Source organism: Lepisma saccharinum, unplaced genomic scaffold (assembly GCF_977018435.1).
Source record: "Lepisma saccharinum unplaced genomic scaffold, izLepSacc3.1 HAP1_SCAFFOLD_115, whole genome shotgun sequence".
In the NCBI taxonomy this organism is placed as follows: Eukaryota; Metazoa; Arthropoda; class Insecta; order Zygentoma; family Lepismatidae; genus Lepisma; species Lepisma saccharinum.
The window spans coordinates 735,300-807,388 of NW_028142936.1; positions in this window are offsets into that span (position 1 = coordinate 735,300).

The window sequence follows — 72,089 nt, forward strand, 5'->3', positions numbered from 1 at the left end:
TGAAGAATGAAATAATTTTTAATCCCTATCTCTAACAGAGCTGTGCTTGCCTCACACAGACACAGAGCTGAGCATGGAACTGTTATGGAACTGTTAGATGAGATTTGTTTGTGAGTTGATCATGGAACTGTTATGGAATTACACAGAGATGTTATAGATATGGAGGTGAAGAATTGAATAAAATAATATTTATACCTAATAACAAAAATATTGAGTATCTTCATGGTAATCACCTATCCAAAATTTGAATCCTGTTCTCAATAATTATATCACTGCTATCTTCACTCTAAGCTCAGCATTGTGCGAGGTTTTGAAGCTTGTTCCCAATAATTATATCACCGCACACTTTTGTTCATGGCATAGTTCTAAGTTTAGCAAGGCTCTGTATATTTGAATCCTGTTCCAATAACAGCATCACTGCACAGCTCTGTCAGGTATAGGGATATTGAGTATAGATTTATGGAAAACACAGCTCTGTTAAAATTGTTTCCCAATAACAGCATCACTGCACAGCTCTGTCAGGTATAGGGATATTATTTCATGGCAATCACCTATCCATAATAGTTCTAAGCCCAGCAAAAATCTGTTTCTGTGTAGGATTTGAATCTTGTTCCCAATAACAGCATCACCGCACAGCTGTCAGGTATAGGGATATTGAGTATAGATTTATAGAAACCACAGTTCTGTATGCATCTAGATATTATATCTGTGTCTGTGTAATTGAATTTTGTACTTAATAACTGCAGAAATATTGAGTATCTTCCATGACAATCCCCTATTAAGCTCAGCAAGAATCTGTATCTGTGTAGTATTTGAATCCTGTTCCCAATAACAGCATTATTGCACAGGGATCTAGATATAATTTCATGGCAAAAATTAATTCTTCCATAAATCTGTGTAGGATTTGAATCCTGTTCCCAATAACAACATCACTGCACAGCTCTGTTAGGTTTAGGGACTAGATATTCATCATCACAACATGCAGCAGAGCTGTTCATAATTGATAAGATATAATTGTACTCAGAACAAACCTCTATACCAACAAATATTATAAACACATCACCTCTTGCTCAAATATATCATGCAAAAGCTGAGATAGACCCGCTTGTAGAATGGCTTCACTTTTATGAACTTCCAGACAGTTTGGATTCTGTTTCAAATTTAAGAAACCTGAAATACATAAGCTTTGGGAGTTTTGTTTGCAACCCGTACAATATTATTTTTCCTACATTTGTAGATAATATATTGCACAGTCCCAAACTGCTGAAGCTCCAATTGCAGTATGTATGATATGGAATCGTGGAATCCATGCCATCGCTTGGAATTATGATTTTATGCGGTGCGTGCCTTGTAATAGTACTTGTGATATTAATTGTATTAGAATAGGTGTGACAGAATCCATGGACTTAACTTATAATCTGGTGGAGTTTCCATCTACAAAAAAAATATTTTGTGTAAAAACTCTAATTATTTAAGTCCATCTTGTATTGAATGAGCCAGAATTGATATTGTTTTTAAGCAGGTACATAATCAACTCATTAAAATATAAACCAGAATTTACATCCAATTTTCCTGCCTCATCAAGTATGGAAATTGTTGTGTCCCATGATATGTCATCAACAGGCCACCTGCTGTTTGTATAAATTCTATGATCATGGAAAAATTTGTAAAACCTAAATTTTTCTAAACTTGAAGTACTTTTTGTAAAAAAAGCAACATATTTTCCCCAATAACAACACAACAGGTATGCATCAATTCTATGCCAGTATGTATTGGATTCAAAATCATCATATTCAGAACCCAATTCTATGCTCACATACCCAAACCCAACATCACTGTCAAGTACCCATCTTGCTTCTGTTTCATTTTGCACTTTAAAAAAATCATACTCTGATAAATTTTCAAATTTTTTCCTAAAACAATCCAACAGGTGATCTGATTTTATATATCTTGCAATGTTTCTTCTTTCAAAATATGTTTGCATGTTCAGGTATCTATATTATATAAAATTTCTTGGGGTTCAAATCAAAATTCTATGCTTAATAAAAAATACCAGTTGGGTTCAGCAGTGTGATTTGTATATTTTTTTGTGTGTGTATGTATGTATGTGTGTATACACTTAATATTTTTGGCTTTGGTATTTATATAAAATTTCCTGGGTTTTAAATCTAATCTCTATGCTTATTATGACAGGTTGTAAAGCCAATAGCTTACAAGTGGAAAATATTCATTCACACTGACCCTCCGCAAATACCTGCACGAACATGCAGAACATGGGACAAATATAAGCTTGACTCTAAATATGAGTGGATTACAACAAATATCAGATTTTATATTGTTCAATATGAATATTTAAACCAGTAAGTATGAGAAGCACTGTATCAACACATCTGTTCTCCTCAGTCACTCTCACAATACTGGCTGATGCAATACTCGGGAATTTCTGTAAGTACTGGCGCTGAGGAGAAACATGCAAAGCAAAAATCAATACTACCGTCTCGGAAATTGTACACACTGACACAGAGGAGAAACATGCAAACATATAATATAAGAAATAAGAGTGTCACGGAGCAAGCAAATTGAACCTGGTATCCAATTAAACTTAAACCAGAAGTAAATATGTATGTGTATGTGCTTAATTTCAGGTGTGGCCAAAAATATATCAATTTTTGGCAAATTTATGGACAAAAATTTGGCTGATGCAACTTTTGTAAGTATGTGCAAATCAATCTGAGGGAGCTCTTCCTTTCTGAAAAATTCCCGAGGGCATTTATACAAAAATCTTGGATTAGACGGTGTACCACACTAGAGCAAAAAGCTCATATGGCCATGTTGAGCTTGTTTTAAGTATAGCAAATCTGCTTGAGGGGGAGCTCTTCCTTTCTCGGGTTTATAGTACAGCCAATACCACTACTAATTTCATGTCAATCGGACCTTTTTTTTTTTTCGTAAACTGATTTATTTGCCGTGAAACTTAGTGAAAACTATATCTTCCACTCTCACTCAATATTCCGACCGCGCAATATTGTACGGTCACAAACGCGGTGAATAATTTTTTGCCATATTATTTCTGAATATTGAAAGAAAGCTTCGCAATGCATTTTCAAATGTCCGAAGAAATAATTTTGCTACGAAATTCCCAGAACACTTGATAGAATTGATGGTATTCTTCACAAATTCATTGATTGGAAGTATCTTGCAGTAAACATGACTCACCTCCATGTTAATGGTTTAGTTGGGCAAGGAACTCTCGGCCAAATGTTTTGAGACAAACGAACATAGTCTCTTAACAAATATATCCAATTTGCATTGTAGTAGAACACACAAGGAAACTGATTATTATGTAAACTTATCACAAAGAATAAATATGTAGTTTATTAGCAATGCATTGAGTAGTTAGCGGCAATAAACCAAAAATCAAAAACATGGCGTCTATGAAAGATTATTGTGCCCCCGGTTTCGGTCGCCCGTTCCAAAAGCAAAACGATTCATTTTGAATGTCAGGGAATGCAAGTTACCATTCGAAATTTAGTGAAACTTGGTGTTGATCTCTCCTTTACACCAGAAAAAAATTATCTGAATGCACGTCCATACAATGCAAATCAAAATGTCAAAACATATGCATAGTCATGGTAGATATGACTAACATGTATAAATGATGCATACGCACAACCAATCAAGTGTTATCGTTATAAGTTGTAATTAAACATGCAGAAATTTGCGACAAATGTTATGCTATCGTAGTTCTTGCAATGAAATTCATTCTCGACAATGCTAACACTTACGCAGTGTGACAGGACATTGAAATATGAAGAAATTCTTGAAAAGTAAAAAACGATGGTCATTTTTCATTAGAGATTTACAATTAAACAATAGAACGTTTAGCAGTTAGTGACATTAACCGAAAAATCAAAAACAAAGCGCGAATAAAAGAACATTGCGCCCCGGCCAATGTCACCCTTTTCAACACTAGAACGCCTTATTTTGAATTTTAAAGCACACTAGTTACAATTCCGGATTTAATGATACTTGCTGTTGATCCAACCTTCCCACCAGACATAGCTTTACTAAATTTGCGGCGATATTTTGAAATCGTAGTGGTAATGAATGTTTAGACTTTTGAAACAGGACTAACATGTTCACAGGATGTGTGTGGAAAACAAATAATGTGTTATCAGTACAAGTGGTAGAGAGATTTTGAGCCTGCAATTGTAATAAAGATCTTGAAAGCCGACATGTATACTTAGAATTAGTCTATTCTTTGTTTGCTTGCGAATGAATTTCCATCACAAAAGATAATTAATTTCTTCACTCAAAGATCTCTCATATTTCAGAACCGGCTTTTCACATATTGATTAAACATTATTTATAGTGGACAACTCTGAAATAAATATTAACTTTGGATACGTCGAATACATTAGTAATATTCATCTGGGACAGCAGCTACAGACAAGTGTGGAAGTCTTCTATTCACATTCTCATCCAAAGTGTCTGAGTGTTCTGTTCTTGTCTGAACCGCAAGGCAGAAATAGATTAGCACAAATTTCCTGTCCTAGGAGTTAACTGGCATTCTTCCTTCATTGTTACAAGCTCATATTGAAACAAATGTGTTCATTTTCAAAACAAAGGCGTATCCTAGCAACAACTCAAGTATTCATGCATGAGTAAATCTATGGCATGGTAAATAATTATAAATTATCAACTTCATTGTAGCCTAATTGTTCAATTAGTTCATTCTTGATGTTGAAAAGATTAACCCAGCGGCCTACATTACTGATCATTTTCTTAAATCTTCTAAGTCGATGTTCGACTCCGTGCAAATCAAACTTGATGCCCACATCTAAAAATATTCTTGAAAATGTTTTCCATGGATTATGGTATTCAAGATAGCATCCAAACTTTTGTTACAATATTTCAGTTTTCTTAAACGAATGTCGATAGTCATGAGAATAATGCAGTCATAAATGAAACCGCATGATGGGATGGTGTAGGTAATAAACACATACACACACACACACACACGCATGTAAACAAATTAATGTATATATATTCAATTTGAATTACATTTCTTGAGGTACACCTTGTGCATTAACCTTGTACGTTTTCATGTTCTAGGGTAGAATTTCATGTCAATCGGACCTTTTTTTTCGTAAACTAATTTCTTTGCCGTGAAACTTAGTGAAAACTATATCTTCCACTCTCACTCATTATTCCGACCGCGCAATATTGTACGGTCACAAACGCGGTGAATAATTTTTTGCCATATTATTTCTGAATATTGAAAGAAAGCTTCGCAATGCATTTTCAAATGACCGAAGAAATAATTTTGCTACGAAATTCCCAGAACACCTTATAGAATTGATGGTATTCTTCACAAATTCATTGATTGGAAGTATCTTGCAGTAAACATGACTCACCTCAATGTTAATGGTTTAGTTGGGCATGGAACTCTCGGCGAAATGTTTTGAGACAAACGAACATAGTCTCTTAACAAATATATCCAATTTGCATTGTAGTAGAACACACAAGGAAACTGATTATTATGTAAACTTATCACAAAGAATAAATATGTAGTTTATTAGCAATGCATTGAGTAGTTAGCGGCAATAAACCAAAAATCAAAAACATGGCGTCTATGAAAGATTATTGTGCCCCCGGTTTCGGTCGCCCGTTCCAAAAGCAAAACGATTCATTTTGAATGTCAGAGAATGCAAGTTACCATTCGAAATTTAGTGAAACTTGGTGTTGATCTCTCCTTTACACCAGAAAAAAATTATCTGAATGCACGTCCCTACAATGCAAATCAAAATGTCAAAACATGTGCATAGTCATGTGTAGACATGACTAAAATGTATAAATGATGCATACGCACAACCAATCAAGTGTTATCGTTATAAGTTGTAATTAAACATGCAGAAATTTGCGACAAATGTTATGCTATCGTAGTTCTTGCAATGAAATTCATTCTCGACAATGCTAACACTTACGCAGTGTGACAGGACATTGAAATATGAAGAAATTCTTGAAAAGTAAAAAACGATGGTCATTTTTCATTAGAGATTTACAATTAAACAATAGAACGTATAGCAGTTAGTGACATTAACCGAAAAATCAAAAACAAGGCGCGAATAAAAGAACATTGCGCCCCGGCCAATGTCACCCTTTTCAACACTAAAACGCCTTATTTTCAATTTTAAAGCACACTAGTTACAATTCCGGATTTAATGATACTTGCTGTTGATCCCACCTTCCCACCAGACATAGCTTTACTAAATTTGCGGCGATATTTTGAAATCGTAGTGGTAATGAATGTTTAGACTTTTGAAACAGGACTAACATGTTCACAGGATGTGTGTGGAAAACAAATAATGTGTTATCAGTACAAGTGGTAGAGAGATTTTGAGCCTGCAATTGTAATAAAGATCTTGAAAGCCGACAAGTATACTTAGAATTAGTCTATTCTTTGTTTGCTTGCGAATGAATTTCCATCACAAAAGATAATTCATTTCTTCACTCAAAGATCTCTCATATTTCAGAACCGGCTTTTCACATATTGATTAAACATTATTTATAGTGGACAACTCTGAAATAAATATTAACTTTGGATACGTCGAATACATTAGTAATATTCATCTGGGACAGCAGCTACAGACAAGTGTGGAAGTCTTCAATTCACATTCTCATCCAAAGTGTCTGAGTGTTCTGTTCTTGTCTGAACCGAAAGGCAGAAACAGATTAGCACAAATTTCCTGTCCTAGGAGTCAACTGGCATTCTTCCTTCATTGTTACAAGCTCATATTGAAACAAATGTGTTCATATTCAAAACAAAGACGTATCCTAGCAACAACTCAAGTATTCATGCATGAGTAAATCTATGGCATGGTAAATAATTATAAATTATCAACTTCATTGTAGCCTAATTGTTCAATTAGTTCATTCTTGATGTTGAAAAGTTTAACCCAGCAGCCTACATTACTGATCATTTTCTTAAATCTTCTAAGTCGATGTTCGACTCCGTGCAAATCAAACTTGATGCCCACATCTAAAAATATTCTTGAAAATGTTTTCCATGGATTATGGTATTCAAGATAGCATCCAAACCTTTGATACAATATTTCAATTTTCTTAAACGAATGTCGATAGTCATGAGAATAATGCAGTCATAAATGAAACCGCATGATGGGATGGTGTAGGTAATAAACACATACACACACACACACACACGCATGTAAACAAATTAATGTATATATATTCAATTTGAATTACATTTCTTGAGGTACAACTTGTGCATTAACCTTGTACGTTTTCATGTTCTAGGGTAGAATTTCATGTCAATCGGACCTTTTTTTTCGTAAACTAATTTCTTTGCCGTGAAACTTAGTGAAAACTATATCTTCCACTCTCACTCATTATTCCGACCGCGCAATATTGTACGGTTTCAAACGCGGTGAATAATTTTTTGCCATATTATTTCTGAATATTGAAAGAAAGCTTCGCAATGCATTTTCAAATGACCGAAGAAATAATTTTGCTACGAAATTCCCAGAACACCTTATAGAATTGATGGTATTCTTCACAAATTCATTGATTGGAAGTATCTTGCAGTAAACATGACTCACCTCCATGTTAATGGTTTAGTTGGGCATGGAACTCTCGGCGAAATGTTTTGAGACAAACGAACATAGTCTCTTAACAAATATATCCAATTTGCATTGTAGTAGAACTCACAAGGAAACTGATTATTATGTAAACTTATCACAAAGAATAAATATGTAGTTGATTAACAAAGCATTGAGCAGTTAGCGGCAATAGACGAAAAATCAAAGACATGGCGTCAATGAAAGATTATTGTGGCCCCGGTTTCGGTCGCCCGTTCCAAAAGCAAAACGATTCGTTTTGAATGTCAGAGAATACAAGTTACCATTCGAAATTTAGTGAAACTTGGTGTTGATCTCTCCTTTACACCAGAAAAAATTTATCTGAATGCACGTCCATACAATGCAAATCAAAATGTCAAAACATATGCATAGTCATGGTAGATATGACTAACATGTATAAATGATGCATACGCACAACCAATCAAGTGTTATCGTTATAAGTTGTAATTAAAGATGCAGAAATTTGTGACAAATGTTATGCTATCGTAGTTCTTGCAATGAAATTCATTCTCGACAATGCTAAAACTTACGCAGTGTGACAGGACATTGAAATATGAAGAAATTCTTGAAAAGTAAAAAACGATGGTCATTTTTCATTAGAGATTTACAATTAAACAATAGAACGTTTAGCAGTTAGTGACATTAACCGAAAAATCAAAAACAAGGCGCGAATAAAAGAACATTGCGCCCCGGCCAATGTCACCCTTTTCAACACTAGAACGCCTTATTTTGAATTTTAAAGCACACTAGTTACAATTCCGGATTTAATGATACTTGCTGTTGATCCAACCTTCCCACCAGACATAGCTTTACTAAATTTGCGGCGATATTTTGAAATCGTAGTGGTAATGAATGTTTAGACTTTTGAAACAGGACTAACATGTTCACAGGATGTGTGTGGAAAACAAATAATGTGTTATCAGTACAAGTGGTAGAGAGATTTTGAGCCTGCAATTGTAATAAAGATCTTGAAAGCCGACATGTATACTTAGAATTAGTCTATTCTTTGTTTGCTTGCGAATGAATTTCCATCACAAAAGATAATTCATTTCTTCACTCAAAGATCTCTCATATTTCAGAACCGGCTTTTCACATATTGATTAAACATTATTTATAGCGGACAACTCTGAAAGAAATATTACCTTTGGATACGTCGAATACATTAGTAATATTCATCTGGGACAGCAGCTACAGACAAGTGTGGAAGTCTTCAATTCACATTCTCATCCAAAGTGTCTGAGTGCTCTGTTCTTGTCTGAACCGCAAGGCAGAAACAGATTAGCACAAATTTCCTGTCCTAGGAGTTAACTGGCATTTTTCCTTCATTGTTACAAGCTCATATTGAAACAAATGTGTTCATATTCAAAACAAAGACGTATCCTAGCAACAACTCAAGTATTCATGCATGAGTAAATCTATGGCATGGTAAATAATTATAAATTATCAACTTCATTGTAGCCTAATTGTTCAATTAGTTCATTCTTGATGTTGAAAAGTTTAACCCAGCGGCCTACATTACTGATCATTTTCTTAAATCTTCTAAGTCGATGTTCGACTCCGTGCAAATCAAACTTGATGCCCACATCTAAAAATATTCTTGAAAATGTTTTCCATGGATTATGGTATTCAAGATAGCATCCAAACCTTTGTTACAATATTTCAGTTTTCTTAAACGAATGTCGATAGTCATGAGAATAATGCAGTCATAAATGAAACCGCATGATGGGATGGTGTAGGTAATAAACACATACACACACACACACACACGCATGTAAACAAATTAATGTATATATATTCAATTTGAATTACATTTCTTGAGGTACAACTTGTGCATTAACCTTGTACGTTTTCATGTTCTAGGGTAGAATTTCATGTCAATCGGACCTTTTTTTTTCGTAAACTAATTTCTTTGCCGTGAAACTTAGTGAAAACTATATCTTCCACTCTCACTCATTATTCCGACCGCGCAATATTGTACGGTCACAAACGCGGTGAATAATTTTTTGCCATATTATTTCTGAATATTGAAAGAAAGCTTCGCAATGCATTTTCAAATGACCGAAGAAATAATTTTGCTACGAAATTCCCAGAACACCTTATAGAATTGATGGTATTCTTCACAAATTCATTGATTGGAAGTATCTTGCAGTAAACATGACTCACCTCCATGTTAATGGTTTAGTTGGGCATGGAACTCTCGGCGAAATGTTTTGAGACAAACGAACATAGTCTCTTAACAAATATATCCAATTTGCATTGTAGTAGAACTCACAAGGAAACTGATTATTATGTAAACTTATCACAAAGAATAAATATGTAGTTGATTAACAAAGCATTGAGCAGTTAGCGGCAATAGACGAAAATCAAAGACATGGCGTCAATGAAAGATTATTGTGGCCCCGGTTTCGGTCGCCCGTTCCAAAAGCAAAACGATTCGTTTTGAATGTCAGAGAATACAAGTTACCATTCCAAATTTAGTGAAAATTGGTGTTTATCTCTCCTTTACACCTGAAAAAATTTATCTGAATGCACGTCCATACAATGCAAATCAAAATGTCAAAACATATGCATAGTCATGGTAGATATGACTAACATGTATAAATGATGCATACGCTCAACCCATCAAGTGTTATCGTTATAAGTTGTAAATAAAGATGCAGAAATTTGCGACAAATGTTATGCTATCGTAGTTCTTGCAATGAAATTCATTCTCGACAATGCTAACACTTACGCAGTGTGACAGAACATTGAAATATGAAGAAATTCTTGAAAAGTAACAAAATGATGGTCATTTTTGATTAGAGATTTACAATTAAACAATAGAACGTTTAGCAGTTAGTGACATTAACCGAAAAATCAAAAACAAGGCGCGAATAAAAGAACATTGCGCCCCGGCCAATGTCACAATTTTCAACACTAAAACGCCTTATTTTGAATTTTAAAGCACACTAGTTACAATTCCGTATTTAATGATACTTGCTGTTGATCCCACCTTCCGACCATACATAGCTTTTCTAAATTTGCGGCGATATTTTGAAATCGTAGTGGTAATGAATGTTTAGACTTTTGAAACAGGACTAACATGTTCACAGGATGTGTGTGGAAAACAAATAATGTGTTATCAGTACAAGTGGTAGAGAGATTTTGAGCCTGCAATTGTAATAAAGATCTTGAAAGCCGACATGTATACTTAGAATTAGTCTATTCTTTGTTTGCTTGCGAATGAATTTCCATCACAAAAGATAATTCATTTCTTCACTCAAAGATCTCTCATATTTCAGAACCGGCTTTTCACATATTGATTAAACATTATTTATAGTGGACAACTCTGAAAGAAATATTACCTTTGGATACGTCGAATACATTAGTAATATTCATCTGGGACAGCAGCTACAGACAAGTGTGGAAGTCTTCTATTCACATTCTCATCCAAAGTGTCTGAGTGTTCTGTTCTTGTCTGAACCGCAAGGCAGAAACAGATTAGCACAAATTTCCTGTCCTAGGAGTTAACTGGCATTCTTCCTTCATTGTTACAAGCTCATATTGAAACAAATGTGTTCATATTCAAAACAAAGACGTATCCTAGCAACAACTCAAGTATTCATGCATGAGTAAATCTATGGCATGGTAAATAATTATAAATTATCAACTTCATTGTAGCCTAATTGTTCAATTAGTTCATTCTTGATGTTGAAAAGTTTAACCCAGCAGCCTACATTACTGATCATTTTCTTAAATCTTCTAAGTCGATGTTCGACTCCGTGCAAATCAAACTTGATGCCCACATCTAAAAATATTCTTGAAAATGTTTTCCATGGATTATGGTATTCAAGATAGCATCCAAACCTTTGTTACAATATTTCAGTTTTCTTAAACGAATGTCGATAGTCATGAGAATAATGCAGTCGTAAATGAAACCGCATGATGGGATGGTGTAGGTAATAAACACATACACACACACACACACACGCATGTAAACAAATTAATGTATATATATTCAATTTGAATTACATTTCTTGAGGTACAACTTGTGCATTAACCTTCTACGTTTTCTTGTTCTAGGATAGAATTTCATGTCAATCGGACCTTTTTTTTTTTTTTCGTAAACTGATTTATTTGCCGTGAAACTTAGTGAACACTATATCTTCCACTCTCACTCATTATTCCGACCGCGCAATATTGTACGGTCACAAACGCGGTGAATAATTTTTTGCCATATTATTTCTGAATATTGAAAGAAAGCTTCGCAATGCATTTTCAAATGTCCGAAGAAATAATTTTGCTACGAAATTTCCAGAACACTTTATAGAATTGATGGTATTCTTCACAAATTCATTGATTGGAAGTATCTTGCAGTAAACATGACTCACCTCCATGTTAATGGTTTAGTTGGGCAAGGAACTCTCGGCCAAATGTTTTGAGACAAACGAACATAGTCTCTTAACAAATATATCCAATTTGCATTGTAGTAGAACACACAAGGAAACTGATTATTATGTAAACTTATCACAAAGAATAAATATGTAGTTTATTAGCAATGCATTGAGTAGTTAGCGGCAATAAACCAAAAATCAAAAACATGGCGTCTATGAAAGATTATTGTGCCCCCGGTTTCGGTCGCCCGTTCCAAAAGCAAAACGATTCATTTTGAATGTCAGGGAATGCAAGTTACCATTCGAAATTTAGTGAAACTTGGTGTTGATCTCTCCTTTACACCAGAAAAAAATTATCTGAATGCACGTCCATACAATGCAAATCAAAATGTCAAAACATATGCATAGTCATGGTAGATATGACTAACATGTATAAATGATGCATACGCACAACCAATCAAGTGTTATCGTTATAAGTGGTAATTAAACATGCAGAAATTTGCGACAAATGTTATGCTATCGTAGTTCTTGCAATGAAATTCCTTCTCGACAATGTTAACACTTACATAGTGTGACAGAACATTGAAATATGAAAAAATCTTGAAAACTAAAAAACGATGGTCATTTTTCATTAGAGATTTACAATTAAACAATAGAACGTTTAGCAGTTAGTGACATTAACCGAAAAATCAAAAACAAGGCGCGAATAAAAGAACATTGCGCCCCGGCCAATGTCACCCTTTTCAACACTAGAACGTCTTATTTTGAATTTTAAAGCACACTAGTTACAATTCCGGATTTAATGATACTTGCTGTTGATCCAACCTTCCCACCAGACATAGCTTTACTATATTTGCGGCGATATTTTGAAATCGTAGTGGTAATGAATGTTTAGACTTTTGAAACAGGACTAACATGTTCACAGGATGTGTGTGGAAAACAAATAATGTGTTATCAGTACAAGTGGTAGAGAGATTTTGAGCCTGCAATTGTAATAAAGATCTTGAAAGCCGACATGTATACTTAGAATTAGTCTACTCTTTGTTTGCTTGCGAATGAATTTCCATCACAAAAGATAATTCATTTCTTCACTCAAAGATCTCTCATATTTCAGAACCGGCTTTTCACATATTGATTAAACATTATTTATAGTGGACAACTCTGAAAGAAATATTAGCTTTGGATACGTCGAATACATTAGTAATATTCATCTGGGACAGCAGCTACAGACAAGTGTGGAAGTCTTCTATTCACATTCTCATCCAAAGTGTCTGAGTGTTCTGTTCTTGTCTGAACCGCAAGGCAGAAACAGATTAGCACAAATTTCCTGTCCTAGGAGTTAACTGGCATTCTTCCTTCATTGTTACAAGCTCATATTGAAACAAATGTGTTCATATTCAAAACAAAGACGTATCCTAGCAACAACTCAAGTATTCATGCATGAGTAAATCTATGGCATGGTAAATAATTATAAGTTATCAACTTCATTGTAGCCTAATTGTTCAATTAGTTCATTCTTGATGTTGAAAAGTTTAACCCAGCGGCCTACATTACTGATCATTTTCTTAAATCTTCTAAGTCGATGTTCGACTCCGTGCAAATCAAACTTGATGCCCACATCTAAAAATATTCTTGAAAATGTTTTCCATGGATTATGGTATTCAAGATAGCATCCAAACCTTTGTTACAATATTTCAGTTTTCTTAAACGAATGTCGATAGTCATGAGAATAATGCATTCATAAATGAAACCGCATGATGGGATGGTGTAGGTAATAAACACATACACACACACACACACACGCATGTAAACAAATTAATGTATATATATTCAATTTGAATTACATTTCTTGAGGTACAACTTGTGCATTAACCTTGTACGTTTTCATGTTCTAGGGTAGAATTTCATGTCAATCGGACCTTTTTTTTCGTAAACTGATTTATTTGCCGTGAAACTTAGTGAAAACTATATCTTCCACTCTCACTCATTAATCCGACCGCGCAATATTGTACGGTCACAAACGCGGTGAATAATTTTTTGCCATATTATTTCTGAATATTGAAAGAAAGCTTCGCAATGCATTTTCAAATGTCCGAAGAAATAATTTTGCTACGAAATTTCCAGAACACTTTATAGAATTGATGGTATTCTTCACAAATTCATTGATTGGAAGTATCTTGCAGTAAACATGACTCACCTCCATGTTAATGGTTTAGTTGGGCAAGGAACTCTCGGCCAAATGTTTTGAGACAAACGAACATAGTCTCTTAACAAATATATCCAATTTGCATTGTAGTAGAACACACAAGGAAACTGATTATTATGTAAACTTATCACAAAGAATAAATATGTAGTTTATTAGCAATGCATTGAGTAGTTAGCGGCAATAAACCAAAAATCAAAAACATGGCGTCTATGAAAGATTATTGTGCCCCGGGTTTCGGTCGCCCGTTCCAAAAGCAAAACGATTCATTTTGAATGTCAGAGAATGCAAGTTACCATTCGAAATTTAGTGAAACTTGGTGTTGATCTCTCCTTTACACCAGAAAAAATTTATCTGAATGCACGTCCATACAATGCAAATCAAATTGTCAAAACATATGCATAGTCATGGTAGATATGACTAACATGTATAAATGATGCATACGCACAACCAATCAAGTGTTATCGTTATAAGTGGTAATTAAACATGCAGAAATTTGCGACAAATGTTATGCTATAGTAGTTCTTGCAATGAAATTCATTCTCGACAATGTTAACACTTACATAGTGTGACAGAACATTGAAATATGAAAAAATCTTGAAAACTAAAAAACGATGGTCATTTTTCATTAGAGATTTACAATTAAACAATAGAACGTTTAGCAGTTAGTGACATTAACCGAAAAATCAAAAACAAGGCGCGAATAAAAGAACATTGCGCCCCGGCCAATGTCACCCTTTTCAACACTAGAACGCCTTATTTTGAATTTTAAAGCACACTAGTTACAATTCCGAATTTAATGATACTTGCTGTTGATCCAACCTTCCCACCAGACATAGCTTTACTAAATTTGCGGCGATATTTTGAAATCGTAGTGGTAATGAATGTTTAGACTTTTGAAACAGGACTAACATGTTCACAGGATGTGTGTGGAAAACAAATAATGTGTTATCAGTACAAGTGGTAGAGAGATTTTGAGCCTGCAATTGTAATAAAGATCTTGAAAGCCGACATGTATACTTAGAATTAGTCTATTCTTTGTTTGGTTGCGAATGAATTTCCATCACAAAAGATAATTCATTTCTTCACTCAAAGATCTCTCATATTTCAGAACCGGCTTTTCACATATTGATTAAACATTATTTATAGTGGACAACTCTGAAAGAAATATTACCTTTGGATACGTCGAATACATTAGTAATATTCATCTGGGACAGCAGCTACAGACAAGTGTGGAAGTCTTCAATTCACATTCTCATCCAAAGTGTCTGAGTGTTCTGTTCTTGTCTGAACCGCAAGGCAGAAACAGATTAGCACAAATTTCCTGTCCTAGGAGTTAACTGGCATTCTTCCTTCATTGTTACAAGCTCATATTGAAACAAATGTGTTCATATTCAAAACAAAGACGTATCCTAGCAACAACTCAAGTATTCATGCATGAGTAAATCTATGGCATGGTAAATAATTATAAATTATCAACTTCATTGTAGCCTAATTGTTCAATTAGTTCATTCTTGATGTTGAAAAGTTTAACCCAGCGGCCTACATTACTGATCATTTTCTTAAATCTTCTAAGTCGATGTTCGACACCGTGCAAATCAAACTTGATGCCCACATCTAAAAATATTCTTGAAAATGTTTTCCATGGATTATGGTATTCAAGATAGCATCCAAACCTTTGTTACAATATTTCAGTTTTCTTAAACGAATGTCGATAGTCATGAGAATAATGCAGTCATAAATGAAACCGCATGATGGGATGGTGTAGGTAATAAACACATACACACACACACACACGCATGTAAACAAATTAATGTATATATATTCAATTTGAATTACATTTCTTGAGGTACAACTTGTGCATTAACCTTCTACGTTTTCTTGTTCTAGGGTAGAATTTCATGTCAATCGGACCTTTTTTTTTTTTTTTTTCGTAAACGGTTTTATTTGCCGTGAAACTTAGTGAAAACTATATCTTCCACTCTCACTCAATATTCCGACCGCGCAATATTGTACGGTCACAAACGCGGTGAATAATTTTTTGCCATATTATTTCTGAATATTGAAAGAAAGCTTCGCAATGCATTTTCAAATGTCCGAAGAAATAATTTTGCTACGAAATTCCCAGAACACTTTATAGAATTGATGGTATTCTTCACAAATTCATTGATTGGAAGTATCTTGCAGTAAACATGACTCACCTCCATGTTAATGGTTTAGTTGGGCAAGGAACTCTCGGCCAAATGTTTTAAGACAAACGAACATAGTCTCTTAACAAATATATCCAATTTGCATTGTAGTAGAACACACAAGGAAACTGATTATTATGTAAACTTATCACAAAGAATAAATATGTAGTTTATTAGCAATGCATTGAGTAGTTAGCGGCAATAAACCAAAAATCAAAAACATGGCGTCTATGAAAGTTTATTGTGCCCCCGGTTTCGGTCGCCCGTTCCAAAAGCAAAACGATTCATTTTGAATGTCAGAGAATGCAAGTTACCATTCGAAATTTAGTGAAACTTGGTGTTGATCTCTCCTTTACACCAGAAAAAATTTATCTGAATGCACGTCCATACAATGCAAATCAAAATGTCAAAACATGTGCATAGTCATGTGTAGACATGACTAAAATGTATAAATGATGCATACGCACAACCAATCAAGTGTTATCGTTATAAGTTGTAATTAAACATGCAGAAATTTGCGACAAATGTTATGCTATCGTAGTTCTTGCAATGAAATTCATTCTCGACAATGCTAACACTTACGCAGTGTGACAGGACATTGAAATATGAAGAAATTCTTGAAAAGTAAAAAACGATGGTCATTTTTCATTAGAGATTTACAATTAAACAATAGAACGTTTAGCAGTTAGTGACATTAACCGAAAAATCAAAAACAAGGCGCGAATAAAAGAACATTGCGCCCCGGCCAATGTCACCCTTTTCAACACTAGAACGTCTTATTTTGAATTTTAAAGCACACTAGTTACAATTCCGGATTTAATGATACTTGCTGTTGATCCAACCTTCCCACCAGACATAGCTTTACTAAATTTGCGGCGATATTTTGAAATCGTAGTGGTAATGAATGTTTAGACTTTTGAAACAGGACTAACATGTTCACAGGATGTGTGTGGAAAACAAATAATGTGTTATCAGTACAAGTGGTAGAGAGATTTTGAGCCTGCAATTGTAATAAAGATCTTGAAAGCCGACATGTATACTTAGAATTAGTCTATTCTTTGTTTGCTTGCGAATGAATTTCCATCACAAAAGATAATTCATTTCTTCACTCAAAGATCTCTCATATTTCAGAACCGGCTTTTCACATATTGATTAAACATTATTTATAGTGGACAACTCTGAAAGAAATATTACCTTTGGATACGTCGAATACATTAGTAATATTCATCTGGGACAGCAGTTACAGACAAGTGTGGAAGTCTTCAATTCACATTCTCATCCAAAGTGTCTGAGTGTTCTGTTCTTGTCTGAACCGCAAGGCAGAAACAGATTAGCACAAATTTCCTGTCCTAGGAGTTAACTGGCATTCTTCCTTCATTGTTACAAACTCATATTGAAACAAATGTGTTCATTTTCAAAACAAAGACGTATCCTAGCAACAACTCAAGTATTCATGCATGAGTAAATCTATGGCATGGTAAATAATTATAAATTATCAACTTCATTGTAGCCTAATTGTTCAATTAGTTCATTCTTGATGTTGAAAAGATTAACCCAGCGGCCTACATTACTGATCATTTTCTTAAATCTTCTAAGTCGATGTTCGACTCCGTGCAAATCAAACTTGATGCCCACATCTAAAAATATTCTTGAAAATGTTTTCCATGGATTATGGTATTCAAGATAGCATCCAAACCTTTGTTACAATATTTCAGTTTTCTTAAACGAATGTCGATAGTCATGAGAATAATGCAGTCATAAATGAAACCGCATGATGGGATGGTGTAGGTAATAAACACATACACACACACACACACACGCATGTAAACAAATTAATGTGTATATATTCAATTTGAATTACATTTCTTGAGGTACAACTTGTGCATTAACCTTGTACATTTTCATGTTCTAGGGTAGAATTTCATGTCAATCGGACCTTTTTTTTCGTAAACTAATTTCTTTGCCGTGAAACTTAGTGAAAACTATATCTTCCACTCTCACTCATTATTCCGACCGCGCAATATTGTACGGTCACAAACGCGGTGAATAATTTTTTGCCATATTATTTCTGAATATTGAAAGAAAGCTTCGCAATGCATTTTCAAATGACCGAAGAAATAATTTTGCTACGAAATTCCCAGAACACCTTATAGAATTGATGGTATTCTTCACAAATTCATTGATTGGAAGTATCTTGCAGTAAACATGACTCACCTCAATGTTAATGGTTTAGTTGGGCATGGAACTCTCGGCGAAATGTTTTGAGACAAACGAACATAGTCTCTTAACAAATATATCCAATTTGCATTGTAGTAGAACACACAAGGAAACTGATTATTATGTAAACTTATCACAAAGAATAAATATGTAGTTTATTAGCAATGCATTGAGTAGTTAGCGGCAATAAACCAAAAATCAAAAACATGGCGTCTATGAAAGATTATTGTGCCCCCGGTTTCGGTCGCCCGTTCCAAAAGCAAAACGATTCATTTTGAATGTCAGAGAATGCAAGTTACCATTCGAAATTTAGTGAAACTTGGTGTTGATCTCTCCTTTACACCAGAAAAAAATTATCTGAATGCACGTCCCTACAATGCAAATCAAAATGTCAAAACATGTGCATAGTCATGTGTAGACATGACTAAAATGTATAAATGATGCATACGCACAACCAATCAAGTGTTATCGTTATAAGTTGTAATTAAACATGCAGAAATTTGCGACAAATGTTATGCTATCGTAGTTCTTGCAATGAAATTCATTCTCGACAATTCTAACACTTACGCAGTGTGACAGGACATTGAAATATGAAGAAATTCTTGAAAAGTAAAAAACGATGGTCATTTTTCATTAGAGATTTACAATTAAACAATAGAACGTTTAGCAGTTAGTGACATTAACCGAAAAATCAAAAACAAGGCGCGAATAAAAGAACATTGCGCCCCGGCCAATGTCACCCTTTTCAACACTAGAACGCCTTATTTTGAATTTTAAAGCACACTAGTTACAATTCCGGATTTAATGATACTTGCTGTTGATCCAACCTTCCCACCAGACATAGCTTTACTAAATTTGCGGCGATATTTTGAAATCGTAGTGGTAATGAATGTTTAGACTTTTGAAACAGGACTAACATGTTCACAGGATGTGTGTGGAAAACAAATAATGTGTTATCAGTACAAGTGGTAGAGAGATTTTGAGCCTGCAATTGTAATAAAGTTCTTGAAAGCCGACATGTATACTTAGAATTAGTCTATTCTTTGTTTGCTTGCGAATGAATTTCCATCACAAAAGATAATTCATTTCTTCACTCAAAGATCTCTCATTTTTCAGAACCGGCTTTTCACATATTGATTAAACATTATTTATAGTGGACAACTCTGAAATAAATATTAACTTTGGATACGTCGAATACATTAGTAATATTCATCTGGGACAGCAGCTACAGACAAGTGTGGAAGTCTTCTATTCACATTCTCATCCAAAGTGTCTGAGTGTTCTGTTCTTGTCTGAACCGCAAGGCAGAAACAGATTAGCACAAATTTCCTGTCCTAGGAGTTAACTGGCATTCTTCCTTCATTGTTACAAGCTCATATTGAAACAAATGTGTTCATATTCAAAACAAAGACGTATCCTAGCAACAACTCAAGTATTCATGCATGAGTAAATCTATGGCATGGTAAATAATTATAAATTATCAACTTCATTGTAGCCTAATTGTTCAATTAGTTCATTCTTGATGTTGAAAAGTTTAACCCAGCAGCCTACATTACTGATCATTTTCTTAAATCTTCTAAGTCGATGTTCGACTCCGTGCAAATCAAACTTGATGCCCACATCTAAAAATATTCTTGAAAATGTTTTCCATGGATTATGGTATTCAAGATAGCATCCAAACCTTTGATACAATATTTCAGTTTTCTTAAACGAATGTCGATAGTCATGAGAATAATGCAGTCATAAATGAAACCGCATGATGGGATGGTGTAGGTAATAAACACATACACACACACACACACACGCATGTAAACAAATTAATGTATATATATTCAATTTGAATTACATTTCTTGAGGTACAACTTGTGCATTAACCTTCTACGTTTTAATGTTCTAGGGTAGAATTTCATGTCAATCGGACCTTTTTTTTCGTAAACTGATTTATTTGCCGTGAAACTTAGTGAAAACTATATCTTCCACTCTCACTCATTATTCCGACCGCGCAATATTGTACGGTCACAAACGCGGTGAATAATTTTTTGCCATATTATTTCTGAATATTGAAAGAAAGCTTCGCAATGCATTTTCAAATGACCGAAGAAATAATTTTGCTACGAAATTCCCAGAACACTTTATAGAATTGATGGTATTCTTCACAAATTCATTGATTGGAAGTATCTTGCAGTAAACATGACTCACCTCAATGTTAATGGTTTAGTTGGGCATGGAACTCTCGGCGAAATGTTTTGAGACAAACGAACATAGTCTCTTAACACATATATCCAATTTGCATTGTAGTAGAACACACAAGGAAACTGATTATTATGTAAACTTATCACAAAGAATAAATATGTAGTTTATTAGCAATGCATTGAGTAGTTAGCGGCAATAAACCAAAAATCAAAAACATGGCGTCTATGAAAGATTATTGTGCCCCCGGTTTCGGTCGCCCGTTCCAAAAGCAAAACGATTCATTTTGAATGTCAGAGAATGCAAGTTACCATTCGAAATTTAGTGAAACTTGGTGTTGATCTCTCCTTTACACCAGAAAAAAATTATCTGAATGCACGTCCCTACAATGCAAATCAAAATGTCAAAACATGTGCATAGTCATGTGTAGACATGACTAAAATGTATAAATGATGCATACGCACAACCAATCAAGTGTTATCGTTATAAGTTGTAATTAAACATGCAGAAATTTGCGACAAATGTTATGCTATCGTAGTTCTTGCAATGAAATTCATTCTCGACAATGCTAACACTTACGCAGTGTGACAGGACATTGAAATATGAAGAAATTCTTGAAAAGTAAAAAACGATGGTCATTTTTCATTAGAGATTTACAATTAAACAATAGAACGTTTAGCAGTTAGTGACATTAACCGAAAAATCAAAAACAAGGCGCGAATAAAAGAACATTGCGCCCCGGCCAATGTCACCCTTTTCAACACTAGAACGCCTTATTTTGAATTTTAAAGCACACTAGTTACAATTCCGGATTTAATGATACTTGCTGTTGATCCAACCTTCCCACCAGACATAGCTTTACTAAATTTGCGGCGATATTTTGAAATCGTAGTGGTAATGAATGTTTAGACTTTTGAAACAGGACTAACATGTTCACAGGATGTGTGTGGAAAACAAATAATGTGTTATCAGTACAAGTGGTAGAGAGATTTTGAGCCTGCAATTGTAATAAAGATCTTGAAAGCCGACATGTATACTTAGAATTAGTCTATTCTTTGTTTGCTTGCGAATGAATTTCCATCACAAAAGATAATTCATTTCTTCACTCAAAGATCTCTCATATTTCAGAACCGGCTTTTCACATATTGATTAAACATTATTTATAGTGGACAACTCTGAAATAAATATTAACTTTGGATACGTCGAATACATTAGTAATATTCATCTGGGACAGCAGCTACAGACAAGTGTGGAAGTCTTCTATTCACATTCTCATCCAAAGTGTCTGAGTGTTCTGTTCTTGTCTGAACCGCAAGGCAGAAACAGATTAGCACAAATTTCCTGTCCTAGGAGTTAACTGGCATTCTTCCTTCATTGTTACAAGCTCATATTGAAACAAATGTGTTAATATTCAAAACAAAGACGTATCCTAGCAACAACTCAAGTATTCATGCATGAGTAAATCTATGGCATGGTAAATAATTATAAATTATCAACTTCATTGTAGCCTAATTGTTCAATTAGTTCATTCTTGATGTTGAAAAGTTTAACCCAGCAGCCTACATTACTGATCATTTTCTTAAATCTTCTAAGTCGATGTTCGACTCCGTGCAAATCAAACTTGATGCCCACATCTAAAAATATTCTTGAAAATGTTTTCCATGGATTATGGTATTCAAGATAGCATCCAAACCTTTGTTACAATATTTCAGTTTTCTTAAACGAATGTCGATAGTCATGAGAATAATGCAGTCATAAATGAAACCGCATGATGGGATGGTGTAGGTAATAAACACATACACACACACACACACACACGCATGTAAACAAATTAATGTATATATATTCAATTTGAATTACATTTCTTGAGGTACAACTTGTGCATTAACCTTGTACGTTTTCATGTTCTAGGGTAGAATTTCATGTCAATCGGACCTTTTTTTTCGTAAACTAATTTCTTTGCCGTGAAACTTAGTGAAAACTATATCTTCCACTCTCACTCATTATTCCGACAGCGCAATATTTTACGGTCACAAACGCGGTGAATAATTTTTTGCCATATTATTTCTGAATATTGAAAGAAAGCTTCGCAATGCATTTTCAAATGACCGAAGAAATAATTTTGCTACGAAATTCCCAGAACACCTTATAGAATTGATGGTATTCTTCACAAATTCATTGATTGGAAGTATCTTGCAGTAAACATGACTCACCTCCATGTTAATGGTTTAGTTGGGCATGGAACTCTCGGCGAAATGTTTTGAGACAAACGAACATAGTCTCTTAACAAATATATCCAATTTGCATTGTAGTAGAACTCACAAGGAAACTGATTATTATGTAAACTTATCACAAAGAATAAATATGTAGTTGATTAACAAAGCATTGAGCAGTTAGCGGCAATAGACGAAAAATCAAAGACATGGCGTCAATGAAAGATTATTGTGGCCCCGGTTTCGGTCGCCTGTTCCAAAAGCAAAACGATTCGTTTTGAATGTCAGAGAATACAAGTTACCATTGAAATTTAGTGAAACTTGGTGTTGATCTCTCCTTTACACCAGAAAAAATTTATCTGAATGCACGTCCATACAATGCAAATCAAAATGTCAAAACATATGCATAGTCATGGTAGATATGACTAACATGTATAAATGATGCATACGCACAACCAATCAAGTGTTATCGTTATAAGTTGTAATTAAAGATGCAGAAATTTGCGACAAATGTTATGCTATCGTAGTTCTTGCAATGAAATTCATTCTCGACAATGCTAACACTTACGCAGTGTGACAGGACATTGAAATATGAAGAAATTCTTGAAAAGTAAAAAACGATGGTCATTTTTCATTAGAGATTTACAATTAAACAATAGAACGTTTAGCAGTTAGTGACATTAACCGAAAAATCAAAAACAAGGCGCGAATAAAAGAACATTGCGCCCCGGCCAATGTCACCCTTTTCAACACTAGAACGCCTTATTTTGAATTTTAAAGCACACTAGTTACAATTCCGGATTTAATGATACTTGCTGTTGATCCAACCTTCCCACCAGACATAGCTTTACTAAATTTGCGGCGATATTTTGAAATCGTAGTGGTAATGAATGTTTAGACTTTTGAAACAGGACTAACATGTTCACAGGATGTGTGTGGAAAACAAATAATGTGTTATCAGTACAAGTGGTAGAGAGATTTTGAGCCTGCAATTGTAATAAAGATCTTGAAAGCCGACATGTATACTTAGAATTAGTCTATTCTTTGTTTGCTTGCGAATGAATTTCCATCACAAAAGATAATTCATTTCTTCACTCAAAGATCTCTCATATTTCAGAACCGGCTTTTCACATATTGATTAAACATTATTTATAGTGGACAACTCTGAAAGAAATATTACCTTTGGATACGTCGAATACATTAGTAATATTCATCTGGGACAGCAGCTACAGACAAGTGTGGAAGTCTTCAATTCACATTCTCATCCAAAGTGTCTGAGTGCTCTGTTCTTGTCTGAACCGCAAGGCAGAAACAGATTAGCACAAATTTCCTGTCCTAGGAGTTAACTGGCATTCTTCCTTCATTGTTACAAGCTCATATTGAAACAAATGTGTTCATATTCAAAACAAAGACGTATCCTAGCAACAACTCAAGTATTCATGCATGAGTAAATCTATGGCATGGTAAATAATTATAAATTATCAACTTCATTGTAGCCTAATTGTTCAATTAGTTCATTCTTGATGTTGAAAAGTTTAACCCAGCGGCCTACATTACTGATCATTTTCTTAAATCTTCTAAGTCGATGTTCGACTCCGTGCAAATCAAACTTGATGCCCACATCTAAAAATATTCTTGAAAATGTTTTCCATGGATTATGGTATTCAAGATAGCATCCAAACCTTTGTTACAATATTTCAGTTTTCTTAAACGAATGTCGATAGTCATGAGAATAATGCAGTCATAAATGAAACCGCATGATGGGATGGTGTAGGTAATAAACACATACACACACACACACACGCATGTAAACAAATTAATGTATATACATTCAATTTGAATTACATTTCTTGAGGTACAACTTGTGCATTAACCTTCTACGTTTTCATGTTCTAGGGTAGAATTTCATGTCAATCGGACCTTTTTTTTCGTAAACTGATTTATTTGCCGTGAAACTTAGTGAAAACTATATCTTCCACTCTCACTCATTATTCCGACCGCGCAATATTGTACGGTCACAAACGCGGTGAATAATTTTTTGCCATATTATTTCTGAATATTGAAAGAAAGCTTCGCAATGCATTTTCAAATGACCGAAGAAATAATTTTGCTACGAAATTCCCAGAACACCTTATAGAATTGATGGTATTCTTCACAAATGCATTGATTGGAAGTATCTTGCAGTACACATGACTCACCTCCATGTTAATGGTTTAGTTGGGCAAGGAACTCTCGGCGAAATGTTTTGAGACAAACGAACATAGTCTCTTAACAAATATATCCAATTTGCATAGTAGTAGAACACACAAGGAAACTGATTATTATGTAAACTTATCACAAAGAATAAATATGTAGTTTATTATCAATGTATTGAGGAGTTAGCGGCAATAAACCAAAAATCAAAAACATGGCGTCTATGAAAGATTATTGTGCCCCCGGTTTCGGTCGCCCGTTCCAAAAGCAAAACGATTCATTTTGAACGTCAGGGAATGCAAGTTACCATTCGAAATTTAGTGAAACTTGGTGTTGATCTCTCCTTTACACCAGAAAAAATCTATCTGAATGCACGTCCATACAATGCAAATCAAAATGTCAAAACATATGCATAGTCATGGTAGATATGACTAACATGTATAAATGATGCATACGCACAACCAATCAAGTGTTATCGTTATAAGTGGTAATTAAACATGCAGAAATTTGCGACAAATGTTATGCTATCGTAGTTCTTGCAATGAAATTCATTCTCGACAATGTTAACACTTACATAGTGTGACAGAACATTGAAATATGAAAAAATCTTGAAAACTAAAAAACGATGGTCATTTTTCATTAGAGATTTACAATTAAACAATAGAACGTTTAGCAGTTAGTGACATTAACCGAAAAATCAAAAACAAGGCTCGAATAAAAGAACATTGCGCCCCGGCCAATGTCACCCTTTTCAACACTAAAACGTCTTATTTTGAATTTTAAAGCACACTAGTTACAATTCCGGATTTAATGATACTTGCTGTTGATCCAACCTTCCGACCAGACATAGCTTTACTAAATTTGCGGCGATATTTTGAAATCGTAGTGGTAATGAATGTTTAGACTTTTGAAACAGGACTAACATGTTCACAGGATGTGTGTGGAAAACAAATAATGTGTTATCAGTACAAGTGGTAGAGAGATTTTGAGCCTGCAATTGTAATAAAGATCTTGAAAGCCGACATGTATACTTAGAATTAGTCTACTCTTTGTTTGCTTGCGAATGAATTTCCATCACAAAAGATAATTCATTTCTTCACTCAAAGATCTCTCATATTTCAGAACCGGCTTTTCACATATTGATTAAACATTATTTATAGTGGACAACTCTGAAAGAAATATTAGCTTTGGATACGTCGAATACATTAGTAATATTCATCTGGGACAGCAGCTACAGACAAGTGTGGAAGTCTTCTATTCACATTCTCATCCAAAGTGTCTGAGTGTTCTGTTCTTGTCTGAACCGCAAGGCAGAAACAGATTAGCACAAATTTCCTGTCCTAGGAGTTAACTGGCATTCTTCCTTCATTGTTACAAGCTCATATTGAAACAAATGTGTTCATATTCAAAACAAAGACGTATCCTAGCAACAACTCAAGTATTCATGCATGAGTAAATCTATGGCATGGTAAATAATTATAAGTTATCAACTTCATTGTAGCCTAATTGTTCAATTAGTTCATTCTTGATGTTGAAAAGTTTAACCCAGCGGCCTACATTACTGATCATTTTCTTAAATCTTCTAAGTCGATGTTCGACTCCGTGCAAATCAAACTTGATGCCCACATCTAAAAATATTCTTGAAAATGTTTTCCATGGATTATGGTATTCAAGATAGCATCCAAACCTTTGTTACAATATTTCAGTTTTCTTAAACGAATGTCGATAGTCATGAGAATAATGCATTCATAAATGAAACCGCATGATGGGATGGTGTAGGTAATAAACACATACACACACACACACACACGCATGTAAACAAATTAATGTATATATATTCAATTTGAATTACATTTCTTGAGGTACAACTTGTGCATTAACCTTGTACGTTTTCATGTTCTAGGGTAGAATTTCATGTCAATCGGACCTTTTTTTTCGTAAACTGATTTATTTGCCGTGAAACTTAGTGAAAACTATATCTTCCACTCTCACTCATTAATCCGACCGCGCAATATTGTACGGTCACAAACGCGGTGAATAATTTTTTGCCATATTATTTCTGAATATTGAAAGAAAGCTTCGCAATGCATTTTCAAATGTCCGAAGAAATAATTTTGCTACGAAATTTCCAGAACACTTTATAGAATTGATGGTATTCTTCACAAATTCATTGATTGGAAGTATCTTGCAGTAAACATGACTCACCTCCATGTTAATGGTTTAGTTGGGCAAGGAACTCTCGGCCAAATGTTTTGAGACAAACGAACATAGTCTCTTAACAAATATATCCAATTTGCATTGTAGTAGAACACACAAGGAAACTGATTATTATGTAAACTTATCACAAAGAATAAATATGTAGTTTATTAGCAATGCATTGAGTAGTTAGCGGCAATAAACCAAAAATCAAAAACATGGCGTCTATGAAAGATTATTGTGCCCCGGGTTTCGGTCGCCCGTTCCAAAAGCAAAACGATTCATTTTGAATGTCAGAGAATGCAAGTTACCATTCGAAATTTAGTGAAACTTGGTGTTGATCTCTCCTTTACACCAGAAAAAATTTATCTGAATGCACGTCCATACAATGCAAATCAAATTGTCAAAACATATGCATAGTCATGGTAGATATGACTAACATGTATAAATGATGCATACGCACAACCAATCAAGTGTTATCGTTATAAGTGGTAATTAAACATGCAGAAATTTGCGACAAATGTTATGCTATAGTAGTTCTTGCAATGAAATTCATTCTCGACAATGTTAACACTTACATAGTGTGACAGAACATTGAAATATGAAAAAATCTTGAAAACTAAAAAACGATGGTCATTTTTCATTAGAGATTTACAATTAAACAATAGAACGTTTAGCAGTTAGTGACATTAACCGAAAAATCAAAAACAAGGCGCGAATAAAAGAACATTGCGCCCCGGCCAATGTCACCCTTTTCAACACTAGAACGCCTTATTTTGAATTTTAAAGCACACTAGTTACAATTCCGAATTTAATGATACTTGCTGTTGATCCAACCTTCCCACCAGACATAGCTTTACTAAATTTGCGGCGATATTTTGAAATCGTAGTGGTAATGAATGTTTAGACTTTTGAAACAGGACTAACATGTTCACAGGATGTGTGTGGAAAACAAATAATGTGTTATCAGTACAAGTGGTAGAGAGATTTTGAGCCTGCAATTGTAATAAAGATCTTGAAAGCCGACATGTATACTTAGAATTAGTCTATTCTTTGTTTGCTTGTGAATGAATTTCCATCACAAAAGATAATTCATTTCTTCACTCAAAGATCTCTCATATTTCAGAACCGGCTTTTCACATATTGATTAAACATTATTTATAGTGGACAACTCTGAAAGAAATATTACCTTTGGATACGTCGAATACATTAGTAATATTCATCTGGGACAGCAGCTACAGACAAGTGTGGAAGTCTTCAATTCACATTCTCATCCAAAGTGTCTGAGTGTTCTGTTCTTGTCTGAACCGCAAGGCAGAAACAGATTAGCACAAATTTCCTGTCCTAGGAGTTAACTGGCATTCTTCCTTCATTGTTACAAGCTCATATTGAAACAAATGTGTTCATATTCAAAACAAAGACGTATCCTAGCAACAACTCAAGTATTCATGCATGAGTAAATCTATGGCATGGTAAATAATTATAAATTATCAACTTCATTGTAGCCTAATTGTTCAATTAGTTCATTCTTGATGTTGAAAAGTTTAACCCAGCGGCCTACATTACTGATCATTTTCTTAAATCTTCTAAGTCGATGTTCGACACCGTGCAAATCAAACTTGATGCCCACATCTAAAAATATTCTTGAAAATGTTTTCCATGGATTATGGTATTCAAGATAGAATCCAAACCTTTGTTACAATATTTCAGTTTTCTTAAACGAATGTCGATAGTCATGAGAATAATGCAGTCATAAATGAAACCGCATGATGGGATGGTGTAGGTAATAAACACATACACACACACACACACGCATGTAAACAAATTAATGTATATATATTCAATTTGAATTACATTTCTTGAGGTACAACTTGTGCATTAACCTTCTACGTTTTCTTGTTCTAGGGTAGAATTTCATGTCAATCGGACCTTTTTTTTTTTTTTTTTTTTTCGTAAACTGATTTATTTGCCGTGAAACTTAGTGAAAACTATATCTTCCACTCTCACTCAATATTCCGACCGCGCAATATTGTACGGTCACAAACGCGGTGAATAATTTTTTGCCATATTATTTCTGAATATTGAAAGAAAGCTTCGCAATGCATTTTCAAATGTCCGAAGAAATAATTTTGCTACGAAATTCCCAGAACACTTTGTAGAATTGATGGTATTCTTCACAAATTCATTGATTGGAAGTATCTTGCAGTAAACATGACTCACCTCCATGTTAATGGTTTAGTTGGGCAAGGAACTCTCGGCCAAATGTTTTGAGACAAACGAACATAGTCTCTTAACAAATATATCCAATTTGCATAGTAGTAGAACACACAAGGAAACTGATTATTATGTAAACTTATCACAAAGAATAAATATGTAGTTTATTATCAATGTATTGAGGAGTTAGCGGCAATAAACCAAAAATCAAAAACATGGCGTCTATGAAAGATTATTGTGCCCCGGTTTCGGTCGCTGTTCCAAAAGCAAAACGATTCATTTTGAACGTCAGGGAATGCAAGTTACCATTCGAAATTTAGTGAAACTTGGTGTTGATCTCTCCTTTACACCAGAAAAAATCTATCAGAATGCACGTCCATACAATGCAAATCAAAATGTCAAAACATATGCATAGTCATGGTAGATATGACTAACATGTATAAATGATGCATACGCACAACCAATCAAGTGTTATCGTTATAAGTGGTAATTAAACATGCAGAAATTTGCGACAAATGTTATGCTATCGTAGTTCTTGCAATGAAATTCATTCTCGACAATGTTAACACTTACATAGTGTGACAGAACATTGAAATATGAAAAAATCTTGAAAACTAAAAAACGATGGTCATTTTTCATTAGAGATTTACAATTAAACAATAGAACGTTTAGCAGTTAGTGACATTAACCGAAAAATCAAAAACAAGGCGCGAATAAAAGAACATTGCGCCCCGGCCAATGTCACCCTTTTCAACACTAAAACGTCTTATTTTGAATTTTAAAGCACACTAGTTACAATTCCGGATTTAATGATACTTGCTGTTGATCCAACCTTCCGACCAGACATAGCTTTACTAAATTTGCGGCGATATTTTGAAATCGTAGTGGTAATGAATGTTTAGACTTTTGAAACAGGACTAACATGTTCACAGGATGTGTGTGGAAAACAAATAATGTGTTATCAGTACAAGTGGTAGAGAGATTTTGAGCCTGCAATTGTAATAAAGATCTTGAAAGCCGACATGTATACTTAGAATTAGTCTACTCTTTGTTTGCTTGCGAATGAATTTCCATCACAAAAGATAATTCATTTCTTCACTCAAAGATCTCTCATATTTCAGAACCGGCTTTTCACATATTGATTAAACATTATTTATAGTGGACAACTCTGAAAGAAATATTAGCTTTGGATACGTCGAATACATTAGTAATATTCATCTGGGACAGCAGCTACAGACAAGTGTGGAAGTCTTCTATTCACATTCTCATCCAAAGTGTCTGAGTGTTCTGTTCTTGTCTGAACCGCAAGGCAGAAACAGATTAGCACAAATTTCCTGTCCTAGGAGTTAACTGGCATTCTTCCTTCATTGTTACAAGCTCATATTGAAACAAATGTGTTCATATTCAAAACAAAGACGTATCCTAGCAACAACTCAAGTATTCATGCATGAGTAAATCTATGGCATGGTAAATAATTATAAGTTATCAACTTCATTGTAGCCTAATTGTTCAATTAGTTCATTCTTGATGTTGAAAAGTTTAACCCAGCGGCCTACATTACTGATCATTTTCTTAAATCTTCTAAGTCGATGTTCGACTCCGTGCAAATCAAACTTGATGCCCACATCTAAAAATATTCTTGAAAATGTTTTCCATGGATTATGGTATTCAAGATAGCATCCAAACCTTTGTTACAATATTTCAGTTTTCTTAAACGAATGTCGATAGTCATGAGAATAATGCATTCATAAATGAAACCGCATGAAGGGATGGTGTAGGTAATAAACACATACACACACACACACACACGCATGTAAACAAATTAATGTATATATATTCAATTTGAATTACATTTCTTGAGGTACAACTTGTGCATTAACCTTGTACGTTTTCATGTTCTAGGGTAGAATTTCATGTCAATCGGACCTTTTTTTTCGTAAACTGATTTATTTGCCGTGAAACTTAGTGAAAACTATATCTTCCACTCTCACTCATTAATCCGACCGCGCAATATTGTACGGTCACAAACGCGGTGAATAATTTTTTGCCATATTATTTCTGAATATTGAAAGAAAGCTTCGCAATGCATTTTCAAATGTCCGAAGAAATAATTTTGCTACGAAATTTCCAGAACACTTTATAGAATTGATGGTATTCTTCACAAATTCATTGATTGGAAGTATCTTGCAGTAAACATGACTCACCTCCATGTTAATGGTTTAGTTGGGCAAGGAACTCTCGGCCAAATGTTTTGAGACAAACGAACATAGTCTCTTAACAAATATATCCAATTTGCATTGTAGTAGAACACACAAGGAAACTGATTATTATGTAAACTTATCACAAAGAATAAATATGTAGTTTATTAGCAATGCATTGAGTAGTTAGCGGCAATAAACCAAAAATCAAAAACATGGCGTCTATGAAAGATTATTGTGCCCCGGGTTTCGGTCGCCCGTTCCAAAAGCAAAACGATTCATTTTGAATGTCAGAGAATGCAAGTTACCATTCGAAATTTAGTGAAACTTGGTGTTGATCTCTCCTTTACACCAGAAAAAATTTATCTGAATGCACGTCCATACAATGCAAATCAAATTGTCAAAACATATGCATAGTCATGGTAGATATGACTAACATGTATAAATGATGCATACGCACAACCAATCAAGTGTTATCGTTATAAGTGGTAATTAAACATGCAGAAATTTGCGACAAATGTTATGCTATAGTAGTTCTTGCAATGAAATTCATTCTCGACAATGTTAACACTTACATAGTGTGACAGAACATTGAAATATGAAAAAATCTTGAAAACTAAAAAACGATGGTCATTTTTCATTAGAGATTTACAATTAAACAATAGAACGTTTAGCAGTTAGTGACATTAACCGAAAAATCAAAAACAAGGCGCGAATAAAAGAACATTGCGCCCCGGCCAATGTCACCCTTTTCAACACTAGAACGCCTTATTTTGAATTTTAAAGCACACTAGTTACAATTCCGAATTTAATGATACTTGCTGTTGATCCAACCTTCCCACCAGACATAGCTTTACTAAATTTGCGGCGATATTTTGAAATCGTAGTGGTAATGAATGTTTAGACTTTTGAAACAGGACTAACATGTTCACAGGATGTGTGTGGAAAACAAATAATGTGTTATCAGTACAAGTGGTAGAGAGATTTTGAGCCTGCAATTGTAATAAAGATCTTGAAAGCCGACATGTATACTTAGAATTAGTCTATTCTTTGTTTGCTTGTGAATGAATTTCCATCACAAAAGATAATTCATTTCTTCACTCAAAGATCTCTCATATTTCAGAACCGGCTTTTCACATATTGATTAAACATTATTTATAGTGGACAACTCTGAAAGAAATATTACCTTTGGATACGTCGAATACATTAGTAATATTCATCTGGGACAGCAGCTACAGACAAGTGTGGAAGTCTTCAATTCACATTCTCATCCAAAGTGTCTGAGTGTTCTGTTCTTGTCTGAACCGCAAGGCAGAAACAGATTAGCACAAATTTCCTGTCCTAGGAGTTAACTGGCATTCTTCCTTCATTGTTACAAGCTCATATTGAAACAAATGTGTTCATATTCAAAACAAAGACGTATCCTAGCAACAACTCAAGTATTCATGCATGAGTAAATCTATGGCATGGTAAATAATTATAAATTATCAACTTCATTGTAGCCTAATTGTTCAATTAGTTCATTCTTGATGTTGAAAAGTTTAACCCAGCGGCCTACATTACTGATCATTTTCTTAAATCTTCTAAGTCGATGTTCGACACCGTGCAAATCAAACTTGATGCCCACATCTAAAAATATTCTTGAAAATGTTTTCCATGGATTATGGTATTCAAGATAGAATCCAAACCTTTGTTACAATATTTCAGTTTTCTTAAACGAATGTCGATAGTCATGAGAATAATGCAGTCATAAATGAAACCGCATGATGGGATGGTGTAGGTAATAAACACATACACACACACACACACGCATGTAAACAAATTAATGTATATATATTCAATTTGAATTACATTTCTTGAGGTACAACTTGTGCATTAACCTTCTACGTTTTCTTGTTCTAGGGTAGAATTTCATGTCAATCGGACCTTTTTTTTTTTTTTTTTTTTTCGTAAACTGATTTATTTGCCGTGAAACTTAGTGAAAACTATATCTTCCACTCTCACTCAATATTCCGACCGCGCAATATTGTACGGTCACAAACGCGGTGAATAATTTTTTGCCATATTATTTCTGAATATTGAAAGAAAGCTTCGCAATGCATTTTCAAATGTCCGAAGAAATAATTTTGCTACGAAATTCCCAGAACACTTTGTAGAATTGATGGTATTCTTCACAAATTCATTGATTGGAAGTATCTTGCAGTAAACATGACTCACCTCCATGTTAATGGTTTAGTTGGGCAAGGAACTCTCGGCCAAATGTTTTGAGACAAACGAACATAGTCTCTTAACAAATATATCCAATTTGCATAGTAGTAGAACACACAAGGAAACTGATTATTATGTAAACTTATCACAAAGAATAAATATGTAGTTTATTATCAATGTATTGAGGAGTTAGCGGCAATAAACCAAAAATCAAAAACATGGCGTCTATGAAAGATTATTGTGCCCCGGTTTCGGTCGCTGTTCCAAAAGCAAAACGATTCATTTTGAACGTCAGGGAATGCAAGTTACCATTCGAAATTTAGTGAAACTTGGTGTTGATCTCTCCTTTACACCAGAAAAAATCTATCAGAATGCACGTCCATACAATGCAAATCAAAATGTCAAAACATATGCATAGTCATGGTAGATATGACTAACATGTATAAATGATGCATACGCACAACCAATCAAGTGTTATCGTTATAAGTGGTAATTAAACATGCAGAAATTTGCGACAAATGTTATGCTATCGTAGTTCTTGCAATGAAATTCATTCTCGACAATGTTAACACTTACATAGTGTGACAGAACATTGAAATATGAAAAAATCTTGAAAACTAAAAAACGATGGTCATTTTTCATTAGAGATTTACAATTAAACAATAGAACGTTTAGCAGTTAGTGACATTAACCGAAAAATCAAAAACAAGGCGCGAATAAAAGAACATTGCGCCCCGGCCAATGTCACCCTTTTCAACACTAAAACGTCTTATTTTGAATTTTAAAGCACACTAGTTACAATTCCGGATTTAATGATACTTGCTGTTGATCCAACCTTCCGACCAGACATAGCTTTACTAAATTTGCGGCGATATTTTGAAATCGTAGTGGTAATGAATGTTTAGACTTTTGAAACAGGACTAACATGTTCACAGGATGTGTGTGGAAAACAAATAATGTGTTATCAGTACAAGTGGTAGAGAGATTTTGAGCCTGCAATTGTAATAAAGATCTTGAAAGCCGACATGTATACTTAGAATTAGTCTACTCTTTGTTTGCTTGCGAATGAATTTCCATCACAAAAGATAATTCATTTCTTCACTCAAAGATCTCTCATATTTCAGAACCGGCTTTTCACATATTGATTAAACATTATTTATAGTGGACAACTCTGAAAGAAATATTAGCTTTGGATACGTCGAATACATTAGTAATATTCATCTGGGACAGCAGCTACAGACAAGTGTGGAAGTCTTCTATTCACATTCTCATCCAAAGTGTCTGAGTGTTCTGTTCTTGTCTGAACCGCAAGGCAGAAACAGATTAGCACAAATTTCCTGTCCTAGGAGTTAACTGGCATTCTTCCTTCATTGTTACAAGCTCATATTGAAACAAATGTGTTCATATTCAAAACAAAGACGTATCCTAGCAACAACTCAAGTATTCATGCATGAGTAAATCTATGGCATGGTAAATAATTATAAGTTATCAACTTCATTGTAGCCTAATTGTTCAATTAGTTCATTCTTGATGTTGAAAAGTTTAACCCAGCGGCCTACATTACTGATCATTTTCTTAAATCTTCTAAGTCGATGTTCGACTCCGTGCAAATCAAACTTGATGCCCACATCTAAAAATATTCTTGAAAATGTTTTCCATGGATTATGGTATTCAAGATAGCATCCAAACCTTTGTTACAATATTTCAGTTTTCTTAAACGAATGTCGATAGTCATGAGAATAATGCATTCATAAATGAAACCGCATGAAGGGATGGTGTAGGTAATAAACACATACACACACACACACACACGCATGTAAACAAATTAATGTATATATATTCAATTTGAATTACATTTCTTGAGGTACAACTTGTGCATTAACCTTGTACGTTTTCATGTTCTAGGGTAGAATTTCATGTCAATCGGACCTTTTTTTTCGTAAACTGATTTATTTGCCGTGAAACTTAGTGAAAACTATATCTTCCACTCTCACTCATTAATCCGACCGCGCAATATTGTACGGTCACAAACGCGGTGAATAATTTTTTGCCATATTATTTCTGAATATTGAAAGAAAGCTTCGCAATGCATTTTCAAATGTCCGAAGAAATAATTTTGCTACGAAATTTCCAGAACACTTTATAGAATTGATGGTATTCTTCACAAATTCATTGATTGGAAGTATCTTGCAGTAAACATGACTCACCTCCATGTTAATGGTTTAGTTGGGCAAGGAACTCTCGGCCAAATGTTTTGAGACAAACGAACATAGTCTCTTAACAAATATATCCAATTTGCATTGTAGTAGAACACACAAGGAAACTGATTATTATGTAAACTTATCACAAAGAATAAATATGTAGTTTATTAGCAATGCATTGAGTAGTTAGCGGCAATAAACCAAAAATCAAAAACATGGCGTCTATGAAAGATTATTGTGCCCCGGGTTTCGGTCGCCCGTTCCAAAAGCAAAACGATTCATTTTGAATGTCAGAGAATGCAAGTTACCATTCGAAATTTAGTGAAACTTGGTGTTGATCTCTCCTTTACACCAGAAAAAATTTATCTGAATGCACGTCCATACAATGCAAATGAAATTGTCAAAACATATGCATAGTCATGGTAGATATGACTAACATGTATAAATGATGCATACGCACAACCAATCAAGTGTTATCGTTATAAGTGGTAATTAAACATGCAGAAATTTGCGACAAATGTTATGCTATAGTAGTTCTTGCAATGAAATTCATTCTCGACAATGTTAACACTTACATAGTGTGACAGAACATTGAAATATGAAAAAATCTTGAAAACTAAAAAACGATGGTCATTTTTCATTAGAGATTTACAATTAAACAATAGAACGTTTAGCAGTTAGTGACATTAACCGAAAAATCAAAAACAAGGCGCGAATAAAAGAACATTGCGCCCCGGCCAATGTCACCCTTTTCAACACTAGAACGTCTTATTTTGAATTTTAAAGCACACTAGTTACAATTCCGGATTTAATGATACTTGCTGTTGATCCAACCTTCCCACCAGACATAGCTTTACTAAATTTGCGGCGATATTTTGAAATCGTAGTGGTAATGAATGTTTAGACTTTTGAAACAGGACTAACATGTTCACAGGATGTGTGTGGAAAACAAATAATGTGTTATCAGTACAAGTGGTAGAGAGATTTTGAGCCTGCAATTGTAATAAAGATCTTGAAAGCCGACATGTATACTTAGAATTAGTCTATTCTTTGTTTGCTTGCGAATGAATTTCCATCACAAAAGATAATTCATTTCTTCACTCAAAGATCTCTCATATTTCAGAACCGGCTTTTCACATATTGATTAAACATTATTTATAGTGGACAACTCTGAAAGAAATATTACCTTTGGATACGTCGAATACATTAGTAATATTCATCTGGGACAGCAGCTACAGACAAGTGTGGAAGTCTTCAATTCACATTCTCATCCAAAGTGTCTGAGTGTTCTGTTCTTGTCTGAACCGCAAGGCAGAAACAGATTAGCACAAATTTCCTGTCCTAGGAGTTAACTGGCATTCTTCCTTCATTGTTACAAACTCATATTGAAACAAATGTGTTCATTTTCAAAACAAAGACGTATCCTAGCAACAACTCAAGTATTCATGCATGAGTAAATCTATGGCATGGTAAATAATTATAAATTATCAACTTCATTGTAGCCTAATTGTTCAATTAGTTCATTCTTGATGTTGAAAAGATTAACCCAGCGGCCTACATTACTGATCATTTTCTTAAATCTTCTAAGTCGATGTTCGACTCCGTGCAAATCAAACTTGATGCCCACATCTAAAAATATTCTTGAAAATGTTTTACATGGATTATGGTATTCAAGATAGCATCCAAACCTTTGTTACAATATTTCAGTTTTCTTAAACGAATGTCGATAGTCATGAGAATAATGCAGTCATAAATGAAACCGCATGATGGGATGGTGTAGGTAATAAACACATACACACACACACACACACGCATGTAAACAAATTAATGTATATATATTCAATTTGAATTACATTTCTTGAGCTACAACTTGTGCATTAACCTTGTACATTTTCATGTTCTAGGGTAGAATTTCATGTCAATCGGACCTTTTTTTTCGTAAACTAATTTCTTTGCCGTGAAACTTAGTGAAAACTATATCTTCCACTCTCACTCATTATTCCGACCGCGCAATATTGTACGGTCACAAACGCGGTGAATAATTTTTTGCCATATTATTTCTGAATATTGAAAGAAAGCTTCGCAATGCATTTTCAAATGACCGAAGAAATAATTTTGCTACGAAATTCCCAGAACACCTTATAGAATTGATGGTATTCTTCACAAATTCATTGATTGGAAGTATCTTGCAGTAAACATGACTCACCTCCATGTTAATGGTTTAGTTGGGCATGGAACTCTCGGCGAAATGTTTTGAGACAAACGAACATAGTCTCTTAACAAATATATCCAATTTGCATTGTAGTAGAACTCACAAGGAAACTGATTATTATGTAAACTTATCACAAAGAATAAATATGTAGTTGATTAACAAAGCATTGAGCAGTTAGCGGCAATAGACGAAAAATCAAAGACATGGCGTCAATGAAAGATTATTGTGGCCCCGGTTTCGGTCGCCTGTTCCAAAAGCAAAACGATTCGTTTTGAATGTCAGAGAATACAAGTTACCATTGAAATTTAGTGAAACTTGGTGTTGATCTCTCCTTTACACCAGAAAAAATTTATCTGAATGCACGTCCATACAATGCAAATCAAAATGTCAAAACATATGCATAGTCATGGTAGATATGACTAACATGTATAAATGATGCATACGCACAACCAATCAAGTGTTATCGTTATAAGTTGTAATTAAAGATGCAGAAATTTGCGACAAATGTTATGCTATCGTAGTTCTTGCAATGAAATTCATTCTCGACAATGCTAACACTTACGCAGTGTGACAGGACATTGAAATATGAAGAAATTCTTGAAAAGTAAAAAACGATGGTCATTTTTCATTAAAGATTTACAATTAAACAATAGAACGTTTAGCAGTTAGTGACATTAACCGAAAAATCAAAAACAAGGCGCGAATAAAAGAACATTGCGCCCCGGCCAATGTCACCCTTTTCAACACTAGAACGCCTTATTTTGAATTTTAAAGCACACTAGTTACAATTCCGGATTTAATGATACTTGCTGTTGATCCAACCTTCCCACCAGACATAGCTTTACTAAATTTGCGGCGATATTTTGAAATCGTAGTGGTAATGAATGTTTAGACTTTTGAAACAGGACTAACATGTTCACAGGATGTGTGTGGAAAACAAATAATGTGTTATCAGTACAAGTGGTAGAGAGATTTTGAGCCTGCAATTGTAATAAAGATCTTGAAAGCCGACATGTATACTTAGAATTAGTCTATTCTTTGTTTGCTTGCGAATGAATTTCCATCACAAAAGATAATTCATTTCTTCACTCAAAGATCTCTCATATTTCAGAACCGGCTTTTCACATATTGATTAAACATTATTTATAGTGGACAACTCTGAAATAAATATTAACTTTGGATACGTCGAATACATTAGTAATATTCATCTGGGACAGCAGCTACAGACAAGTGTGGAAGTCTTCAATTCACATTCTCATCCAAAGTGTCTGAGTGTTCTGTTCTTGTCTGAACCGCAAGGCAGAAACAGATTAGCACAAATTTCCTGTCCTAGGAGTTAACTGGCATTCTTCCTTCATTGTTACAAGCTCATATTGAAACAAATGTGTTCATATTCAAAACAAAGACGTATCCTAGCAACAACTCAAGTATTCATGCATGAGTAAATCTATGGCATGGTAAATAATTATAAATTATCAACTTCATTGTAGCCTAATTGTTCAATTAGTTCATTCTTGATGTTGAAAAGTTTAACCCAGCGGCCTACATTACTGATCATTTTCTTAAATCTTCTAAGTCGATGTTCGACTCCGTGCAAATCACACTTGATGCCAGTAGTGGGATTGGTTGTATTACCAGCACAACAAATGATGAGCCCCCTCAGATTGATTTGCACACACTTAAAACAATGGCAAATCGGGGATATGCCCTAATCGGCCAAGTGTGGAACCCTGTCTAATCCAAGATTTTTGTAAAAATGCCCTGAAACTACAGTGTACAAATGATGAGCCCCCTCAGATTGATTTGCCCATACTTACAAGAGTTGCATCAGCCAGATTTTTGTCCATAAACTTGTCAAAAATTGATATTTTTTTGGCTACACCTGAAATTAAGCCAAAAAGCTATATACACACACACATACACACACACACCCACCCATATACACACATATTTACTTCTAGTTTAAGTTTAATTGGACCCCAGCCTCAACTTGCATATCCAATATTAAAACAATGTAATATGCAGAGACTTTCTAGAATTGCTCTGTGACCCTCTCATTTCTTACATCATAAACATATGATTTTTCACCTATGAGAATAACACTACATATGGTGTCATCAGGTAATGCCTCATGGAATTCACAGATAATTTTAATATTTGTTCTGTCATTCACCACAACCTGTTTTCTTTTTGAAGTGTTGATTACAAACATGGGTCTCTGTGCTTTGAATTCATCTGGTGTGTAATACATGTCAGTATTGCCAGTAGTGACCCTTTTGAATGCTGTAAATGCTTCATATAATTTAAGGAAATCATCCTTGGACATGTCTAAATTGTAATTTTCTCTAGGAAAGACCTCATTTCTGCCATTTTTAAGATATATGTTCTTGATGTTGCAGTTATCAAATTTACTTGAATTTTTTTCCTGATTGTTGTGTCTTCCAGTCTGAAACAATACCACCACAAAATCAGGCATGTCATATTGTATACTCGAGAATGAATTTGTAGCATCAAACTCATAATAAGTACCAGTTGCGGGCTTCTGTACACATTGATATGTATAAAATTGTAGAAAAATCTGTGGATTTTTTATTATATCTGCTTTGTATTTAAGAGCATAGCTGGCCTCATACTCAACAACAGGGATTCTTAGCTCCATAGTCTGAATAATACACTTGCCCTCATCAGGTAGGGTATTGGGCAGAGCTTCCCCTGTAGAGTTTATTGCACTGTACCTCATCAAGGCATTATTATCATTTGCAGCTCTTCTAAATGTGATTCTTAAACCACCCTTCCACATAATTTCTTTGTAATCTGAGAAGAATCCTGGCAACAGGCGCATAGGGAACAGCACTGTGTGGTTCTTAGATAATATCTTATCACCAGCCTCAAATCCACCTATTTTGTAGTAAGAAGCCTCGGTTTTGGATAATTTTAGTGTGGCCAAAGCTGTGGAGGTAATGCCGGGATAATCCACTCTGTTTATAACAACGCCATGCTTTCTGATCTCAATTTCAGAGAATAGATGAGGCACAAAATTATCTACCAATCTTATATTTGAATTTGCCGGATAATCTGTTCCATCGAGCTTTACAACATCAAATTTGATGTATAGATCTGCTCTGTGAGGGTGTATAAATCCATCCCCTACATCAAGATCAACCTCAATCTCTGTGTTGGGTTGATTTAAATTTGCAAATGTCCTCCTGTTTGGAGGGAATGATTGTAGCTCATAACTCTCAATATTTTCCATTTTCTTCTTGTATGTATTTTTATTTAAATATTAATCTCTATGATTGCAGTTATTGTGGCTCCAGCAAAATCAACTAATTCTTCTTTTTCATTAGTGACCATCAATTCAATATAATCTATTCTGTTATGACACACAGGCAAATATAATGTTGGGGATGGATTGTAGATGATTGGCTCCATAAATTCAGAATTAGGTTTGAATGTTGCAATAATGCCAGTTTGTTTGTGAGTGCCTATGCTATTTGATTTGGTGATCATACCCTCAGCCACATTACAGTGAATATTCAGAGTCTCTATGGCCAAGAATTTAGGTATATTCATAGCAGTGTGTTTGATGCCTGGTTCAAGTTTTGTGTTGTTCTCAAATCCTAACAGCTCTCCTATAGTACCCAGATCCACTGTTTCTGTAGCAGATACAATCTCTACTCTGTGAGTGACAGAATTTTGACTTAATACTATACCTCTGGGTAATTGAGCATTTAGAGTAGATAGATTATATTGCCCTGGAGTGATGACAATTTTTTCATCCCCTACTGCAATTTTGTTGTTGTGGTGTGTAATATTAGGGATCAAGTACATGCCGTAAAATGCTCTGAGAGCTATTGTTTTGGGATACACTATGTCATCATGTAATTTGAGTTTCAATATTGAATTTTGGCTGGTGAGATGGAATACCCCCATGATGTTTTAAATACCACAAGGCTTTTTGAAAATCTTCAATTGATGGTTTATTTATTTGAGACATATATCTAAGAACAGATAAACACAAATGTCCGCAATTAACATCTTTGAAATTTTGAACACGGGCATTATTGTAATAAAGATTAGCTGAATTTAGATATTTTATTAAATTTTCAGGTGGAACACCTCCAAATGAATCAAACACAAATGCCTCATTTTTTAAATATTTAAGATAACAGATCCAGTGAGTGCCCTGATTTTTGTACTCATCCAAATTAACAATACCACACTCTTTGTTGAGTGGTTGTTCTGGCAAAGAATCAGACATGTACACACCTCTAAAATGTTTGATGCCCAGTGGCTTGATTAAAGCTTTAATATCTTGGTTTGTAAGCGGCTCTTGTTTTTTTTAAACTTATTCATGGCTCTCTTAACACCTTTGCCTTGTTTCTCCATGACCAGGTTATGGCGCCTCTGCTCATCTAATTCTGCCCTATTTTTCTTGGCATCTATTACTGTTTTTGCTATGGCAGCTGATCCCCCCGCCAAGCTCCCAACAGCCCCGAGAGCAGCTAAGATGGCAGGGATGGTAAATATAAATCCCCCACATGTGATTTTTTTCTTGATTGCTGTAATTTTTTTAATTGGGGGGTACTAAGCAACAATTTCATACCATGTCCCTTTGCAAGACAAGAATTTTTTTTTCTTGCGCTGCTTTTTGGTTAAAAGACTGTCAATAGTTTTAAGAGATTTGAGACCTGCATAAGGTATTTCATACATAACACCCTTGGCCTTCATCCTGGGTTTATTATATACATATTTACAAACCCCACCCCAATTTTTGTTTGGTGTTCATAGCTATGGTGGTACCCAATGCGGCTATTTTTTCACTTAAAGAAGCATCTTTGCTTACAAATCTGCCAAATGCAGCCTCTTCTAATTTCTTGTCTGCAACATGTCTCTTGTCAAGATCAGAATGTGTGTTGTATGCAATATCATGGTCTCTACAAGCAGCATCTAGGGGATTAACACCAGGATCACCTCTGTTTAATCTATGGTCCAATTTTGTGCCTGGACCACAATACTGATAGCCTGGAATGTGTAGTTCAAATGGCAGCTTGTTTATAATGTCATTAACCAAGCCCCGACCCTCAGAAATATTCCAAAATTTAGGTGGTAGAGTGTTAATAATTTTTATAAGATATCCAATCCCCTTAGTGTCATTCATTATAAAATTAGACAATTTTGTGCTTATCATGTCCATAATTCCAAACTTTTCATTGTAAAAATTGTGGTTCCCAGCATTTTCCTCCCCAGCTATCACCAATAACCTATCTACAAGTTTCCTGACATCATCAACCCACACAAATTCTTTAGGCAGGGTGTTGTATTGTTTGATTCCACTGCCAGTCTTGATCTGTGACCATATGGGCTTGATTAAATTGTTGTATTTTGCCCCACTGCTCGACTTGACTCTTTTTTGTGTGGGATCATTGTTCTGGTATAGAGCATCTGATTTTATTAATATTTCTTTGTAATCCTCATAATCTTGATCTGTATAGCTGCCAGGCCTTTTCCTAGTCATCAGTTCCCACAATCCAGGTGTTCCGAGATACTTAACAAAAGCACCTTTTTCTCCAAGACGAGATTCTGAATATACAATTATATCATCTCCCATAAATGTTACTCTGAAATTGCCAATTCTATGTATGATGCTACCATCAAGCTCTGTGTCAGCATATAAGCCAAACACCTCATCTTTATTGTCTTTAGGTGTGATTAAATATTTTTGAGCAAGAAGACCCAATTCAATAGGATCCTGAGTAGCTTCAATTCTTCTAGGAGCAATCGGACTAGGTGTATGAATACTGGAAAGTGGGGTGAATGGATAATCTAATATGTTCCTTGCAGCTACAGGTACAAGCTCTGTGATCAAATTTTGATTTTGCTCTGTAACAGTTTTGATATTCTTACCTAATTCACCAATAGCATCAATTATGGGCTGTTCTGTTTGTTTGTGTTTTTCATAAATTCCCCGGTTCTCTGATTTCCATCCCTTAAATCTTTTTACAAGATAATCTCTTAATTTAAGATCATCAATTATTGGCCTTTTCATGTTTATTTATATATGTTTCAATGTCTAGAAAATTGTTGATTTTATTTCTGTATTTGCCACTATTGGGTGTTCTTGTCATATCAATTGTGACAAACCCATAACTGTCCTGGTTCCAGCACCTGCTGCAAAACTTGGAAAAATCATTGTAGCTCAAGTCCCCACCTACATATTCATCATGTATGTGTTTGAGGTTGGTATAGTCTTGATGAAACACACATATAAAATTGCTGTTGTCTCGGATCAGTTGCTTCGGTATTTTTGAAAAAGTCTGTGCCAGGTAGAAGCAATCAATATTTTTGTGCCGGCCCTGTGTAAAAAAATTTCTAACCTTGTTTTGATTATCCAGTATAATGTCATCAAACACAACAACAGAATTATCGAGACATTCATGAAGTGGCTTAACATCTGGTTCAAAAGTGGCAATATCCAATCCATCATATAGCTTCATCAGCTGCTGATATTTTAATTGTTCCAAGCTCTTAGAAAAAATATACAAGTGCCTGTTTTTCCAGTCTAGCCAGTTGGGTGCCAATAAAAAATTATCAACTATTAGTGTAGTTTTACCACAAGCAGATGGCCCAACAATAAGACACCTAATATTATCAGGTAGCAATTTTCCATTTCTCTTATTCTGTTGTTCAGGTTCTGGCAGCCTTTTTATAACATCCCAGGTGCTCATATTATTATTTTGTTTGCATCGATCCAGCTGTGTTCTGGGAGTCCTAGCCATTTGACAAATAACTTGTTGCCTTTTCTGCGGATAATTTTTTCTATGAGATATGTGTCAGGCTGTTTAGTTTTGCTGAGTTCTTGTTCATAAAACCTGCCTTTGAGAATTTCTCGTCGGTGATCTTTTATTATATATGTGTTAAGGGTCCCGGGTTTAACTTGAACCACTGTAAATAATTCAGTGCTCCAGTTTCTTGTAAAGCCTCTCTTGAATAAGTGCCTATATTTGCTGATTCTTACTTGATCACCAATCTTGTATTTGGCCTTTCTTGTTGTTGGCTGGTATCTAGGATAATAAACAGTGCTGATCAATTTTTGCTCATCAGATGAAGTTACTTCAGAGGGTTTCATGTTGATTGTGGAATGGACAGAATTGTTATATTTATGTAGAAGTTCTGGAAGAATATTAATCCATTTATAATTACCTTGAAGTGTAAATTGTTTATACATAAGATTTTTTAGGGTTTTGTTGAATCTCTCTACAATTGAGGCCTTGAGATCACTGTAACTCGAGTAATGTTTTATTGCCTGGCTTTTAATAAATTGTTGAAACACTGAATTATAAAATTCTTTGCCATTCTCTGTTTGCAAATAGCGCGGGGATCTTCCACTCTGATTGATGATTGTTCTGATGGCTTCTGTAACACATTTTCCAGTCTTGGATTTGAGTGGCACAGCCCAGGCAAATTTTGAAAATGTGTCTATTACAGTGAGTAGATACTTGTAGCCCTTGTTGATTTTGTCTAAGTTTTTCAACTGTTCACTTGACATTTCAATCAAGTCGCTCTGCCATAAATCATCTATGCTTTTTGTGACTACTGGGAGTCTCTTATAATTATGTCTGGCCTGTCTGTGTAATTCATCAACAATAATTTGTCTAGACATAATATGTAAACAAGAATATTGCAACTATAGGGTGTTCAGCAGCTGATACTGCAGGATTTTCTAAATATAATTTGTCTCCAATATGTATTTTAAATTCCAAAGAGCCATCATCTTCAACATATGCTGTTTCTAATGTATTGGGATCTGTAAAATCCTCTAATTCTACACGGGTGATTTTTACTTTGTTATCAGCATTTGTTATTGATAAGGTGGGGTAGTGGTGTGCCTGTGGTTGTAGCCAATATTTGATCTTGATTGGTCTCAATGTACCCCCAACAAAAAATTGGTAATAAAATTGTGCAGGGGACAGCATATATATTTTGCCACCTGGTGTAAATGGAGAATCATATTCTTTGTTGGGGATGCTGTACAATTCAAGAATTACTGTATGTTTTGGATTCTCAATTATGCCTGTTATTTCTTTTTCTGCTGTGAGCAATCTACTTGTTACAGATTCAAGGTGCTCATTGATGGTCCTAACAATCTCATCGTGCCCAGGCTTGATTCTTATGTCAACAGCAAGTTTTTTGTATTGCTGCACAATTTCTTGTAGCTGGGTGGCAAAAACAGACAGAGCATTTGCTTGATTGGATTCCATGGTCCCTAGCTGTTGCTTGATATTGGCTACAATTTGTTGCAAATTTTCAACAACTGCCAATTTTGAATTTTGAGCAGTAAGATCATGGACCTGTCTTCTGATATCCTCAAACAGGGCATGCAGTTCATTAATATGTTGATTGGTTGGTAGAGTGGCCACTGTCTGAGTGAGATGTTTGATCTCTGCTTGGATATTTTTGATATCTTCTGATTTCAATATGCGATTCACTGCCCTCTTTATATTTTTAAGTTCCTGTGATGTAGGCAGATTTGACACAGTATTTTGTAAAAATTCAAGTGCCAATTTCACATTATTTAATTGAGAAGCATCAGCCACATTTTGCATAGCATTTTGGAGCAGGGCTATATCTGCCTGAGATGGTGTGGATTGTTGTAAAATTTCAAGTTTTGTTTGGATATCATCTATCAAGTGATGAAAATGAGATAATTCAGATTCAGTGTTGAGGTTTTCAAGCTTTGTGATTTGTTGCTGGACACTGACAAGGGTATCTACAATGCCAGGCAGGCGAGATTCTAGTACATTTGCCAAATCACTTTGCACTGCTGCTATTGTACCTTCAAGATGGGTTATGGAACTTTGAATTTTTCCAAAATCTTCATATGTTTCAAGTTGCAGCTTAATATTTGCTACACTCCGAGTTATTGCATTCAAAGCATCAGAAGATGGCAAATTGTTCATAAAATTTTCAAGTGTCTCAATTTTTTCTTTAACCTCGGCTATGGCATTGTTCAGAGGGTCCACATTAGGTATTTGGAGTGACTGAATCTGTTCCTTTAGAGTGGAAATCACTAGATCAAAATCTTCTTGTGATTTTATGCTTTTGACAATTGTTTGGAGCTGTGCCTGGACATTATTTATCTGCTCTTCCAATTGTTGTTTCAATTGCTCAGAGTTGTTAGCCTGGGTCTTAAATTTGGCTTGAAGAGCTGCAACAGCTTCTTCTAAACTTTGAAAATTATCCAATGTAGCCAGGTCAGTATATTTCTGAAGCAGCAATTTGAGTTCAGAATCAATTTTAAGAAGAGGGTCCATGCATTGCGATTGCAAATTTGTAATTTCTAATTGAAGACTGGCATTGAGTGTGGTTTGTAAATCTTGTAAATCACTTCTTAATTTCTTGACTCTGACATCAAGCATCAGAATCTCATCACTGTGATCTTCATGTCTTGTATGGCCAAAAATATCATTAGGCATTTTTGATTTAGTAGTTATTTATTATTGAATATCTGATTCTTAATTCTATAAAAAAAGGTATAAGCTTATCATAGGATCCAGGGACCTCAATATATAAGCAGTCACCAACAGAAACAGTATAAACAGTGCCAGAAACCATGTTTGAGTGCTTAATTCTATAAATATTTTTCCCTACTGAAATTTTAACATCACCCTCAGGGGTTGTAATAAATTGTAATTGCCCACCTACAGGTAATTGGTAATAATTTAAATTATTGTTAAATATGTACAATATTTTGCCTGTTTCATCATCAATATCTGTAAGTATGCTGTTCAGATGAATAATTAACAAAGCACTCAGTTTAGACAGCATAGACTGTATATCAGGAGAGGGTTGTGGTGTTGGCAGGTCCATAATACCTTGTTTTTTAAACCCAAATAAGTTCATAGGCATGTTTATTTATTTCAAATCATGCTTTGTGTTTGGGCATTGATTCCCATTTTTCAAATCACAATGCCCCCATGGTAGAGTATGTATGCCACATGATAAAATGCATCTCTTATCATCATGTGGGTCCAGAGCCACTTTTCTTACAATATTGCTAGTCAATAAGTGATCCACACTCTGAATTCTGGATTCTGATGTTCTGATTAAACTCTGGGATTTGAGGCAATTTTTGTAATCCTCAAATTCAAGCTCTTTGTCAACAGTCACTCTGCCAATGCCCTTGGCCTTTTTGGCAACAGCACCACTACATGTCTCAAAACTGTACATCTTGGCCCTTAACCCAGCAAATGCCACAATAACATCACCAAGTGTCTCATCTTTTAACTTGGCAGGCACCTTTTTGTTGTGGGGTTGAATTTTTGTATGTTCACTGGTATCAAAATATTCAAGCAATTCAGGCTGTGACATATCTTTATAAACATCTTCTGTTTGAATATCAAGAACAAAACTATCAGTGTCCACGTACATCAATTTTACACAATCACCATAAAAAGGTTTCAGCACATCATAATACAATTTTAACATATGTAATTTGGCCAATTCCAATATCACAGCCCCTACATAAATAGGTTTATCAAACTTAATTTTTGTTTTTTTCATGTTGAAAAGTGCCATATTTTCATCATAAATTCTTCTATAATTGAAATTAGGCTTTGCAACCAATTTTTTGCTCAGGCTGGGGTCAGTAATTATTTTAACATCGGTATGTTTTCTGACATTTTCAATAGTTTTGCCATACACAGAATTTACCATCAATTTAAACAAGGCCTTATCAAATTGGCTCTTTGCAGATGTTCGAAGCTCTGTGTTTGTATCAATATATGATTTCAACCATGTTAAGTGCCTGAACCTCAAAACTTTGCCAATTTTGGTCACTTGGACACCATGATGCATCAGGAACTGGAGGTTTTTGTAATATATGACATAACCCTGTTTTGGCTCCAGTGTCATCATGAGCTTCTTCTGTTTAGAGCCAGGTGAGCACTTAACCTCAGGAATTGGGGGCAGATCAGAAAATATATTGTGTAAATTATCTGGAATTGTCAGATCAACCTCTAAGAACAGGCCATGGCGACTGTCATCAAAGTCCTGAAGATCTTCAATATTGAAATCTTCAACCCATTCAAGCCCTGAATATGGCAATTTATCCATCATAGCGTAACCATAGAGGCTGTTTGCATCCACATACAATATATAATTTGATGGCCGTGCTGGATCATAATCAGGCATATATTTGTTATTTGCTCTGGCATATCTCTGAGAACATTGCACCATCCCTCCTCTTATACATTGCTCCATAAACAAGTACATATCTTGATCTTGGATCAGATCCAAATGCTTTTTAGTGTTTAAAAACATTGCAGCCCATGCTAGGCCCGGGGCACTGTAAAAATACACTGGGTCCAGGCTATAATTTTGCATAGAAGATTTTCTGAATGCCTGCAATATATCAGCTAAGAGGGTTACATCAAGTTTTAAATATGCCATGTGATAATCACCAAATGTCTGGCATTTTAAATTGTTCCACATCAATTGGGCATGGTGATAATCTTCATCAGTGATTCCAGATCCTCTGATTTTGCTGTAAAACTGTTGTTGCGGTGGCAGAGAACACTCATCAAATTTAGAAAAATCTGTAACATAATCATATGGATATACACCCTTTCGCCTAATTAATTTCAGGTCCTGATTTGGAAACAAAGCACATGTGATTTTGAATTGATCATCAGATAATTGAGTGGCCAGTGTAGCCAGGCTAGCAGATAAAATTCTGTAAGAATCAAGAAATCTTATGTGAATAGGAACACCATTAACTTTAATTATTTTGCTAATAGATATATATTTCTCATCATTTTCAGCTAAAATATTTAAATTCTGCTTGTCAAACCCCTCATATCTGATCAGATGATGGAAATCATAATTGGATGCTCCATGGCAAAATATGGGGATAAATTTTGGTATCTTGATCTTAATATTACAGCTATTACACAGGGCCATTTTGAATTTACCATCTGTATGAGAATGGTGTTTCACCTTGATTTCTGTATCTGAAAATTCAGAACCACATACCGGGCATTTTTCTGCTTTGTTGAAATCTTCAATCTGTTTCTCTGTTAAAGGCAACATGGGTTTTGATTTTAATAAAATATTAGATGCTATGTCACGGCACTCATTTTCTATTATATGTGCAAATTTTTTGATGGCATCTGGCCCCATGTATGAATCTTTTTTACTAACAACACCATCCTGTACAACCACATAATAAAAGCTCGAAGGTTCATGTAGCTGGTATGGTGTAATTGAAGATTCTTCAGGATCTGGATTGCAGAATGCAAGAGGTTTGAGATTTGATTCAAAATCACAGACAATATATGCTGGGTGTTCCAACAAGGCTTCAAACTTATTGAATTTTGCATTTTCACTTGGATTAGGCATCACCATATGAACAGGTTTATGATTTTTACAGTATTTCAGATGCTCAATTAACTTGTTTTTTGCAATTTCTGCACTCTCTTCACGAACCCTCTTCACCATTTTTCTACCATCAAATACACTTAAACATCTTCTGCACAACTTGAATATTATATTGGATTTGTCTAGTTGTGTTCTCACTAAAGCTTCAAGATTATGTATCAGAGTGTAATGATATTTGCCATCCTCTTCAATTAAGAGCAAATCAATCGGGACAGCAGAATCATCATCAATTGTACTGATTCTGAGAGGTGCTATCAAGCAATTGCCACGGCCAGTAGAACAAATAAATACATTAATAGATAATTGTTTGCCATTGATATGCCTGGCCCTTTTTTCAAATTTATCAATATTCTGAACAGACATTGGATATTCCAAACCCTCCATTGCATCGTCAAAAAAGTGTTCATGTTGTTTGTAATAACTTATTCTCTGAGGATTCCTTGAAACTGGATACAAAGCAGCTAAAATACACCACAAAAAGCATTTCTCATCATTATTTTCAATATTAACCACGGCTTGTTTGTTTTTAATATTGGCAGGTAATGGCAGATATGTAGATCCTTGTAATGGGCTGAATTCAGAAATATTAACATATAACTTGTGTGGAGAGCCGCATAGGCTCCATTCAAACTCTTTTGCTGCAAATTCAGAGTGTTTAATATTCAATTGATCCATCAAACTGCTTATTATTCTGTCTAAATTTGCATTTGAATGTACAGGTACAGTTTCTGTTATGTGGGGCTGTGTAAATTTTGTGCCGTTTGGTTTCTTATATTGTGTAAACAATTTGAGGGACAGCTTATAAGAGCCATTTTGTGCATTTAGAATTGCTTGCACATCAGGATTTACACTGTTTAAAAAATTCTTAATACCACATCTTGGCTCTGATACAAACCGATAATCTCTTAATTGGCTATTAAAACTGCTATGGATAGGTGCATAGCATGGCTGCTTTGCAGGTCCAGCATTAACAGCTGCTTCATGCTTTCTTTTCAGACCAGATGTAGATGGTTGTGAGGGCAATATTGATGACTGTGCAGAGCAAGAGCCCACATGTCTATTGAAATATGCCTTGCTAAATATTTTATTGCATTTAGGACATATTTTAATGGGAGTTTTGCATTTGTCTGGGTTACAATTCCTTTGGTGTCTAGCCCAATTGGGGCTGGATATATTCTTATTACACTGATTGCAATATTTTTGATTTGGCATTTTTGTTATTGGTTTATTATATATATTTCCTGGGCTTCAATTCAAAACTTTATACTTAATAAAAAATATCAGTTGGGTTCAGCTGTGTGCTTTGTATATTTTTGTGTGTGTGTGTGTGTGTGTGTATGTGTGTTAATATTTTTTGGCTTTGGTATTTATATGAAATTTCTTGGGGTTCAAATCAAAGCTCTATGCTTATTATGACAGGTTGTAAAGCCAATAGCCCACAAGTGGAAAAAAAAAATATTCATTCACACTGACCTAGCACAAATACCTGCACGGACATGCATGTCTAGAATGGCAATGACCTGGCACTGGTGGTTATGTATTGATTTTTGTATAACAAGCTGGGACAGATATAAGCCTGACACTAAATAAGAGTGGATTACAACAAACAAGCTGGATGTAACAAATATCAGGCAAAATATTGTTCAATATACCAGAAATATATTTAATATGAATTAAATCAAACAGGCCTGTAAGTATGAGAAGCACTGTAACAAAACATCTGTTCTCCTCAGCCACTCTCACAATACTGGCTGATGCAATTTTGTTTGCACGCAAAACAAAAATCAATACTACCGTGTCGGGAATTGTACACACTGACACAGAGGAGAATTACTTGAAAATTGCAAACATATAATATAAGAAATAAGAGAGTCACGGAGCAATTCTAGAGGGTCTCTGCATATTGCATTGTTTTAATATTAGATAAACAATTTGAACCTGGTATCCAATTGAACTTAAACCGGAAGTAAATATGTGTGGGTAGGTATGGGTTTTAGCTTAATTTCAGGTGTAGCCAAAAAAATATCAATTTTTGACAAGTTTATGGACAAAAATCTGCCTGATGCAACTTTTGTAAGTATGGGCAAATCAATCTGAGGGGGCTCATCATTTGTACACTGTAGTTTCAGGGCATTTTTACAAAAATCTTGGATTAGACAGGGTTCCACACTTGGCCGATTAGGGCATATGCCCGATTTGCCATTGTTTTAAGTGTGTGCAAATCAATCTGAGGGGGCTCATCATTTGTTGTGCTGGTAATACAACCAATCCCACTACTGATGCCCACATCTAAAAATATTCTTGAAAATGTTTTCCATGGATTATGGTATTGAAGATAGCATCCAAACTTTTGTTACAATATTTCAGTTTTCTTAAACGAATGTCGATAGTCATGAGAATAATGCAGTCATAAATGAAACCGCATGATGGGATGGTGTAGGTAATAAACACATACACACACACACGCATGTAAACAAATTCATGTATATATATTCAATTTGAATTACATTTCTTGAGGTACAACTTGTGCATTAACCTTCTACGTTTTCGTGTTCTACGGTAGAATTTCATGTCAATCGGACCTTTTTTTTTCGTAAACTGATTTATTTGCCGTGAAACTTAGTGAAAACTATATTTTCCACTCTCACTCATTATTCCGACCGCGCAATATTGTACGGTCACAAACGCGGTGAATAATTTTTTGTAATATTATTTCTGAATATTGAAAGAAAGCTTCGCAATGCATTTTCAAATGACCGAAGAAATAATTTTGCTACGAAATTCCCAGAACACCTTATAGAATTGATGGTATTCTTCACAAATTCATTGATTGGAAGTATCTTGCAGTAAACATGACTCACCTCCATGTTAATGGTTTAGTTGGGCATGGAACTCTCGGCGAAATGTTTTGAGACAAACGAACATAGACTCTTAACAAATATATCCAATTTGCATTGTAGTAGAACACACAAGGAAACTGATTATTATGTAAACTTATCACAAAAATAAATATGTAATTTATTAGCAATGCATTGAGTAGTTAGCGGCAATAAACCAAAAATCAAAAACATGGCGTCTATGAAAGATTATTGTACCCCCGGTTTCGGTCGCCCGTTCCAAAAGCAAAACGATTCATTTTGAATGTCAGAGAATGCAAGTTACCATTCGAAATTTAGTGAAACTTGGTGTTGATCTCTCCTTTACACCAAAAAAAATTTATCTAAATGCACGTCCATACAATGCAAATCAAAATGTCAAAACATGTGCATAGTCATGTGTAGATATGACTAAATTGTATAAATGATGCATACGCACTACCAATCAAGTGTTATCGTTATAAGTTGTAATTAAACATGCAGAAATTTGCGACAAATGTTATGCTATCGTAGTTCTTGCAATGAAATTCATTCTCGACAATGCTAACACTTACGCAGTGTGACAGAACATTGAAATATGAAGAAATTCTTGAAAAGTAACAAAATGATGGTCATTTTTGATTAGAGATTTACAATTAAACAATAGAACGTTTAGCAGTTAGTGATATTAACCGAAAAATCAAAAACAAGGCGCGAATAAAAGAACATTGCGCCCCGGCCAATGTCACCTTCTCAACACTAAAACGCCTTATTTTCAATTTTAAAGCACACTAGTTACAATTCCGGATTTAATGATACTTGCTGTTGATCCCATCTTCCCACCAGACATAGCTTTACTAAATTTGAGGCGATATTTTGAAATCGTAGTGGTAATGAAGGTTTAGACTTTTGAAACAGGACTAACATGTTCACAGGATGTGTGTGGAAAACAAATAATGTGTTATCAGTACAAGTGGTAGAGAGATTTTCAGCCTGCAATTGTAATAAACATCTTGAAAGCCGACATGTATACTTAGAATTAGTCTATTCTTTGTTTGCTTGCGAATGAATTTCCATCACAAAATATAATTCATTTCTTCACTCAAAGATCTCTCATATTTCAGAACCGGCTTTTCACATATTGATTAAACATTATTTATAGTGGACAACTCTGAAAGATATATTACCTTTGGATACGTCGAATACATTAGTAATATTCATCTGGGACAGCAGCTACAGACAAGTGTGGACGTCTTCAATTCACATTCTCATCCAAAGTGTCTGAGTGTTCTGTTCTTGTCTGAACCGCAAGGCAGAAACAGATTAGAACAAATTTCCTGTCCTAGGAGTTAACTGGCATTCTTCCTTCATTGTTACAAGCTCATATTGAAACAAATGTGTTCATATTCAAAACAAAGACGTATCCTAGCAACAACTCAAGTATTCATGCATGAGTAAATCTATGGCATGGTAAATAATTATAAATTATCAACTTCATTGTAGCCTAATTTTTCAATTAGTTCTTTCTTGATGTTGAAAAGTTTAACCCAGCGGCCTACATTACTGATCATTTTCTTAAATCTTCTAAGTCGATGTTCGACTCCGTGCAAATCAAACTTGATGCCCACATCTAAAAATATTCTTGAAAATGTTTTCCATATATTATGGTATTCAAGATAGCATCCAAACCTTTGTTACAATATTTCAGTTTTCTTAAACGAATGTCGATAGTCATGAGAATAATGCAGTCATAAATGAAACCGCATGATGGGATGGTGTAGGTAATAAACACATACACACACACACACACACTCATGTAAACAAATTAATGTATATATATTCAATTTGAATTACATTTATTGAGGTACAACTTGTGCATTAACCTTGTACGTTTTCATGTTCTACGGTAGAATTTCATGTCAATCGGTCCTTTTTTTTCGTAAACTGATTTATTTGCCTTGAAACTTAGTGAAAACTATATCTTCCACTCTCACTCATTACTCCGACCGCGCAATATTGTACGGTCACAAACGCGGTGAATAATTTTTGCCATATTATTTCTGAATATTGAAAGAAAGCTTCGCAATGCATTTTCAAATGACCGAAGAAATAATTTTGCTACGAAATTCCCAGAACACTTTATAGAATTGATGGTATTCTACACAAATTCATTGATTGGAAGTATCTTGCAGTAAACATGACTCACCTCCATGTTAATGGTTTAGTTGGGCATGGAACTCTCGGCCAAATGTTTTGAGACAAACGAACATAGTCTCTTAACAAATATATCCAATTTGCATTGTAGTAGAACACACAAGGAAACTGATTATTACGTAAACTTATCACAAAGAATAAATATGTAGTTTATTAGCAATGCATTGAGTAGTTAGCGGCAATAAACCAAAAATCAAAAACATTACGTCTATGAAAGATTATATGTGCCCCCGGTTTCGGTCGCCCGTTCCAAAAGAAAAACGATTCATTTTGAGTGTCAGAGAATGCAAGTTACCATTCGAAATTTAGTGAAACTTGGTGTTGATCTCTCCTTTACACCAGAAAAAAATTTATCTGAATGCACGTCCATACAATGCAAATCAATATGTCAAAACATGTGCATAGTCATGTGTAGATATGACTAACATGTATAAATGATGCATACGCACTACCAATCAAGTGTTATCGTTATATGTTGTAATTAAACATGCAGAAATTCGCGACAAATGTTATGCTATCGTAGTTCTTGCAATGAAATTCATTCTCGACAATGCTAACACTTACGCAGTGTGACAGAACATTGAAATATGAAGAAATTCTTGAAAAGTAACAAAATGATGGTTATTTTTGATTAGAGATTTCCAATTAAATAATACAACGTTTAGAAGTTAGCGACATTAACCGAAAAATTAAAAACAAGGCGCGAATAAAAGAATTTTGCGCCCCGGCCAATGTCACCCTTTTCAACACTAAAACGCCTTATTTTCAATTTTAAAGCACACTAGTTACAATTCCGGATTTAATGATACTTGCTGTTGATCCCACCTTCCCACCAGACATAGCTTTACTAAATTTGCGGCGATATTTTGAAATCGTAGTGGTAATGAATGTTTAGACTTTTGAAACAGGACTAACATGTTCACAGGATGTGTGTGGAAAAAAAATAATGTGTTATCAGTACAAGTGGTAGAGAGATTTTGAGCCTGCAATTGTAATAAAGATCTTGAAAGCCGACATGTATACTTAGAATTAGTCTATTCTTTGTTTGCTTGCGAATGAATTTCCATCACAAAATATAATTCATTTCTTCACTCAAAGATCTCTCATATTTCAGAACCGGCTTTTCACATATTGATTAAACATTATTTATAGTGGACAACTCTGAAAGAAATATTACCTTTGGATACGTCGAATACATTAGTAATATTCATCTGGGACAGCAGCTACAGACAAGTGTGGACGTCTTCAATTCACATTCTCATCCAAAGTGTCTGAGTGTTCTGTTCTTGTCTGAACCGTATGGCAGAAACAGATTAGCACAAATTTCTTGTCCTAGGAGTTAACTGGCATTCTTCCTTCATTGTTACAAGCTCATATTGAAACAAATGTGTTCATATTCAAAACAAAGACGTATCCTAGCAACAACTCAAGTATTCATGCATGAGTAAATCTATGGCATGGTAAATAATTATAAATTATCATCTTCATTGTAGCCTAATTGTTCAATTAGTTCATTCTTGATGTTGAAAAGTTTAACCCAGCGGCCTACATTACTGATCATTTTCTTAAATCTTCTAAGTCGATGTTCGACACCGTGCAAATCAAACTTGATGCCCACATCTAAAAATATTCTTGAAAATGTTTTCCATGGATTATGGTATTCAAGATAGCATCCAAACCTTTGTTACAATATTTCAGTTTTCTTAAACGAATGTCGATAGTCATGAGAATAATGCAGTCATAAATGAAACCGCATGATGGGATGGTGTAGGTAATAAACACATACACACACACACACACACACGCATGTAAAAAAATTAATGTATATATATTAATTTGAATTACATTTCTTGAGGTACAACTTGTGCATTAACCTTCTACGTTTTCTTGTTCTAGGGTAGAATTTCATGTCAATCGGACCTTTTTTTTCGTAAACTGATTTATTTGCCGTGAAACTTAGTGAAAACTATATCTTCCACTCTCACTCATTATTCCGACCGCGCAATATTGTACGGTCACAAACGCGGTGAATAATTTTTTGCCATATTATTTCTAAATATTGAAAGAAAGCTTCGCAATGCATTTTCAAATGACCGAAGAAATAATTTTGCTACGAAATTCCCAGAACACTTTATAGAATTGATGGTATTCTTCACAAATTCATTGATTGGAAGTATCTTGCAGTAAACATGACTCACCTCCATGTTAATGGTTTAGTTGGGCATGGAACTCTCGGCGAAATGTTTTGAGACAAACGAAAATAGTCTCTTAACAAATATATCCAATTTGCATTGTAGTAGAACACACAAGGAAACTGATTATTATGTAAACTTATCATAAAGAATAAATATGTAGTTTATTAGCAATGCCTTGAGTAGTTAGCGGCAATAAAAAGAAAATCAAAAACATGGCGTCTATGAAAGATTATTGTGCCCCCGGTTTCGGTCACCCATTCCAAAAGCAAAACGATTCATTTTGAATGTCAGAGAATGCAAGTTACCATTCGTAATTTAGTGAAACTTGGTGTTGATCTCTCCTTTACACCAGAAAAAATTTATCTGAATGCACGTCCATACAATGCAAATCAAAATGTCAAAACATGTGCATAGTCATGTGTAGATATGACTAAAATGTATAAATGATGCATACGCACAACCAATCAAGTGTTATCGTTATAAGTTGTAATTAAACATGCAGAAATTTGCGACAAATGTTATGCTATCGTAGTTCTTGCAATGAAATTCATTCTCGACAATGCTAACACTTACGAAGTGTGACAGAACATTGAAATATGAAGAAATTCTTGAAAAGTAACAAAATGATGGTTATTTTTGATTAGAGATTTACAATTAAATAATACAACGTTTAGCAGTTAGTGACATTAACCGAAAAATCAAAAACAAGGCGCGAATAAAGAACATTGCGCCCCGGCCAATGTCACCCTTTTCAACACTAAAACGCCTTATTTTGAATTTTAAAGCACACTAGTTACAATTCCGGATTTAATGATACTTGCTGTTGATCCCACCTTCCCACCAGACATAGCTTTACTAATTTTGCGGCGATATTTTGAAATCGTAGTGGTAATGAATGTTTAGACTTTTGAAACAGGACTAACATGTTCACAGGATGTGTGTGGAAAGCAAATGATGTGTTATCAGTACAAGTGGTAGAGAGATTTTGAGCCTGCAATTGTAATAAAGATCAAAACAAAACAAAATGTGCCAGTTCACATATTGAGTAAACATTATTTATAGTGGACAACTCTGAAAGAAATATTACCTTTGGATACGTCGAATACATTAGTAATATTCATCTGGGACAGCAGCTACAGACAAGTGTAGAAGTCTTCAATTCACATTCTCATCCAAAGTGTGTGAGTGTTCTGTTCTTGTCTGAATCGCAAGGCAGAAACAGATTAGCACAAATTTCCTGTCCTAGGAGTTAACTGGCATTCTTCCTTCATTGTTACAAGCTCATATTGAAACAAATGTATTCATATTCAAAACAAAGACTAGATGTGGCAACCGAGGAAGAAGCTACAAAACTGAAAACACATAATCAACTGGTGTCAAGAGGCATCACATCAGAACCTATTAAGAAAATAAATCCTCGGGTCATCATTTATGACGTGCCAAGGTCCTACCAGGATGAAGAAGTAATCGAAAACATTCATACTCTCAACTTTGAAACATCAACTTCGCTGGAGGAATTCAAACAAAATGTCAAGTTTGCTTTTAGGACTGGTAGTAGGGATGGCGTTGCTAGCCATATTGTGCTTGAGACAACTCCGACTTTTAGAAACATGTTTAAGAACAAACAGCAGATCTATATTCCATTCTCGATACACAATACCAAGGATTTTATTTCAATCCCGCGGTGCTATAACTGCCATGACCTTGGTCATGTTAATAAGCACTGCGAGAGGGAATCAGCATGTGAAAGATGTGGAGAAAGCCACAGAACCCAAGAATGTAAGGAACATAAGAACTTCAAGAGATGTATACCTTGCAAGTATAGAAGGCGTAACTGTAATCAAGAGGCATGTCCAACGTTTCATGATTTGTGGGAAAGGACAATCAGTAAAATTAACTATGGCTAGCAATCAAAATGTATCTTATAGGAACAACAGTGAAGCCATAAACATTTTACAGTTAAATGCTGGCAGTTCTCAGATGGCTACCGAAGAACTTAGACATATTAGTGAACAGACAAATACCGATCTTATACTCATTCAAGAACCTTATCAGGTCAAAGGTGCAATAGTTGGATTCCCAACGACAGCTAAAATCTTAATTCATGGAAATGAACCGCAAGCAGCGATAATTGTACTTAATAATAATTACAGAGTGCATTGGAATAAAAACCTGTCGTCAACACACTGCCAAGTGGCTGAAATAGACACTGGGAGTTCGGTTTGGATTTTCCTCAGTATATACTGTCAATACAAAGATCCAATTATCCCGTTCCTCAACGTTATGGAACAAATAATTGATTGCTACTCAACAAATCAGATACTCATAGCAATTGACAGTAATGCCAAATCAAAATTATGGCACAGTAAGACAACTGATGATAAGGGTCGACTAATGGAGGACAGTATCGCATTAAAAGACTTAATAATATTAAACAGAGAATCAAACATACCTACGTTTAAGAATAGACAGGGTGCAGAATCTAATATTGATATCAGTATAACAAATCGAAAAGGAGCAGTAAATAATATAGACTGGAAGATTTTTGATAATGAGACTGTAAGCGATCATAATCTCATTAGAATAACAATACAAAATAAAGGTCGTAAAAAGCGGAACACACAATACCATAGAGTAAACTGGATGAAGACAGACTGGGCAAATATAAAAAGACACATAAGTTCAGAATTGCCCCGGAAGGAATTAACGAACTTGGAAGAAGGAATCAAAGAACTCTATAAAGTAATGGATTCCATCTTAAAAATGGAAGTAGCAAAAATTAAGATTGGAAACCGCAAAAACACTAACATGTGGCCTGATTACTTGTTAAAAAGAAGACAAACAACCAGAAAACTAAGGAAATCATATCAACAGGCGAAGACATTCCGAGATAAGCAGTTTTTCCTAGAGAAATATAGGGACTCCAAGTGGAGGTACGAATGGAGTCAAGATGCTTCAATACGTACTAGGAATTTCATAACGACCATTGGTAAGAGGAACAAGTGGGTATACTTTAAACCATCCAAAGGTCTCACACACTTTATAACAGGGCATGGGCCCTTTAAAATGTATCTCAGGAGATTCAACCTGAGAAATAGCGACACCTGTGATAACTGTGGCGAATTGGACACACCCGAACATAAGGTGCTAAAGTGTAAGGAACACGCCTCAAGATATGTGAGTGAACTTAGACGTAACCTAGGCCAGTTCAATAAGGAGACAATTTTTGACAGCCAAATTAAGTTTAATATTCTAAATAAACTATCTGCTGAAATTTCATATATGGAAGATCTTAATTATAGTGTCAGATCCTCGTCGCAACAAAATGAAGTTTCGTCTGTTCCTACATATGTGAGAACAATCAATACAAGATCAATGACAAGGAGATCACTCAGGACAGAATCCCCTGAACAGTGTTAGACCAGATTTTATGAAGGTCCCTCTTGCATAAACAGACGGAAATTTTATATTACGTCAAGTAGATCAAAGTGAAATCGGTGGGTGCCGGACTATTTGGCCCCGAGACAATAACGGAACTAAGTGATCTTAAGTGATAAGTCTGAATTGGAAGAACTGTATGCAAAGTGCTCTTAGATTGAGGCTCGTGTGAGTGTGGAATTGCCAACTTGGCTCTAGACCCTTTTGAAGATTTAACCGGATAAAACTTCGAGGGATTCAAGTGCTGTATTAGAACGGAAGAAGTTTGAATGAATGAATGTCATGGACAAAGACAACTTAAGAACTTAGAACTCCCTTGTTGGGAACTATTCTTCCCTTGGAAATTCCCTCAGGGAAGCCGAAGGTGAAAGGATAAGGAATTTTATCATATCATCTATTCAAGAAGTCCGACTTCCAAACATCTTCCACTGCCTTGAAGAGTAGGGAGTAGATTGAAAATGAAGAAGAAATTATGGAACCCTCAAGAGTTAAGGTTACACTAAGAAGCCAGATTGAATCCACAGCCGAATGATCCATCCAGAGCTCCAGTGCCAATGGTGCCTTAGGGCTCCCTGTGTGCCACCCAGGTTAGAAGGAAGTTACCAGAAGCCAAGAAGCCACCAGAAGCCAGGATGACTACAAGACTGGAACTTCCCATACTTCGGGAAAGTCCTTCCTTGGTTAATTCCCTTGTTTTTCGGGAAGCTTTAGGTCCAAGGACCTGTAATGCATATATATTATCTATTTATCTGTACACTGTTATTTTCTTGTATATATTTGTATCTTGTATTTTACATAATCTATCATATTATTATATTATAATATTTTCTCTATTACAGTGTATCTAATATATATTAGATTACACAGTCAAATAAATTTAGAAGACTTAACACTTAGTCTAAGGACTAATTTAGTAAATACTTATTACATTTTGAACATCTTAACTTACTGCTTATTTTCTTTTCATTCATATATTCTCTTTCTGAGTCATAACTAATTAGTACATACACCTTGGTTTATAACATAGGTATCAAGGTATAGAACCAACTCTCCTTTCCCTGTCCTCACCTATTTACCAAGCTGTAAATCTCTTTACCTGCATAATGAATAACCTCTTTCTGATTTCCAAAATCCATAATTGGGACGAAACCGCTCTCAGGAAAAAAGAAAAAAAAAAGAAAAACTAAGCTCGATATGCAAACAACGAAGAAAAAAAAACTGAGAGAGAAGGTGAGGTTGTGAGAGAGGCGAGAGGAGGTTGGAGGACATCGTCCCTCAACGTCCCAAATCCTGTTGATCCCACCTTCCCACCAGACATAGCTTTACTAAATTTGCGGCGATATTTTGAAATCGTAGTGGTAATGAATGTTTAGACTTTTGAAACAGGACTAACATGTTCACAGGATGTGTGTGGAAAACAAATAATGTGTTATAAGTACAAGTGGTAGAGAGATTATGAGCCTGCAATTGTAATAAAGATCTTGAAAGCCGACATGTATACTTAGAATTAGTCTATTCTTTGTTTGCTTGCGAATGAATTTCCATCACAAAAGATAATTCATTTCTTCACTCAAAGATCTCTCATATTTCAGAACCGGCTTTTCACATATTGAGTAAACATTATTTATAGTGGACAACTCTGAAAGAAATATTACCTTTGGATACGTCGAATACATTAGTAATATTCATCTGGGACAGCAGCTACAGACAAGTGTGGAAGTCTTCAATTCACATTCTCATCCAAAGTGTCTGAGTGTTCTGTTCTTGTCTGAACCGCAAGGCAGAAACAGATTAGCACAAATTTCCTGTCCTAGGAGTTAACTGGCATTCTTCCTTCATTGTTACAAGCTCATATTGAAACAAATGTGTTCATATTCAAAACAAAGACGTATCCTAGCAACAACTCAAGTATTCATGCATGAGTAAATCTATGGCATGGTAAATAATTATAAATTATCAACTTCATTGTAGCCTAATTGTTCAATTAGTTCATTCTTGATGTTGAAAAGTTTAACCCAGCGGACTACATTACTGATCATTTTCTTAAATCTTCTAAGTCGATGTTCGACTCCGTGCAAATCAAACTTGATGCCCACATCTAAAAATATTCTTGAAAATGTTTTCCATGGATTATGGTATTCAACATAGCATCCAAACCTTTGTTACAATATTTCAGTTTTCTTAAACGAATGTCGATAGTCATGAGAATAATGCAGTCATAAATGAAACCGCATGATGGGATGGTGTAGGTAATAAACACATACACACACACACACACACACGCAAGTAAAAAAATTAATGTATATATATTAATTTGAATTACATTTCTTGAGGTACAACTTGTGCATTAACCTTCTACGTTTTCTTGTTCTAGGGTAGAATTTCATGTCAATCGGACCTTTTTTTTCGTAAACTGATTTATTTGCCGTGAAACTTAGTGAAAACTATATCTTCCACTCTCACTCATTATTCCGACCGCGCAATATTGTACGGTCACAAACGCGGTGAATAATTTTTTGCCATATTATTTCTGAATATTGAAAGAAAGCGTCGCAATGCATTTTCAAATGACCGAAGAAATAATTTTGCTACGAAATTCCCAGAACACTTTATAGAATTGATGGTATTCTTCACAAATTCATTGATTGGAAGTATCTTGCAGTAAACATGACTCACCTCCATGTTAATGGTTTAGTTGGGCATGGAACTCTCGGCCAAATGTTTTGAGACAAACGAACATAGTCTCTTAACAAATATATCAAATTTGCATTGTAGTAGAACACACAAGGAAACGGATTATTATGTAAACGTATCATAAAGAATAAATATGTAGTTTATTAGCAATGCATTGAGTAGTTAGCGGCAATAAACCAAAAATCAAAAACATAACGTCTATGAAAGATTATTGTGCCCCCGGTTTCGGTCGCCCGTTCCAAAAGCAAAACGATTCATTTTGAATGTCAGAGAATGCAAGTTACCATTCGAAATTTAGTGAAACTTGGTGTTGATCTCTCCTTTACACCAGAAAAAAATTTATCTGAATGCACGTCCATACAATGCAAATCAATATGTCAAAACATGTGCATAGTCATGTGTAGATATGACTAACATGTATAAATGATGCATACGCACAACCAATCAAGTGTTATCGTTATAAGTTGTAATTAAACATGCAGAAATTTGCGACAAATGTTATGCTACCGTAGTTCTTGCAATGAAATTCATTCTCGACAATGCTAACACTTACGCAGTGTGACAGAACATTGAAATATGAAGAAATTCTTGAATAGTAACAAAATGATGGTTATTTTTGATTAGAGATTTACAATTAAATAATACAACGTTTAGAAGTTAGTGACATTAACCTAAAAATAAAAAACAAGGCGCGAATAAAAGAACATTGCGCCCCGGCCAATGTCACCCTTTTCAACACTAAAACGCCTTATTTTGAATTTTAAAGCACACTAGTTACAATTCCGGATTTAATGATACTTGCTGTTGATCCAACCTTCCCACCTGACATAGCTTTACTAAATTTGCGGCGATATTTTGAAATCGTAGTGGTAATGAATGTTTAGACTTTTGAAACAGGACTAACATGTTCACAGGATGTGTGTGGAAAACAAATAATGTGTTATCAGTACAAGTGGTAGAGAGATTTTGAGCCTGCAATTGTAATAAAGATCTTGAAATCCGACATGTATACTTAGAATTAGTCTATTCTTTGTTTGCTTGCGAATGAATTTCCATCACAAAAGATAATTCATTTCTTCACTCAAAGATCTCTCATATTTCAGAACCGGCTTTTCACATATTGATTAAACATTATTTATAGTGGACAACTCTGAAAGAAATATTACCTTTGGATACGTCGAATACATTACTAATATTCATCTGGGACAGCAGCTACAGACAAGTGTGGAAGTCTTCAATTCACATTCTCATCCAAAGTGTGTGAGTGTTCTGTTCTTGTCTGAACTGCAAGGCAGAAACAGATTATCACAAATTTCCTGTCCTAGGAGTTAACTGGCATTCTTCCTTCATTGTTACAAGCTCATATTGAAACAAATGTGTTCATATTCTAAACAAAGACGTATCCTAGCAACAACTCAAGTATTCATGCATGAGTAAATTTATGGCATGGTAAATAATTATAAATTATCAACTTCATTGTAGCCTAATTGTTCAATTAGTTCATTCTTGATGTTGAAAAGTTTAACCCAGCGGCCTACATTACTGATCATTTTCTTAAATCTTCTAAGTCGATGTTCGACTCCGTGCAAATCAAACTTGATGCCCACATCTAAAAATATTCTTGAAAATGTTTTCCATGGATTATGGTATTCAACATAGCATCCAAACCTTTGTTACAATATTTCAGTTTTCTTAAACGAATGTCGATAGTCATGAGAATAATGCAGTCATAAATGAAACCGCATGATGGGATGGTGTAGGTAATAAACACATACACACACACACACACGAATGTAAACAAATTAAAGTATATATATTCAATTTGAATTACATTTCTTGAGGTACAACTTGTGCATTAACCTTCTACGTTTTCTTGTTCTAGGGTAGAATTTCAGGTCAATCGGACCTTTTTTTTCGTAAACTGATTTATTTGCCGTGAAACTTAGTGAAAACTATATCTTCCACTCTCACTCATTATTCCGACCGCGCAATATTGTACGGTCACAAACGCGGTGAATAATTTTTTGCCATATTATTTCTGAATATTGAAAGAAAGCTTCGCAATGCATTTTCAAATGACCGAAGAAATAATTTTGCTACGAAATTCCCAGAACACCTTATAGAATTGATGGTATTCTTCACAAATTCATTGATTGGAAGTATCTTGCAGTAAACATGACTCACCTCCATGTTAATGGTTTAGTTGGGCAAGGAACTCTCGGCCAAATGTTTTGAGACAAACGAACATAGTCTCTTAACAAATATATCCAATTTGCATTGTAGTAGAACACACAAGGAAACTGATTATTATGTAAACTTATCACAAAGAATAAATATGTAGTAGATTAACAAACCATTGAGCAGTTAGCGGCAATAGACGAAAAATCAAAAACATGGCGTCAATGAAAGGTTATTGTGCCCCCGGTTTCGGTCGCAAGTTCCAAAAGCAAAACGATTCGTTTTGAATGTCAGAGAATTCAAGTTACCATTCGAAATTTAGTGAAACTTGGTGTTGATCTCTCCTTTACACCAGAAAAAATTTATCTGAATGCACGTCCATTCAATGCAAATCAAAATGTCAAAACATATGCATAGTCATGGTAGATATGACTAACATGTATAAATGATGCATACGCACAACCAATCAAGTGTTATCGTTATAAGTGGTAATTAAACATGTAGAAATTTGCGACAAATGTTATGCTATCGTAGTTCTTGCAATGAAATTCATTCTCGACAATGTTAACACTTACATAGTGTGACAGAACATTGAAATATGAAAAAATCTTGAAAACTAAAAAATGATGGTCATTTTTCATTAGAGATTTACAATTAAACAATACAACGTTTAGCAGTTAGTGACATTAACCTAAAAATAAAAAACAAGGCGCGAATAAAAGAACATTGCGCCCCGGCCAATGTCACCCTTTTCAACACTAAAACGCCTTATTTTGAATTTTAAAGCACACTAGTTACAATTCCGGATTTAATGATACTTGCTGTTGATCCAACCTTCCCACCTGACATAGCTTTACTAAATTTGCGGCGATATTTTGAAATCGTAGTGGTAATGAATGTTTAGACTTTTGAAACAGGACTAACATGTTCACAGGATGTGTGTGGAAAACAAATAATGTGTTATCAGTACAAGTGGTAGAGAGATTTTGAAACTGCAATTGTAATAAAGATCTTGAAAGCCGACATGTAAACTTAGAATTAGTCTATTCTTTGTTTGCTAGGGAATGAATTTCCATCACAAAAGATAATTCATTTCTTCACTCAAAGATCTCTCATATTTCAGAACCGGCTTTTCACATATTGATTAAACATTATTTATAGTGGACAACTCTGAAAGAAATATTACCTTTGGATACGTCGAATACATTAGTAATATTCATCTGGGACAGCAGCTACAGACAAGTGTGGACGTCTTCAATTCACATTCTCATCCAAAGTGTCTGAGTGTTCTGTTCTTGTCTGAACCGCATGGCAAAAACAGATTAGCACAAATTTCCTGTCCTAGGAGTTAACTGGCATTCTTCCTTCATTTTTACAAGCTCATATTGAAACAAATGTGTTCATATTCAAAACAAAGACGTATCCTAGCAACAACTCAAGTATTCATGCATGAGTAAATCTATGGCATGGTAAATAATTATAAATTATCAACTTCATTGTAGCCTAATTGTTCAATTAGTTCATTCTTGATGTTGAAAAGTTTAACCCAGCGGCCTACATTACTGATCATTTTCAAAAAAATCTTCTAATTCGATGTTGGACTCCGTGCAAATCAAACTTGATGCCCACATCTAAAAATATTATTGAAAATGTTTTCCATGGATTATGGTATTCAAGATAGCATCCAAACCTTTGTTACAATATTGCAGTTTTCTTAAACGAATGTCGATAGTCATGAGAATAATGCAGTCATAAATGAAACCGCATGATGGGATGGTGTAGGTAATAAACACATACACACACACACACACGCATGTAAACAAATTAATGTATATATATTCAATTTGAATTACATTTCTTGAGGTACAACTTGTGCATTAACCTTGTACGTTTTCATGTTCTAGGGTAGAATTTCATGTCAATCGGACCTTTTTTTTCGTAAACTGATTTATTTGCCGTGAAACTTAGTGAAAACTATATCTTCCACTCTCACTGATTACTCCGACCGCGCAATATTGTACGGTCACAAACGCGGTGAATAATTTTTGCCATATTATTTCTGAATATTGAAAGAAAGCTTCGCAATGCATTTTCAAATGACCGAAGAAATAATTTTGCTACGAAATTCCCAGAACACTTTATAGAATTGATGGTATTCTTCACAAATTCATTGATTGGAAGTATCTTGCAGTAAACATGACTCACCTCCATGTTAATGGTTTAGTTGGGCATGGAACTCTCGGCCAAATGTTTTGAGACAAACGAACATAGTCTCTTAACAAATATATCAAATTTGCATTGTAGTAGAACACACAAGGAAACGGATTATTATGTAAACGTATCATAAAGAATAAATATGTAGTTTATTAGCAATGCATTGAGTAGTTAGCGGCAATAAACCAAAAATCAAAAACATAACGTCTATGAAAGATTATTGTGCCCCCGGTTTCGGTCGCCCGTTCCAAAAGCAAAACGATTCATTTTGAATGTCAGAGAATGCAAGTTACCATTCGAAATTTAGTGAAACTTGGTGTTGATCTCTCCTTTACACCAGAAAAAAATTTATCTGAATGCACGTCCATACAATGCAAATCAATATGTCAAAACATGTGCATAGTCATGTGTAGATATGACTAACATGTATAAATGATGCATACGCACAACCAATCAAGTGTTATCGTTATAAGTTGTAATTAAACATGCAGAAATTTGCGACAAATGTTATGCTACCGTAGTTCTTGCAATGAAATTCATTCTCGACAATGCTAACACTTACGCAGTGTGACAGAACATTGAAATATGAAGAAATTCTTGAATAGTAACAAAATGATGGTTATTTTTGATTAGAGATTTACAATTAAATAATACAACGTTTAGAAGTTAGTGACATTAACCGAAAAATCAAAAACAAGGCGCGAATAAAAGAACATTGCGCCCCGGCCAATGTCACAATTTTAAACACTAAAACGCCTTATTTTGAATTTTAAAGCACACTAGTTACAATTCCGGATTTAATGATACTTGCTGTTGATCCCACCTTCCCACCAGACATAGCTTTACTAAATTTGCGGCGATATTTTGAAATCGTAGTGGTAATGAATGTTTAGACTTTTGAAACAGGACTAACATGTTCACAGGATGTGTGTGGAAAACAAATAATGTGTTATCAGTACAAGTGGTAGAGAGATTTTGAGCCTGCAATTGTAATAAAGATCTTGAAAGCCGACATGTATACTTAGAATTAGTCTATTCTTTGTTTGCTTGCGAATGAATTTCCATCACAAAATATAATTCATTTCTTCACTCAAAGATCTCTCATATTTCAGAACCGGCTTTTCACATATTGATTAAACATTATTTATAGTGGACAACTCTGAAAGAAATATTACCTTTGGATACGTCGAATACATTAGTAATATTCATCTGGGACAGCAGCTACAGACAAGTGTGGACGTCTTCAATTCACATTCTCATCCAAAGTGTCTGAGTGTTCTGTTCTTGTCTGAACCGTATGGCAGAAACAGATTAGCACAAATTTCTTGTCCTAGGAGTTAACTGGCATTCTTCCTTCATTGTTACAAGCTCATATTGAAACAAATGTGTTCATATTCAAAACAAAGACGTATCCTAGCAACAACTCAAGTATTCATGCATGAGTAAATCTATGGCATGGTAAATAATTATAAATTATCATCTTCATTGTAGCCTAATTGTTCAATTAGTTCATTCTTGATGTTGAAAAGTTTAACCCAGCGGCCTACATTACTGATCATTTTCTTAAATCTTCTAAGTCGATGTTCGACACCGTGCAAATCAAACTTGATGCCCACATCTAAAAATATTCTTGAAAATGTTTTCCATGGATTATGGTATTCAAGATAGCATCCAAACCTTTGTTACAATATTTCAGTTTTCTTAAACGAATGTCGATAGTCATGAGAATAATGCAGTCATAAATGAAACCGCATGATGGGATGGTGTAGGTAATAAACACATACACACACACACACACACGCATGTAAACAAATTAATGTATATATATTCAATTTGAATTACATTTCTTGAGGTACAACTTGTGCATTAACCTTGTACGTTTTCATGTTCTAGGGTAGAATTTCATGTCAATCGGACCTTTTTTTTCGTAAACTGATTTATTTGCCGTGAAACTTAGTGAAAACTATATCTTCCACTCTCACTCATTACTCCGACCGCGCAATATTGTACGGTCACAAACGCGGTGAATAATTTTTGCCATATTATTTCTGAATATTGAAAGAAAGATTCGCAATGCATTTTCAAATGACCGAAGAAATAATTTTGCTACGAAATTCCCAGAACACTTTATAGAATTGATGGTATTCTTCACAAATACATTGATTGGAAGTATCTTGCAGTAAACATGACTCACCTCCATGTTAATGGTTTAGTTGGGCATGGAACTCTCGGCCAAATGTTTTGAGACAAACGAACATAGTCTCTTAACAAATATATCCAATTTGCATTGTAGTAGAACACACAAGGAAACTGATTATTATGTAAACTTATCACAAAGTATAAATATGTAGTTTATTAGCAATGCATTGAGTAGTTAGCGGCAATAAACCAAAAATCAAAAACATTACGTCTATGAAAGATTATTGTGCCCCCGGTTTCGGTCGCCCGTTCCAAAAGCAAAACGATTCATTTTGAATGTCAGAGAATGCAAGTTACCATTCGAAATTTAGTGAAACTTGGTGTTGATCTCTCCTTTACACCAGAAAAAAAATTATCTGAATGCACGTCCATTCAATGCAAATCAAAATGTCAAAACATATCCATAGTCATGGTAGATATGACTAACATGTATAAATGATGCATACGCACAACCAATCAAGTGTTATCGTTATAAGTGGTAATTAAACATGTAGAAATTTGCGACAAATGTTATGCTATCGTAGTTCTTGCAATGAAATTCATTCTCGACAATGTTAACACTTACATAGTGTGACAGAACATTGAAATATGAAAAAATCTTGAAAACTAAAAAATGATGGTCATTTTTCATTAGAGATTTACAATTAAACAATACAACGTTTAGCAGTTAGTGACATTAACCTAAAAATAAAAAACAAGGCGCGAATAAAAGAACATTGCGCCCCGGCCAATGTCACCCTTTTCAACACTAAAACGCCTTATTTTGAATTTTAAAGCACACTAGTTACAATTCCGGATTTAATGATACTTGCTGTTGATCCAACCTTCCCACCTGACATAGCTTTACTAAATTTGCGGCGATATTTTGAAATCGTAGTGGTAATGAATGTTTAGACTTTTGAAACAGGACTAACATGTTCACAGGATGTGTGTGGAAAACAAATAATGTGTTATCAGTACAAGTGGTAGAGAGATTTTGAGCCTGCAATTGTAATAAAGATCTTGAAATCCGACATGTATACTTAGAATTAGTCTATTCTTTGTTTGCTTGCGAATGAATTTCCATCACAAAAGATAATTCATTTCTTCACTCAAAGATCTCTCATATTTCAGAACCGGCTTTTCACATATTGATTAAACATTATTTATAGTGGACAACTCTGAAAGAAATATTACCTTTGGATACGTCGAATACATTA